Source organism: Anguilla anguilla, chromosome 5, assembly GCF_013347855.1.
Source record: "Anguilla anguilla isolate fAngAng1 chromosome 5, fAngAng1.pri, whole genome shotgun sequence".
NCBI classification, from domain to species: domain Eukaryota; kingdom Metazoa; phylum Chordata; class Actinopteri; order Anguilliformes; family Anguillidae; genus Anguilla; species Anguilla anguilla.
The window spans coordinates 1562729-1632416 of NC_049205.1; the positions used below are offsets into that span (position 1 = coordinate 1562729).

At 48.2% G+C, this 69688-nt stretch overlaps 5 protein-coding genes across 11 annotated transcripts in view; 2 read left to right on the top strand and 3 right to left on the bottom strand.

Annotated features, from left to right (window-relative positions):
- Nucleotides 1–5730: 5730 nt before the first annotated feature.
- LOC118228032 (nocturnin-like) lies at nt 5731–17665 on the top strand. 3 transcript variants are annotated; one of them, XM_035419226.1, is made up of 3 exons: nt 5731–5851; nt 15163–15423; nt 15758–17665. In XM_035419226.1, exons 2-3 carry the CDS (start codon nt 15213–15215, stop codon nt 16600–16602), a joined length of 1056 nt encoding a protein of 351 aa, XP_035275117.1. In that variant the 5' UTR covers nt 5731–5851; nt 15163–15212; the 3' UTR covers nt 16603–17665. The 3 variants fall into 3 exon arrangements, with proteins under 3 accessions (XP_035275117.1, XP_035275115.1, XP_035275116.1); XM_035419224.1 differs by lacking the exon at nt 5731–5851 and adding an exon at nt 5858–6242; XM_035419225.1 differs by lacking the exon at nt 5731–5851 and adding an exon at nt 11580–12297.
- Nucleotides 17666–20435: 2770 nt separating this feature from the next.
- Nucleotides 20436–47526, bottom strand: elf2b (E74-like factor 2b (ets domain transcription factor)). 3 transcript variants are annotated; one of them, XM_035419738.1, is made up of 9 exons: nt 47149–47526; nt 35385–35559; nt 32935–33121; nt 24201–24314; nt 22921–23091; nt 22344–22430; nt 21830–22022; nt 21371–21733; nt 20436–21129 (listed from the first exon to the last, which is right to left on the bottom strand). In XM_035419738.1, exons 2-9 carry the CDS (start codon nt 35445–35447, stop codon nt 20604–20606), a joined length of 1704 nt encoding a protein of 567 aa, XP_035275629.1. In that variant the 5' UTR covers nt 35448–35559; nt 47149–47526; the 3' UTR covers nt 20436–20603. The 3 variants fall into 3 exon arrangements, with proteins under 3 accessions (XP_035275629.1, XP_035275630.1, XP_035275631.1); XM_035419739.1 differs by lacking the exon at nt 47149–47526 and adding an exon at nt 38686–38989; XM_035419740.1 differs by lacking the exons at nt 32935–33121; nt 35385–35559; nt 47149–47526 and adding an exon at nt 27464–27618.
- Nucleotides 47527–53227: 5701 nt separating this feature from the next.
- Nucleotides 53228–62285, bottom strand: mgarp (mitochondria-localized glutamic acid-rich protein). Of its 2 annotated transcripts, XM_035416684.1 has the most exons (6): nt 62070–62284; nt 58979–59082; nt 58493–58553; nt 56940–56951; nt 55148–55203; nt 53228–55087 (listed from the first exon to the last, which is right to left on the bottom strand). In XM_035416684.1, the coding sequence occupies exons 1-6, from the start codon at nt 62143–62145 to the stop codon at nt 54695–54697; spliced, it is 702 nt and encodes a 233-aa protein (XP_035272575.1). In that variant the 5' UTR covers nt 62146–62284; the 3' UTR covers nt 53228–54694. The 2 variants fall into 2 exon arrangements, with proteins under 2 accessions (XP_035272575.1, XP_035272574.1); XM_035416683.1 differs by having other exon boundaries at nt 53228–55203; nt 62070–62285.
- A 1956-nt stretch (nt 62286–64241) lies between these two features.
- ndufc1 (NADH:ubiquinone oxidoreductase subunit C1) lies at nt 64242–66047 on the bottom strand. Of its 2 annotated transcripts, none has more exons than XM_035419220.1 (4): nt 65891–66047; nt 65063–65166; nt 64555–64623; nt 64242–64393 (listed from the first exon to the last, which is right to left on the bottom strand). In XM_035419220.1, exons 1-3 carry the CDS (start codon nt 65934–65936, stop codon nt 64564–64566), a joined length of 210 nt encoding a protein of 69 aa, XP_035275111.1. In that variant the 5' UTR covers nt 65937–66047; the 3' UTR covers nt 64242–64393; nt 64555–64563. The 2 variants fall into 2 exon arrangements, with proteins under 2 accessions (XP_035275111.1, XP_035275112.1); XM_035419221.1 differs by having other exon boundaries at nt 64257–64393; nt 64540–64623.
- Nucleotides 66048–68324: 2277 nt separating this feature from the next.
- The window catches only part of naa15b (N-alpha-acetyltransferase 15, NatA auxiliary subunit b), a 25024-nt gene continuing 23660 nt past the window's right edge, over nt 68325–69688 (top strand). The window contains exon 1 of the mRNA XM_035418975.1: nt 68325–68581. Within this exon, the coding sequence (XP_035274866.1) occupies nt 68528–68581 (54 nt within the window). The 5' untranslated portion in view covers nt 68325–68527. The remainder of the gene's footprint in view (nt 68582–69688) is intronic.

The following is a 69688-nucleotide window of genomic DNA, read 5'->3' on the forward strand; positions in this document are numbered from 1 at the left end:
CTGGAGCCCATTCTGTTTAGCATCTTGTCTGCGAGAGGCCCATTCTTCTGTTCCTGAGTCACCTCCTCCCGAGAAGCCGACGGACCTGTCGGCGGTTCCTCCCGAGTACCTGGACCTTGAAGAGGTCTTCAGCAAGTCCCGAGCCACCTCTCTGCCTCCTCACCGCCCTTACGACTGCACCATTGACCTGAAGCCCGGCACCACTCCCACCAGAGGTCGATTGTTCTCTCTGTCTCGGCCGGAGACGGAAGCTATGAATAAATACCTCCAGGAGTCCTTGACTGCCGGCATCATCCGTCCTTCATCCTCACCAGCAGGGGCCGGATTCTTCTTTGTGGGGAAGAAGGATGGCTCACTCCGGCCTTGCGTCGACTACCGAGCCCTCAATGACATTACGATCAAGAACCGTTACCCACTCCCCCTCATGGCTTCCGCCTTTGAACTCCTGCAAGGAGCCACCATATTCACCAAGCTGGACCTGCGCAACGCCTATCACCTGGTGCGCATTCGAGAGGGCGATGAATGGAAGACAGCCTTCAACACTCCTACCGGACACTGGGAGTATTTGGTGATGCCCTTCGGGCTCACAAACGCACCAGCTATTTTCCAGACACTGGTGAATGATGTTCTGAGGGACTGGATAAATAAGTTTGTTTTTGTATACCTGGATGACATCCTGATCTTTTCCAAAACTAAGGAGGAACATATCATCCAGGTCCGCAAGGTGCTCCAGAGACTGTTGGAGAACCGCTTATTTGTCAAGGCGGAGAAATGTGAGTTTAGTTGCAACACCACTTCTTTCCTGGGATACATCATCTCCGCCGGCAGCATTCAGATGGACCCCCAGAAGATCCGGGCGGTTGTGGAATGGCCTCAGCCAGACTGTCGTCGGGAACTGCAACGTTTCCTGGGCTTCGCCAACTTTTACCGCCGTTTCATCCGTAATTACAGTTCTCTGGCAGCCCCACTCACCGCCCTCACATCCATTAAGACCCGATTCCAGTGGAACGCCCAGGCTGAAACAGCCTTCCGAGCCCTCAAAAACCACTTCACCTCTGCACCCATCCTTGTTCATCCTGACTCTGCGGCTCAGTTCATCGTAGAGGTTGATGCCTCCAACATTGGGGTGGGAGCCGTTCTCTCTCAGCGTTCCTCCAGGGACAATAAGATCCATCCCTGTGCCTACTTCTCTCACCGCCTGACACCCACAGAACAGAACTATGACATTGGGAACCGTGAGCTGTTGGCGGTGAGGATGGCTTTGGGAGAATGGCGCCATTGGCTTGAGGGCTCTCAAACACCTTTCCTGGTGTGGACTGATCATAAGAACCTGGAGTACCTTCACACAGCCAAACGCCTCAACTCTCGCCAGGCTCGATGGGCACTATTCTTCTCCAGATTTGACTTTACCCTTGCTTACCGCCCCGGGTCAAAGAATACCAAGCCTGACGCCCTCTCCCGCCGGTTTGAACCACCCACCAAAGATCCTTCACCTGACACCATCCTCCCGCGGAGCTGTTTCATCAATGCCATTCACTTGGACATCGAGGAGATGGTTCGTAAGGCCCAGGAGGATGAGGCTGGTCCAAGTAATTGCCCAGCGGATCGTCTCTACGTTCCTGCCCAAGTCCGCTCTCAAGTTCTCCTTTGGGGCCACGCTTCGCAACTCTCATGCCACCCGGGGGCCACCAGAACCAGGACATTTATTCAGAGACGTTTTTGGTGGCCCTCCATGAAACAAGAGATCTTGGACTTTGTGGCTGCCTGCTTGGTCTGTGCCCAGAACAAACCCTCTCACCACCCACCCTCAGGTCTGTTACAGCCCCTCCCCATCCCACACCGCCCCTGGTCTCACATAGCATTAGATTTCATCACAGGCTTACCCCCATCCAACACTTTCACCACTATCCTCACCATAGTTGATAGGTTCTCTAAAGCTGTTCACTTCGTTCCCCTCACCAAGCTTCCCTCTGCCAAAGAAACTGCCAACTTACTCATTCATCACGTTATTAGATTACACGGCATCCCCACTAATATAGTTTCCGATAGAGGCCCCCAGTTCACTGCACGTTTCTGGAAAGCTTTCTGCTCACTGTTGGGTTCCTCCATTAGCCTATCCTCAGGATTTCACCCCCAGACCAATGGCCAGACCGAGCGGGCCAATCAAGTGATCGAAACTGTCCTTAGATGCCTCTGCTCCAAGAACCCCACCTCATGGTCTTATCAACTACCCTGGGCAGAGTATGCCATTAACTCACACACCTCCGCTTCCAAACTTTCTCCGTTCGAGTGCTGCCTAGGGTACCAGCCGCCTCTATTCCCTAGTCAGGAGGAGGAGGTGGGGGTCCCCTCAGCTGAAGCCTTCATCCGGCGCTGCAGGAGAACATGGAAGACCGCTCGCCTCAACTTGCTTCGCGCCAGCGCCAGGATGAAGGTGACGGCCGATCGCCGCCGCTCTAAAGCCCCCTCCTACAGAGTTGGACAGCGTGTTTGGCTCACCACCAGAGACATTCCCCTACGTGTTGAGTCCCAGAAGTTAGCTCCTCGTTTTATTGGCCCCTTCCCTATTGTTAAAATCCTCAGCCCCACTGCTGTTATATTAAAGTTACCCTCCACCATGCGCAGAATTCACCCCACTTTTCATGTTTCCCGCTTAAAACCCGTTGTTACCCATCCCCTCTGCCCTGCCCCTGAGCCCCCCCCTCCCCCCCGACTCATTGATGGTGGTGATGCCTACACCGTGAACAAACTGTTGGATGTTCGTCGTCGGGGTCGCGGCCTTCAGTACCTGGTGGACTGGGAAGGCTACGGCCCCGAGGAAAGAAGCTGGATCCCCTCTCGCTTCATTTTGGATAAGCAGATGGTTAAGGACTTTCATGTCAAACACCCTGTACCACCGGTGAAAACGCCAAGAGGCGTTTCCTAGGGGGGGGGGTACTGTTGTAGTCTGTATTTCCCGGTCACTTGTCTCCCCAGTACTGTCTCTGTGTCTGTGTTCCCTGAGCTGCTTCACTCCCCTGTACTTGTGTGATTTCACTATTCGGGTGGTTCCGGGTTTTCGTGGTTTCCCCCCTTCTTTCCAGTCTCGCTTTACTTTCTTCCTGCTGATTTCTAGTTTTACTAATTTCTACTAATCCCTACTAACTTATAGATTGTAAAGTACTAACCTCGCTAATATACTAACATGTGAATATTACTAATGGACTAACACACACTAGTTTTGGGTTTTTGATAGTTTAGATCACTATACTAATACATTAACCAGTCTCCCCTTTTCCATGCTGCGCTGTAGCTCCGCCCCTTTTCTTTCTAGCCTGCTCTAACGCTGAGTTCTGCAATTGCCTGCACCTGTCTCTTGCTCTAACTGCACCTCTCTCTCTCTGCACGTGTTTTACCTGCTAAACCCAGGCCGTCTGTTATCATTGTTGTCTATGTGATTCCAGTCCGCGTTTTGTCAGTCCCCTGTCATTTAATTAGTTATCCTAATGTTCTTCACCTGGATGTTGTTTGTTACTCCGCCCTCACTCACGTAACCCCTCCTTGATTGTTACCTTCCCCAGTGTATAAATGTCAGTCTTTTCCACCATGTCCCTGTCAGAACGTTGATCATATTCATTGTGCCGATTATTTGTAAGCCTTTGTTTATTGAGATTCTTGCGACACCCCTTTGCCCGACTTCGAGTTTGCCTGCCCCTTTTGGTTTTGTTTGATCTGGTTCGACCTTCGCTTTTCTTTGACTTCTCTTTTGCCTGCCCCTTTGTACCTTCGCTATTTCTGATCTCCTGGTTTTTGACTTTTTGCCTGTCTTTTTACTTTTCTTTTGGAAACTCGATTCTGTACCGCACTCTCTCTGATCACCTGGCTTCGAACTTCGCACTGATTAAAGACAACGTTTTTTGGATTTCCCTGGTCTGCGTGTGGGTCCTTACACAGAACATCACATAAAGACAGTCTACACTTTAGTAATAAGATGCATTTGGACAAAAGCACGCTCCCACAGAAGCGCACAATTATTTTTTTCTTTCATTATTGGCTCAGATTCTAATGTTTTTGACATTTAAACACAGTTTCCCGGCAATGGCTTTTGTTTTCTTTGCGCACTGTTAAATACACATTGGATTGATCCTGTACAGAGATACAGTGTCTATGGCCCAATTCACCCAGTGCAAACATTCAAAACAGCAAGCAATTCACAAAACCGATGACCCAGCCGACTGGCCAACTGGGCTAACAGCTGCAAATAAGACCTCGCACTGGGCTCCCAAAAAATCAGCAGTCAGCCCCTGCACCAGCACTGTTTTCCATAGGATTAAAACCTGGAATTTAAACTAAAAATATACATAATAATTATTTGAAGGTGCAGAAGAATGTGAAATGTTTTAGGTAAGTTTAGTGTGGAAGTAGTGTTAGGGCACCTTTGCTGTCAGTTCACCTGAAATGGTTAAGACCCAAGAAACCAGGAGCAGAATAACATTGGAAGTGAACGAGTGTACGAGCTGAATAAGAGCAGAAGTGGAAGAGTGCACACGCAGGATAAGAGCACAAGTGGAAGAGTGTACAAGTGGAATTCGAGATCTTCTGAGACCTTTGGTATTATCATTTTACTGTGGGATATCTGGATAAGCTGTACACAGTATCCCTGAAAAATCTCCCTCGTGTTACAGCCTATGGCTCTGCACATGAGCGGTGCCTCATCAGAAGATGATGTGGAAAAGTGTACGTTCATAGGTGACAGGAATCAAAACAGTGATGGTTAAATGCGTATGCACTTGCATCCGGACCGGCAGATTTAGAGAATTTCTCCCCAGTGTAGGGTTTGAGAAAAAATTGAGGGGAAAGCCTCTGGGTGCTTATGGGACCTGATGGCAGCTGGCAGCTTTGAAAGGGGGTACAGGAGATCTGTAAAGGAGTCAGCTGCAAATGGAGGTATTTGAAGAATATTTCATGGAGGATAAAAATCACGAGCATCTAGCAACGCTAACTGGAGGCTTGGAAGTTGAAAGAAGACGCTCTTGCCCAGAAGAGTAAAAGTAAATTTGTTCAGAATTGTACTTATAAACTCTGATGCGTATGAACAGTACATTGTGAGATACATTTTCCATTTTCTAATTCCTTCTGTAATTTAGGCAATTCTCTCCATATAAAACAGGCCAAACTAAAGGAAAACATTAAACAGTACAGTTTTGTATATGTCAGTAAATACTTGTCTTTAGGTGTTTAAAAACCCCAAAGATCAGAGGTGGTATGCCATCTGCCATACACCATATGGCTGCTCTGCAAAATCAAAAATTTAGCAGATTGTAGTCTAGAAACGTTTCTCAAATAAAATATAGTACAAATTAACATGCATACGCTATTATTTAAATTCAGTGATTCACATCAATCTCACTGAACTATTTTCAACAGTTAAATATTTCCGTGTATGTCTATGTATGTAGTTCATAAACAGCATTTGTTCGAACGATTATATAATAATCCAAGGAATGTTCAAAACGTCATGTGGAAGGGGCGGGACTTTGAACTTCACCCCCCGAAATCAATGGACTTTTCGCCTCGTTTCAGCCCAGACCACTTCCCGTAGAAATACGGGGGACTGGCTGTGTCCACGCGTGCATACATTCTAGTCTACAGTATTATCGTTCAAACATTTTCGATCAAGAACAGTTCGCAGTTCACAGTCAACGTTTATACAAGAAGTGCAATTCCCCAAATAAACCACAAAATAGACGGTTATGTTTGTTGCATTGACACAACCACCCCTACTGTAATAGTTGTTGCGATCCTTTGTGTCACGTTGTAACTTAGTCAGATGTTTGCTAACGGGTTAACTAGGCTACGTAACAAAAATAAGGTAAGTTAACTGTCAAAGAACAAAATGCGTTCATGTTTTTCCGAAGAACTGGTCAATTATTGACCAAGCTGTTGTCAGTTTTGTATATAATAAAAACCAGAATGGGATAGCTACATTCTCACTCAACCCACTGTCCTTCAAATTGTAACGGAAACGGATGACGGGATGTATCAAAGTCCGGGCAGATTGTGCTCGGCCCTGCTACAAAGAGACATATCGGTGTTGCGTGTCTCTGTACCGCGCTCACCGGTTAAACGATCCGGGGGCGCAAAGAATCTCTCCCTTTCCGTGAAATCTCTGTTATGTCACCCGGCTTGTGTCGAGAGCCAGAATATCACACCAGTGGCATCGAAAGCAACAACGGCATCTGGTTCTGTAGGCTCCGGAAACGGTGAGTAGGAGGAATAGCCGTTTCTACGGTGCGTTCGAGGGACAGTAGGCCCTTTCTTTTGCCCTGCATGTGATACCAATGCATTGCGTGTAGGCTAGCTGTTTTGGTTTTTGTGTTGAATGCACTTGCTTTCAACTTTAAATGACAAAATGCCCAATAACGATTCTCGCGTCTAAATTTGAGGCAGACTTCCACGTTTCATGTGGTGTACAGGAAACGGAGCACGAAAAGTGAGCACGATGTCACCGTCCACGTTTCAAAAAGAGATTCTGTTTGTTTATTGAATTGTTTACTTCTGTCACCCTTATGTGTAGAAGGTGAGCAACATGCACGTGTTTATTTAACTTTAGTCTGTTTGCAAATACAGTCGGGCGAAGGCCTAGTCGGTTTGCCAACCTGTTGAGTCATTTTTACTGTTTGAACAAATGTTGCAATGGAAGTGGATTGCCGGGATTTTATAATATTTATTTACATAGCCCGGCACTGCTGCTTGATCATTCAGGCCTGCGTTTTAAATTCGTTTTATAGTTTCATTTGGACCACTTTCCAAAATGGGAGTTGTGGTGTTCGGTTGCATTAATCATAAATGGTAAAGCGTGTAGGAGTAGGCCTACTGCCGTGCAAAGGCAAAAAGCCGTAACTTAAATTTTGGTCGAAAATGTGTTATTGTCATTCTTGGAACATGAACAGTGTTGATCAATATAAAACAGATTTATTTACTTTTTTATTTTTAATACATCACAATCATTATAGGATCAAAATGCAATTGCGCTTGCATTCACGATCAAAATAGGAATGAAAGTGAAAGTAAATCGATTTTTAGGTAACAGCCATAGGTGTCATTTACACTGGGGACATGTCCCCACCACTTTCTGAAATGGCCGATTTTGTCCCCAAAAATGGCATATGTTGAAGACTGTTTAAAACATGTTTTTTTTTTTTTTTTCATCTCAGCTCTTATGTCCCTGGTAACAGCCTACCTGCCAGTCTCGTCCGAGTCTCCACTAGCATTACTTGTCACTCCGTCACTGTTAATGCTGGCATCAGCACCCTCTCTGCTCTGTTCCTCGCTGGGGATATTGATAAATTAAGCGAATTAACACCTCTTTAAAAACACGCAATGCAACCTATGTGTCATCATGTGATACACTAACGTTAGTTAGTAATCGCTGGTTTGTTATCAGCAGAGCATTATTTACATTTAGCTATCGATAGCTAACGTTAGCTAGCCATGTGATAAACAGGCTGAAGTCAACTGAATGCAGGACTGGAGGAAAGAGCGGGTTAAATTAGCTAGCTAACGGTAGCTTACTTCTTTCCACCAGTCCTGCATTCAGTTAGCCTGTTTATCGCCGACAGATGTTAACGTTACTTGAACGACATCCACAGCAACCTATTATTTCTTAGTATGAAAACTTTCTTTCAAACTATCTTTCAGTTGCTAGCTAACCGTAGCTAACTTTAGCCAGCTTGCTTACATAACGTTAGTATTCCCGCCTCCATTTGCTGAGCTCTGACTGGACTCTGAACTGCTCTGATCACCCTGCTCCTGCTGTGATGTTGGTTTGGTTATCCAGTTTGACAGTGATGTTCTCATCTTTCTTTCTGTATCCTGTCTTTTCATTTTTCTTTTTCGGTTTTGGGCGCCCGAAGGCTTCTTTCTCCCATCCATGATGGTAACGTTCGTTAACTATCGTTATTCTCCTAATATTTCTCCTCCTAGCCCTGTGGGTTGAAATGCAGTTTGGAAGTGTGTAGCCTAACGCTTATATTGATTGTATAATTCCTACATTCTTTACATAACCCAGGCCGTAAAAAGGCTTTGCCACGGTCAGATGATGTCACGAGATGGAAAGGCAGTTGAAATGTGATGTGTCACTAGGGGAGCAGTCGGGGATCTGTGACGGCCGGGGTTGTTTGTTTTCTTTTTTTTTATTCACGTGGATTTAGTGAAATTACAGCTAAAACAGCACTGGGGAAGGTAACTTTAATAGGCCTAATACAGTCCTATCCAAGCATTCTTTGTAAACAGCTAGAAGCCTTTATTCCCGCAGAACCACACTGAGAGCGTGGTGTTGATTCATGTTAGACTGTGTAAGACGATGAGAATTCTCTCTGGAATCCTTAATTCCGGTTTATGGAGAGCAGGTGGACCGCTCTTCATTGCACAAATGTGTTGACGGATTAAACGCTATCAGAAAGTAAACCTTAATTCATCTTTATCTGATTAATGAATCTGTTCCCCTCTTAAATTTTGGTCGGCAATTATTGCAAAGGGCCATAATCAGCTCACAAACTGTCTCAGTAAACACACAAGCACAAATTGATTTGAGGGACGCTGCTGGGGCGCGATTAGAAGCAGTGAGTAATCGCTGGGCGTCATGGAGCCCGGCTGTTGTGCGGTCTTTCTGGTGCCCAGCGGCTCCTTCCTCTCCGGACTACAGTGGACTGGTAAAGAGCTGGGGGCCAGAGGCTGGGGGGGACTGGTGGAGCGCTGGGGGCCAGAGTCTGGGGGGGACAGGGAAGCGCTGGGGGCCAGAGGCTGGGGGGGGACAGGGAAGCTAGCGCCGCGCAGAACAGCGCCGTATACACTATCGAATGCGCCGTCGTCACGCGGCATCTCGGTCAGACTGAGTCTGTCGTGCCGTACCTGTGCGTTTGGAGGACCGGTCCGGCAGCCCGCGTGACCCACGTGGACCGCCACTTCCCCCTGTTCCCATGGCGACGGCCAGCTTCTCGGGTTTCCGAGCGTCACTCCCAGCTGGCCCCACGCTCCGTTCTCACTTCTCTGGTTCCGAGACGCCGGGACGGACACGAGCGCCCGTCCGCGGATCAGATCTCCTCCCACCCAGTGACCTCTGACCCCACGGGTGGTCATCAGTGCTCACCTTTCAAAGGAAAGGGAAAGCCTGTGGAAAACATGTAGCTGTTTAGCACAACATGAATATTGCACAAGTACAACAGTCATCGAATGGCTAAATGCAGGTGCACCAAAATACAGGCGTCCGTCATCTGGACGATCTGGTGTTGAATCGCCAGAAAACGGTCTGTTGTGAAAGTGCACATGAAGACCCACGCGTAAACGCCATGGAAACCACAGACAGAAGGCTGGCATGACTCTTGCAGGACTTCAGCCCACAGAGCTTTATTTAAAGAGTGAGAGTACCTAAAACCAGACCCCGTGTGACCCCGCCCAGCTGCGGTCCAATCAACACTCTCCGTTCCTGATAGCGGAGGCCCGTGGGTGCAGCTGATGCATTGTGGGAGTGGAGGTCACCGCGTGTGGCTGCGTGAGCCTGTTTTAGGGTGGAGGGGACGGAGAGTTTTGCCGGTCAAGTCAAGTGGATTCAGCCTAGATTTCTAATCTGCATTTAACTGGTGAATCAAATTGGATTTGAATTTAAATTGAATTTAATTGTTTACCCAGGATGGAAATTCAAAATGACTAAGGAGGGCACAGTACTATCAGTGTAAAGTATGGCTAGTCTTACTTAATACTGATAAAGTGTCTTTTGTCCCCATTTTTGCAGTGGTTTGTAAAACCCATGGCCATGTGCCCTTTAAATGCCTAACTCAGGTATAATGATATAATAATCACACCGCATTTTGTGTAACTTGCTTCTAAGTGCTCGTGAAAAAGATTAAATATACTGTCCTCTATAACAACTCCACTAACTTAATAATTAGGTTTCATGGGTGCCCAGAGAAAGCCTAATTAAATGTGTACCAATTAGATGCTCCTCTAGATAGTGCAGCAGTATGACAGCATGTGGTGTAAGTCTTCTTTATGGCCCGGTCTGGCAGAGCTTCAGCACTTCTGTGTAAACGTAGCAGTATGTTAGGGTTTTATTCGGATGTGAACGGGCTGCACCATAACTCAGGGAAGACTGATGGCAGTCCAGCGCACTGCTCACACTGGCCACCAGGTGGTGCACTAGTTATAGAGCCACGGTGTCTCGTGGCATTAGAGCAGAACAGCTGTGTCTCTCTCTGAGCAGATGCCCTGGAGTTGGGTGTGTCAGGGTTGAGCAAACTTTGCATTTATGATCGTTCTGACGTGGACGGTGCAGAGGAAAGTTTCGACCACGTCTCATTCTGGTAAGGGGCACTGAAGTGTACATTCTTATGAAGGCCAAGCCTGCAGATTAACCTGTGCTGCCGCTCCTGCTGAATCAATATCGTGTGTTTGCAGTGTTGAAAGAACACCACGGTAGAACTGTAGAAGGAATTTGTGGTTTATGTTGAATGAAATCCTGTCTTTAATGCGTTTTTGTCCACACCCTGTGTGGTAAGTACACTTCAAATATTCCTTTAAAATTATCTATTTCCATGTTTTAGCTGAAACAGAACCACAGCAGTAGTGAAGACTGCAGACAGTGTGTTATATGACTGGGATTGTAAGGCACGCTGGACCAGGTTTTAGCAGTATGTCAGCTCCTGCAGTTACTGCTTTGCACTGTTTGTATTTTTCATTGGATCACCATAACATGCATGAACTCACAACACACTTCATATTTACACATACACATATTTACATTCATAACTCACGCTGGTTGCCCCGTTACATAACTCTGAGCTCAGCGGCAAGATATCGCTCCCCCCCTCACTGACCCCCCCCCTCCCCATCCCCCACCCCCATGTCGCTGTTCCAGCAACCTGCAAGCGTGTCCTTTGGAAAAACTGGCCTGTTCTGCTAACACGCTGCAGCGGTTTGTGAGCAAGCAGAAAACCTGTCTGAAGGTTAATCGGCATGGTAACCACCAATGACATCCAGATGGTGTAATCCTCTGCTTATTCTCTCCCAAACCCCACACACACACACACACCAGCACACCGCTGCCATTTCAACTTCTGCCAGTGTAGGATTTCTCCTGTCCTTTTGAGCTGACAGACTACTGAGGGACATGGTCCATGCAGCTAACTGCTAGCAGTGTGAAATGTAGGGAGTGGACCATCTTCTGTATTCCTCTGATCCAGGACCTTGGCTGTATTGTGGTTCCCGGGCGAGCGCGGGCCAGGTGGGTTGGGGTGGGGGGTGGGGGGTGGGGGGGGAGAACACCCCAAAAATCCCATCACATTACATTACAGGCATTTAGCAGACGCTCTTATCCAGAGCGACTTACACAACTTTTACATAGCATTTTTACATTGTATCCATTTATACAGCTGGATATATACTGAAGCAATTTCGGTTAAGTACCTTGCTCAAGGGTACAACGGCAGTGTCCTACCCGGGAATCGAACCTGCGACCTTTCGGTTACAAGCCCAGTTCCTTACCCACTGTGCTACACTCCGTCCTCTGTGTGGGACGTTGCCTGCTTTCACACATCCCACGTGTGAAAGCAGCGCTGCTCAGAGCAGAGGGAGCCAGCGAGCTCCTCCCATTTTCAGTGAGTCCGTCAGTCCGGTGACCCTCACTGGTCTGTGTGTTAAGAGCTGGTGCAAGAGGCCTTGTGTCCCAACGCTCTGACCCTGTTCAGGGGTGTTCAGCAGAAGTGGTTGGGGGTATTGTTCCTGTCCCAAGAGCGACACTTCCTGTACCCCCCTCCCTCTTGCGCAAGGTGCAGCTCGTGGAGACGTGCGTGTGATGCTGAACGAGCTCTCTTTGAAACAGGAAGAAGCAGCGGCTGCTTCCCTTCTAAAGAGCGATGATGAAACGCCTGACGGCACTGCAGAGCGGCGCAGAACACGCAGCGTAGCTTCGCTTTCACACACGCTCTGACAGACAAGCATCCTGGGAAACTGGAACGGTCCGCCCCAGGGTGTGGAAACGCACCCCGCGTGCGAGCTACGCACCACATCCTGCCCCGGTCACATGACTTCTGGCCCACAGGCGCACATCTGACGTCTTTTCTGTGTAATCCCATCTCTTGGCGTGACGTTCTAGGCGGGCTTGGGGGCGGTGGTCATGTGACAGAGGGACGGTAGCAGAGCTGGTCTCTAGAGGAACGCACTCGGTCTGTCCCAGACGGACTTGGGTACTCCTCTCTGCATATCCTGCACACGCACGCACGCACGCGCACACACACCACAGCTGGAAGATGGAAGTCATTGGTGAGCTGATTGTCATTTTTCCTTTTTTTGATTACAGCTTTGTGTGTGGGGAGTCTTATCGTAATTTCCTTTATTTTTTGTTGTAATACAACATTGTAAACAGTTTACAGCTACTAGCATCAAGCTAGCTGTGAACAGACAGTACAGCATAGAAGATGTATTGAAAGGTGGTCGAAATATTATATAAGGGATGAACAGAACCATTTGTTCTGATAAAATGAATACTTTTAGCAAATGAAATGGTTCAGCGCTTCGGTAAATTTGCGTCATCGTCCAGGGACTGCAGAAAGAACGCCGTGCTGTTCGCTATTCTACGGCGCGCCGTTCGCTAATGACGCTCTGCGGCGGCTAAGCGCCTGGATCTGACGGGCGGCCTCGGCCCGCGGACCAATCAGCACTCGTTCGATTCAGATCAGCGGGAAGTGACACGCGGGAGTCTCGCGGCTCGGGCGTCGTCGCGGCGACGCGCTGTCGCCACGGCGCCCAGGAGACTCCTGGCTGCTGGGGGGACGGGGCTCTGCTCACAGAGCCAGCAAATGGGCCTAATTGGTCCGTTCTGAAGACGTCATGGAAACGGTGCCCTTGAGACTGTAGTGACTGTGTAGGGGGTGAATTTAAGTTTGGTGACCAGAGACCGTTCAGCTAGATTCACCTGCCTGCGTGCATCACAGTTCAGTCTGTCTGCAGGAGGACATTCCATGACTGACAGGGGCCCTCAAAAAGCATTAGAACAGAATTATCTGGGGTGGCGGGGCCCAATGTGAGATCTTTTCATGGGGCCCAAAATCCCCTTGTGGCACCCCTAGTAATGCTTTTAATAAGTAAAATATATAATAACGGTAATTTAGAAATTATATCTGAACAATTCCTACAAAGTAGTCTTTAAAAAAAATTATAGGAAGAAAAATCCTACTGGCTTCAAGTCAAGCAAAAATGAACTGCCTCTTAATGTTAGTTTTTTGAAGAACTTGTACTAGATGCCTGGATGATTCATAATAGCTGACTGTTCTTTCCAAGGGAACCTCTCCAAATAGAAACCACGTTATGTTGTATATCACTTCTGCTTAAAAAATGGTTTAAAGCCAAAAATATATTGTATCATTTACGTTACGCTCTTCAATAGCGTGTTTTCCGATCTTTACAGCAGGGATAAAGCACAACTTAGACAAATGGTTTTTTCTTTTGTTGTTTTTTTTTAACCATTTTATTTTTTAATTGTATTGATTTTTGAAAAGTGACACCACCGCAAACCCAGGTCACTGGCGTTCTCCGGAAGCTGCAGTAGGGCTAACAAACGGTGGCGTGTTTCGCAAACGAACGAGTTTCCGTTAGCTCTGGGTCTCGCCTCCTGGGGTTTTGCCAGAGGACCTTTCCAGATTTGTTCTCGGTCACGTCGTCCCGGAGACGTGGCAACAGCACGGCCCAAATCGGTTCTGAAGGCTTCTGACAGAACCAGGCGGACGCTTCCGTCTGGAGGTGACACGTTAGCGTAGCCGCTACTCGCTCAGCGCGGGCTCAGCCGTACGCGGGTGATTTGGGGGGGGTGGGGGGGGGCGACGCCGCGCTGTCAGGGGAACTCAGCCCCTCTGGGACGCGCCGCGGAGCGGCAGGAAGCTCGGCGGACTCTGGCTCCGCACGCCGCGGCTGTCTGGGAGAACGATGGGGCCAGAAACGGGGGCCGGCGCCGAGCCTCCTGCTCTGGGACTAACGGGGGCCGGCGCCGAGCCTCCTGCTCAGAGGCAGAGGGATCTGGGACTAACGGGGGCCGGCTATCAGGTTAGCCACGCGAAGGCCCGCGACCTTCCCCGTCTCCGTCAGGGTCGTCTCCTCAGCGGGCACTAGAGAGGAAACTGCACTTCTCAGAACAGCGATTTTCCCGTGACCCATAGTTTTTCTGTTCTCCGATTGGCCAAGGCGATGGGTCACATTGAGCGGGGTCGTTCTGTCCCTTTTGTCCGGTGTAACGGCTGCCTCTGTAAGTCTTCGCTAGTTACTCGAAGTTGGCTGACGTGACTGCGGTCCTGCGTGCTGTACTCTTTGTGGCGTGTCACTAATGACAAAATTCTACAACTTTTTGTCGAAGTCTGTCCACTTCCGTCCCCGTCCAGCAGATGGCGCAGTGCTGTAGTAGCAGTGAGAGCAGCAGGCTGCAGTAAATCTATCGCATCGGTACACGTACCAGCCGACCTGCAGAGGCTTCGGCTTTACCTCCTCGTCTGCTGTGGTCAGAACGTCTAGCTCTGCCCCCGGAGAGATTATGGGGGTTTACCGTACCGTGCTGGGCCCGTGGGCTCAGCGGGGCCCGTCCTGGGGGGGTCACGAGGGGATCGGTCCCTCGCTGGGTAATCGGGCTCTGCCACACGGGGGATTTGGCGGGATTTGGCGGGATTCAGTGCGCTGCAGAAACCGTTCAAACAGCAACATAAGAGCCACGGACTCAGGAAAGGAAACGTATTCCCATTTCACATGAACACTGCTTACCCTGACTGATGTTGTGGACAGTTCATGCAGCTGAGCCCTTCATTTTGAGACTCAAGATACTTCTTTTCCAGATTTACTCACCCATTTCACAATGCTGCTGAGGTCCAGCCACACTTCCAGAGGATGGCTCTGAAAGTGTTTGTGTTCACCGATGTGTCGGTTCGGTTTACTTCTAATGAAAGCAATCCGGTTAATCCTACAGGAAGCTCAGAGCTAAAAAAGAGGAAGAGATTTAATTAGACTAACTCTCTCTCTCTCTCTTTCTCTGTGTCCGTGTGCGCGTCTGTTTGTGTGTGTGTGTGCGTCCGTCCCTGTGTGCGCGCGCATGTCTGTGTGTGTGTCTGTTTCTGTCTGTGTGTCTGTCCCCGTGTGTGCGTGTGCCAGTTTGTCCCAGGGGCAGCAACTCCAGCAGGTTGTATAGCGCCCTGGCCCAGATGCTGAGCAGCGGTCCCATGGCGCAGGCGGAGCCCGGCCAGGAGGGGGCGCTGGACCTGGAGCCCTGCGCCCCGGAGGAGCTGCAGAGGGAGTGCGAGGAGGTGCTGCGGAACCGGCCGCCGCGAATCCAGCGCAGCTTCGTCTCCCCCGGAGGCCCCGCCCACCAGCCCCACCCCGTCCGGCTCATGCAATGGAACATCCTCGCCCAAGGTAGGCCCGTCGAGCTGCCCTGGGGCGGATGCCCGGGGGGGTACACTGGGCTCCCCAGATCTGGTCCCGGACAGCCACAGGGTCCGCTGGGGTCCCGAAAACTGGCACAAGCAGCACGGCTGTCCTGGACCAGGGGTGGCATGGCGACCAATGAATCATGTTTCTGACGCAGGTCCACTGCAGGTGGTCAACAGGACCGCCCTGCGATGCCTTATCTAAAGCTAGAAGAGCTACTGAAACGCAGAGTCGTTCTGTTAATGTGAAAGTGCGGTTCTGATGTGGTTCTGGTTCTGGACCGCTCGGTTCACGGCTGCTCCTCCTGCTGTGTCCCCAGCTCTGGGCGAGGGGAGGGACAGTTTCGTGCGCTGTCCTCTGGAGGCTCTGAAGTGGGCCGAGCGGAAGTACCTGATCCTGGAGGAGATCCTGCGCTACCGCCCGGACGTGCTGTGCCTGCAGGAGGTGGACCACTACCACGACACCTTCCAGCCCATGCTGGGCAGCCTGGGCTACCACGGCACCTTCTGCCCCAAGCCCAGCTCCCCCTGCCTGGGCGTGGAGCACAACAACGGGCCGGACGGCTGCGCCCTGTTCTTCCGCCGCGAGCGCTTCCTGCTGGAGGACAGCGCCAGCATGCGGCTGGCCGCCACCATGTTCAAGTCCAACCAGGTGGCGGTGGTCCAGACGCTGCGTTGCCGGGCGACGGGGCGCTCGCTGTGCGTGGCGGTCACGCACCTGAAGGCGCTGAGCGGCTGGGAGCACCTCCGCGCGGCCCAGGGCTCCGACCTGCTGCAGTACCTGCAGGCGGCCAGCGAGGGGCGCCCCGGCCTGCCGCTGCTGGTGGGCGGCGACCTAAACGCCGAGCCGGACGAGGAGGTGTACCAGCGCTTCGCCGCCTCGGGCCTGGGGCTGGACAGCGCCTACAAGCAGCTGTCGCCCGACGGGCTGGCGGAGCCGCCCTACACCACCTGGAAGATCCGCCCGTCGGGCGAGAGCTGCCACACGCTGGACTATGTGTGGTACTCGCGGCGCGGCCTGCGCGTCCACGCCCTGCTGGAGCTGCCCACCGCCGAGCAGATCGGCCCCGACCGCCTGCCCTCCTACAGCTACCCCTCCGACCACCTGTCCCTCGTCTGCGACTTCAGCTTCCTGGACCCGCCCCAGGGGCCCGACCAGGGCTAGCATCGCACAGGGGCCACGCTGGGGACCGTGGGGCCACACTGAGGGCTGTGCAGGGGCCCAATGGGGGACTGTGCTACAGGGGCCCCACTGCAAACTCCGAGGCCACAGTCAGACCGTTAAGCCGCTCGCTTTTTCACGGCAAATATAATTCAGACAGAAAGAGCGGCTTTCTCTGGGTGGGGTGTGGATGTCGCTGAGCTTGAGAAACTCTCCGGTCTGCATGGACTGGTGCGTTCCAGCTTTAGGTGTCCCATCTCATCTCACTGTGCACACAGTGCACATTAACAGCTCCCGAGAGCAGCTTCATCGTGGCTTCATTGGGCCCAGTCCTGCCATTAAACTGGTACATCCCAGTGGCTCAGGGCAACGGGTCTGTGCTCTCCCGTTATCTGTGCTCTCTATCTGCTTCCCCTTAAAGTAAAAAATCCACTCCATCGCAGGAAGCAGGAAGCCCGTGTGGAGCGCACAGCTGTCCGTTATACACGTCTAGTCCGTTTAACTCAAAATGTGAAGTGCAAACTGACCAACACTGTGAATCAGTTTTATTATGCAGACCTTGGAACCATACTGGGGTTATTATCTGGCAAAGGTGCAAGGTACATTAGCCTTCAAGCGATGGGGGTGGGGAGGAGTGTTGTTTCCAGGAGGTGAGCTCAATATGTGAAGTATTTGCTGGGGCTGATGGGAATTGAAGTCCAGGGGGTGTAACAAGGATAAGAGACATTAACCACAAAATATCAAATATGTTTGGATAATATATAGCGTACATGGCCTCACACAGCTATGGAATTTCATCACCAGTGTACATGGGTGTGGGTTTTGAGCCTACAAACCGCACTGCCAGTGCTCTTTCAGTTCACACTAGGATATGAGTTATACCTACCTCAGTGCTGTACAAGTTATTTCCTTTTAGTGTTATTGAAAGAGGACTGTAAATCAAACACCTTTTTATGCAACCTAATGTATCTACCTTTTTATGTGTGTAATTAAACATTTCATTTCTCCCGCCTGGTTTTTTTAACCTCACCCAGATTTTAACGAAATAAACACCAGTATTTTCTGACTTGTTTTCGCCCTTTGTTTAACACCGTTGGGCAAGGAGTGCCGTGTCCATTTGAGGTTCGCCTGCAAAGATTTGGCCTTAATTACTTAATTAGCCCTAACATTTAGGCCATAAATGTTAAGGCTAATTATGGATAGCTACATTTCAACTAGCTCAATAAGCGCATGAATGACAACTGAAGATTGTTCCCATGTCCCTTTGTGAAAAGTTCTACTGTGCTCCAGTCTTCCCCTGAACCAGTGTTTGTGTATATAGCCAATTAGCTCATTTAGCCAGGGTAACTGGTGGAAATGAAGACCTGCACACACACGCACGCGCGCACACACACACACGCCCTAGCACCATTCCTAACACAGCCCTTCGTCCCACAGGAGTACCGGTGCGATATTACAGAGCGCAGAATCACTGGACGCTTACAGAAGGGTTGCAGGTTCTCAGCGCTGAGGGGCACAGCCGTTTCCGTACGGTGAGCTGGCGCAGCGGTTCGTACCCTCCTCACCGGAGCTCGTCGGTGCGGTCCTCCGGACCTCGTGTGGGAGTCGCCGGTGTTGACAGCGCCCGGTTCACCCAGAGGCAACGGGGTAAACCTGAGAGGGGAATTCACAACACGGGCGGCGAGAGCGCCAACTTCCTGATTAAATCTGTCCCAAAATAGGAACGCATTCCCTGTGGCTTGGCTCACATAGTCCCAGACTGAAGGCCCCATAAATGACCCCCCCTCCCTTCCCCCCGCCATAATTGTGCCCCCCCAGCCCCACCACCACCACCACCTCCTCAGCAATGATTCCCACTCACCGTATCTCTCCAGCAGCCAGTGCACGCTGCAGTGCAGAGGCTGTTCACTCATAAATGAAGACACGTTTGAAATCAACACCTTACATAATGGATCACAGCCAAACCAGAAAGAACTACTAGAGCTGTTTCTGGATTCCATGCCAACTTCTATTCTTAATTATTTAATATGTCCAATCTTTTATTTACCACACTGTAGCAAATAACCTGATGAGCTTGTTAGAAGACTACAGGAGATGTTTATTTACTGCTGCCAAGACTACACCCGCATTGGTGTACACAGAATAAACGGCTCTATTTAGTCATTTAAATTGCTGTCATATTAACGATTCATAAACCAACACAAGGTTTATCCGAAAGAATAAAACGTGTAATTCATGAAGTGTGGAGATAAACCATGTAACTTAACATTTTTTCTTCATTTTTCTGATGACTCCGCAGGACACTCCAACTGAATTTATTTCTGCTTCATTTCACGCTGTCCAGATCACTTAAGAGTCTGTCTTTGTTTAAAATGCCATCCCATAATCCCGACTCCATACAGCACAGGTAACACCAGTCTGCTACAGACTCACTTTGGTCACACGCTCTATTGTTTGTGCAACACTGCCCCCTGGTGGAGACACATCTGAATTCTTACTTTTCAGCCCCAGTTAAAACGTGTGGATTTGATGGGCAGCGGTTCACATAGAAAGCTGAATTTAACGTAGGGGAAATAATCCCGTCTCCACTGCGCACGGCATTCTGGGCCTGGAAAGAAGACTCGTGCGGTAAAGACAGCCACCGACAGTTCAACAACAACAATCACGAGACAGAGCTGTTTTAGGTCTTTTTATATTTCAGTAAAATCTACTCGAATACACTTTGAACCAAGAGTACAACAAAATAGAATATACTTCAAATGTTGAATATACAAACTAGTTCAGTCCGAACACAAAAGTCATTGTCTCTCCCTCTCTCTCCCTCAACTAAAAAAATAAAATAAGGAAAATATGAAAGTGAAGAGCTACAACAGCTGCTAGAATTCATGCCGAGTGAGGCTTGAGAAAGCCTGACTGCTGGGTCAAACTGCTGGGTCAAACAGAAATGTCCCGACTGCTGGGTAAAACTGCTGGGTCAAACAGAAATGTCCCGACTGCTGGGTAAAACTGCTGGGCCAAACAGTAATGTCCCGACTGCTGGGTCAAACTGCTGCGTCAAACAGAAATGTCCTGACCGCTGGGTCAAACAGAAATGTCTACAGACGAAGTGGGGCGAGTCACAGCTAAAGCTTTGCTGAGACTCCTGACGAGAACTCCAAACTATAATACAAAAAACAAGTCGCCTTAGTCTTTATAACACTGTGCTTGGTACAAGGTATCAAAAAGAGCTTTACACAAAAAGCTAATAAGCATATTCTTAAAAAAAAAAAAAAAAAGATTAATCTAAGGCTGATTTCATTGTTTTTGAAATTTCATAAACTGTATAATCTTTATACATACAAAGTCCCTTTGCCTACCCTTGCGGGAGCGGTCCGGAGACCGCTCCGTCCTTCCGGAAGGTTCCACGCAGCTCCCCACACTAGCACCGAGAACCGGGATACTATGTGCGCACAGTGATAGTCTATCAATTTGCTGGTTTGCTCTGAAAATGTGAAAATCTTTTTATACAAAGTGTTACAAACCTTAATTCACGCACCCCCCTCCCGCCCGCCCGCCCCCCCCCCCCCGCCCGCCCGCCCGCCCACCCGCCCGAGATCAGTTTGGTTTCAGTGAGTTTAGTGTTTGCTGTGTTTTCAGCACGTGTGTGAAACTGTAGTGATTTGTCTTGGTCCCCAAGCTGCTCTGTTTCCTCTGTGGGTTGGACTCCTGTGCCCCGTCCCCCGACCCCCCCTCCCTACCCCGCGGGGCAGCGTGGGACGGGCGGTGAGAGGCGGGGGGGCCCCCCCCTGTCAGCCTCGGGGCATCTGTGCCGTGGCTCGGACCGTACCGGGCGCGAGGGGGGGGCTCGGTTTGTGATAGCGTACTTTTTTTTTTGAGAGAGAGAGCGCCCCCTCAGGGCGGGGAGGTCACTGCGGTCTCCCAAGCGGGAAGACGTAAGAAAAGCGTCCCTTCCGCCATCCAGCCGCTGACCCCACCCCCCCTCCCCCCCCCAGGCGGCCCCGCCCTCAGCAGTCCCGGGACTCCACTTTCACCGTGACGACGGCGGGGGGGTCTGCTCTGGGGGTCTGGGGGCTCTTTGAGTCCTGCTCCACCGTGGGCACCGTGGCAACGGGAGCGACCAACCGGACCAGGGCCCGCCCCCCCGGCTGCGACTGCTGCGCTGGCAACGCCAGTCTCACCACCTGCGTCCCCGGCGCCATGGAAACGGACAGCGGCGTCCCCACCAGGCTGAGGCCGGGCGTGGCGGTGCCCGCGGTGCCCGCCTTGGCCTGCAGCTGGCACTGCGCCAGTTGGGCGGCAGGGATGGTGATGATCTTGGCCAGCTGCACGGTGATCTTTTCGCCGTTCTCTGCGGTGGCGGGCATCATCGTGGGGATGGTCTGGATCAGCACCTTGGGGGCCCCGCCCCCGCCCATGTGGCCGCTGCTGGTCAGGAGGGCGGGGCTTCCCGAGTGCACCGCCATCGTGGAGATCTTCTGGCCCAGCGACGTCGTCATGACGACGGGCACCTGCATGGCCACCCGCACCGTCCTGCTCACAGACAGAGACACACACACGCGCGCGCACAGACACACACACACACACACACACATAATTATTAGTCCATGCATTATGTGCAGGGATTAGCAGCATCATGATGTCTATGAGGACCCAGGAGGCAGGCCACAGAGGTCTGTAACACTCCTGGAAACACACTCGAGTGCGGCATGACCGCAACCTCAAAACGAACCCCCCTCACGAACCCCCCTCCCTGCACCATGCCTGCCCTCACCTGGGCCCGGTTGCCGTGGGGATGATGGCGGTGTGGCTCTGCTGCTGCCCGGCGACGCCGTCCGTCACCGCGGAGAGCGTCACCACGCGGGCGACGGCGGGGGGCTGCTGCGAGGCCTTGCCCTTGGCGGGGGAGTGGGCGGAGCCGCGGCCGCCCCCCCGCAGGATGCCCGGCCCCTTGGCCAGCAGGCTGTCGGAGGACGGCGGCACGCGCTCGTACGACTTCGCCGCGCTCAGGAGCTCCTCCGCCCCCGGCTCCGCCTTCTCCTCGTCGATCACCACGATGTTCTTGGGCATCTCCTTGAACTGGTACACCAGGCGCTGGCCCTCCACCTTGGCCAGGATGCCCCTCTGGTAATAGTACCTGTGATGGGTGGAGACGCAGGGTTAGGGTTGGGGTTCGACCCCGCCCTGGAGAGCACAGATAGCGGGAGTCTCTCGCTCTGGCGGGACAGCGTACCTCAGCGCCCGCCCCATGGTCTCGTAGTTCATGTCTGGCTTGTTTTTGTGCTTCCCCCACAGCTTGGAAACAGCCTTGGAGTCCACCAGCTTGAAGATGCCCTTCTCCCTCTGCGTCCACTTTATGTACCTGGGGCAGGTGTTCTTGTCCTGGAGGAGGTCCAGCAGGAACTCCCACAGGTACGTGGTGTTACCTGTGAACGGCAGCCATGGACCACAGGCTCAGACAGTTACACTTTAGAAAAGTACTCACCCCTTTGAATAGCACGGTTTTTTGAAAGTTCTTTTCAAAATTCTCAGTCAGTGTTCTAGAACTCCACTGCTTTCAGTCACCAGTAGTGATTGTGACATCAGCATTAGAATGTTCAGTTAAGAACATTCTAATCACATGTGTGTGACCTCACACCTTATAAGGTTAAGCTGAGTGTCTTCAGTAAATGCCCAGCTGTGTGTGTAAGAGAATGTGAGCTGTGCGAGTCCCTCTGAGAGTCGCTCTGTCGGCTGAACTCACTCACCCTTCCCTTCTCTGGGTTTCTTCTTCATGCCCAGATCAGGAGAGCCGTTGGACACCGCTGACTGATGCGTCTTTGGCTTCCTCCCCACTTTAAACACAAATGGACAGAAGCTGTACAACAATACTGAGCACTGTGGAGCCTCTCTGATGCTACAGCCTAGCAAATACATCATAATTACAGATTATTAAACATCATTATTCATTTAAAATGTCACGCAACAGTGTGGTGATACCCAGCTGTACTGCTGGACCCGTTTTCTCTCAGGGGTGCAAAGTGAAGTATGTAGGAAACAAACCCTGGACAGACAGGAACCAGGCACTACTGAAACGTCCTGTGAAAGCAATGATTTCACACCCCTTTTGAACGGTAAGTTTTTTGTTCTTTTTTCCAAAATTCCAAGTCAGTGTTCTAGAACTCCGTTGCTCTCAGTCACCAGCAGTGATTGTGACATCAGCATTAGAACGTTCAGCTAAGAACATTCCAATCACACATGTCTGATCTTACGCCTCTAAGGGAACACCAGGCAGGTGTGATTCAGCCGTAGGCCCCGCCCACGCCCCGCCCGCGCCCCGCCCACCTTTCTTCTTGCGGACCGGCTCGCTCTCCGGGGCCTCCAGGACGGCGCACACCTCCATGGGCTCGCTCTCCTCGGTGGACACCTCCACCACCGTCTCCGTCATCACGTCCGGCCGCATGGCCGCGTGGATGAACTCGGGCGTGGTGACGCAGGGCGGCACGAACACCTCCACTGCGCGGAGACAAGACAGCGCTTTTACTGGGGAAGGGGAAGGGGGAGGCACGGAGACGTAACGTTATCAGCAAGGAGGGGGCACGGAGACGTGCGTCGTGGGGGGGGGGGGGGTAGCATAGAACTACTGCAGCACCAAAATTTTAAAATTGTGTCAGGTGTTATATTGTTCCACGATGCACGTAGCTTGCTAAACCCCAAGACACCTATCTATTTACCTGACCACATTTCAGCGCATCAATCACACTGATCAATCACTCAGTATGTCAGTGTCGTCATTCCAGGCAGCTGAGAATTTAGAAGAGCTCCCAGGTCACATTACCTACGTCCACTTCCAAATATTCCCGAACACAGACGCGCTCAGAAATAACCCTGCTGAGCACAGATGCACTCTGAACACTGAACTCGTGACGCTGTGTGCGTGTCTGGGGGACAGTCTGAGGGCTATGCTACAGTAAGTGCAGAATGCTGCTGAACGTTCTCGGGTCCACCCAGCTGATTGGCTCCTGTCCTGCTGGTGTTTCACAAGGAAAGAGACGCCCCTGACAGGCGACACGATTTGTGTGCTCTACCCATTAGCCATTAACCAGCTGTGGGAAAAAATGAACAAGGAAACAGATTCGCGACTGGCAGTTCAGTCTGGATTACCATGACCAATGGTGTAGCATAATATACAGTCAGGATTGCAGTGGCCAATGGAGTAGCATGATACACACAGTCAGTCAGTCACTCAGTCAGTCACTCTGAAATGGCAAAACATAGAGAAACTAATTACAGATTCATGTTCTTTTTTCCCTGTCAGTAATCTTTATTGAGACCAACATGTTTGAGCGGGAAAGTTCCAAGTCCCACCTTGCAATGTGTTAGGCCCCAGCAGGCGCCTGGTGTAACATAAACACGTGTAACCTCGCCCTGAAACACGCCCTGAACGCGGGCCCCTGGACGCGGGGGCCCCTGGACGCGGGGGCCCCTGAACGCAGGCCCCTGGACGCGGGGGCCCCTGGACGCGGGGGCCCCTGGACGGTAGTGCTAACGCCACATTGCGCAGCGGCAGGTGATAACAGTCACAGTGTCGCTGCTGAGGTGCGGGTTCGGGGCGGGACCCTCACCTGGGCTGCGGTCGCCCCTGAGGCTGCTGGGAGAGTCCATGTGCAGAAGGGCCTCCGCCGCCTCGATGGTCTTATCTGAGCAGTGGACATTACTGCCATGGACCGACGCCTCCACTGAGAGAGAGAGAGAGAGAGAGAACAGGAGGGATGAGCAGAGGAATGAGCAGAGCCATGAACAGACGGATGAACAGAGGGATGAATAGGGGGAGAAACAGAGGGAGAAACAGAGGGATGAACAAAGGGATGAGCAGAGGGATGAGAAGGATGAACAGAGGGATGAGCAGAGGGATGAGAGAAGGGGTGAACAGAGGTATGAATGGAGGGATGAGCAGAGGGATGAGAGCAGGGGTGAACAGAGGGATGTCACACGCGCACTGCATCACTCACTGAGACCACTCTGTGGCTAGCAAAACATTTGCATTACAGGCATTTAGCAGACGCTCTTATCCAGAGCGACTTACACAACATTTACATAGCATTTTACATTGCATCCATTTATACAGCTGGATATATACTGAAGGAATGCAGGTTAAGCACCTAGCTCAAGGGTACAACGGCAGTGTCCTACCCGGGAATCGAACCTGTGGCCTTTAGGTTACAAAACCAGCACCTTACCCATAATACTACACTGCCACCCTGTAGGAAATTAAAACAGGTCTAACACACGCTGACCACTGCTACATTGCATAAACACAATGGGTTCAATGAATTAAAGCTTCATTTCCAGCATCTGTCCAGAATGAATAACAGTATGACTAATGTTGCATATATGAATACATTTAAAAGGCTGTTAGGCAGGAGAGCTTTTCAGAAGCACTGTCACTGCACCAAATGAAATATCACAGTACTGCTGTCAAAAATGTCTGACTGCTGGTGTCAGCCAGGCAAAAAAAAGGCACACCGTACTTTGAAATATTGAAATATCATTATAAATAATTTATATGAATATGAGAAATATTAGAGATTTTATGTCTAAGAACAAGTTTAAAGTATGGAACAGTGAAATGGAAAAAAGGATCAAAAATAAACTTGTGGTACCAGCCATTTTTTTTTTCATTTGCAGTTACAAGCTTGTTCATAATATCTTCTACAGTTCTATGGACTATAGATAGGACACTCAAGTCATGTCATGCATGTTTAGATTGGCTTCTACCACTTTAAAGTTACAGCTTTAGACAGTTTCTTTGTCCATTCACCATAACCCCCCCCCCCCCCCCCCCCCCCCCCCCCCCCCCCCAAATCGCAGGGCAGTCGGGAGTTCTCGTGCATGCCTTCCTCTCTCTCGTGCTGGGTAGCGTGGCCACCTGTTCTCCTCAATCAGCACATCAACACCTCCGTTTAGCGGCCGCTCTGGCCTTGTTTGGTTATCTATAGCAGAGGGGCTATCTTTAGGCGAACGGCAGCCAACCACCCGCCTTCACCTACCCAGAAAACACGCTTCGTGCTGCAGATAGCGCTCTTCGTAGAACGGGACACGGGCCCATTCTGGACGCGGCGCAACACCCAGCTTTACGAACCAGTGAATATAACTAACAAGTCACTATGAATATAACGAGCTAATTTAGGAAGACAACGGACCTGGCGGCTCGTGTTTTATCAACTCTTGACAGGCACCGCATGCATCGAGCTATGACAGCGGTGTGACAATTAAGCACGCTGAATTACTTAATTCTGATTTACACTAACCGTATGAGAGAAAAACAATAGATAATTAGCACTTACGGCGTTGTTAATATGCCACTTAATGTTGTGTATTTTAAAACATGCGGCAGGGTGCATTCAGATGAAAAAGATGTACTTAAATTTTATACCAGAAGACAGCCACGAAGATTACCTTGACAGCTGATAGTTAACAGTAAATTACAGAAACAGAAGACTGTAGGCTTAACATCGACTCTTACAACTTGATCATTCACTTTTAAGTTCTTAATTTATTTCTATAAAACGCATCAAAAGGGTCAAACAGCATCTATAATGCAAAATGATTTGTATATTATCAGAAAAGCATGCTTGGCACTATTTAACTGTACCGGGTATAGCGGTCCCTACAAAAAAGTAGTGCTGTCCCTTATGACTTCCGTGTTTACACTCTACTCTTTCCCTCCAGTTCCCTCCGAAGACACCTCCGAGCTCCCTGTCACTCAATCCCCGCCCCCAGAGCCATTGGCTAGTTTTCTTCTTTCCACCATTCGCCTGATGCTTACCCATTGGCTGTGTTACGGAATTCGAACATACGCGCGAAGCTATTGGACACACGGAGCTGTCAATCACGAGGACAACCTCCCGGGCGGATCACAGTGCTTCCGCCATCAAAAATAGCTTGCTGCAAATAGTCTAAAAATCATTTCGTTTCATTGCCAAGTGAAGTGTACAAAACCATACATTTAACCCACAAAAAAAGCAATTAAAATTTGAGCTAAGTATGTTGAATTCGAATTAATGGTTGGCCAGAAAAAATATTACCTAAAAGTCCCAGGTTTCTCAGCCAGCTAATGCAGTAACGAATGCAAGCTAACGGATAAAAAAAGGATCCGCTAGCCAGCACTAAGGAAATCGAAAAATTTAAACTGAGAGTATATTCACAGTCTGGACCCGAACAGGAATGTCACATTTATTACTTCCAATATATCCACAGTGAACGGTAAAATCACATTTATTTAACCTGGGAAATCTATCTAGCTGGTGGGCTTGCTAACGCTAGATAGTTAGCGGGCTGGTAAAAAATAAAATAAAATGAACCGCAGCATTTAAATACAACAGATAGCTTTGTCAATGCTAAGACAGATCGTGCGTAATTAACAACACACAACAGCATTTGTTACTACAGTTCAATAAAACGGGACAATCAAAGCTGCACGTCCTTCTGAATCAGACAGCGTGGCAAAGACGTAGGAAAGACAACATCTCATACACTTCCTGGTTTCCCAGGAGCGCACAATCTCATTACCCGTTAGCTAATAAAATCAACAGAAGTAGAAGATACACTCTTCGGTTTAGACTGTTGACAATGCGACTGGACATGTGGGTATGTTTGTACAACACACTGCATTCTAATAACGCGCTGAAATATTTTTTATCCATCTCAGATACAGGAAAAGCAAGGAACGCCATGCAGGTTGCTAACCAAGGTGATCACTTCCTGATTTGCCCTCCATTACTTCAGACAACAACTGCACGAAAGGGGACGCGGTAGTCCGCCAAAGGCGCGCAGCAATCGAAAGCAAGCGCGTTCAGAGTAGGAAAGCGAGTACGCCAGAAATTACCTGCTCTAATGAGCAGATCGAGCTGGTTAGCGGGTCCCTCATGCAGTGAAGTCGCCATGTTCTTCCAGAGCTTCAGATTCACATTGAGTTACATTGAAATGCATAGAGGGGCACAATTGAGATCACTCCGCTGCCACAGGAAATCACCTTAAATTCGGCCAAACACAGAACCTACTACCCACACTACCGCGATCCTTCCGCGCTAAACACAGGAAATCCTCGGCTCGGAAGCACTTGCCTGCCATTCGACGGCTAACGGTGCTAGCTGAAGTAGTTAGAGAAAACGGTATTCTGTCGCCGCTAGAAAATGTGACAGTTCGACATCAAAATGTAGGCTAGCACGCATTTGCACTACCACTTTTATAAGCAACATGTGATTCTCTTTTAGACTAATATAGAGACAGAATATTTCACATCATTCAAACGAATACAATGTAGCTCGCTACCTGGAAAACTATTCATATATCGATACGTGTAGATCAACTTTAAAATGTAGGTACAGCGTAAGTGAATTTTAATTAAATAATGGACGACTCCTTTTGTAGTACCTAGCTCCTGTCTCACCGAATAAAATTTCCAACCGCAAACTAGATGTTTACATATTTTAAAATTAGGCGAATTTTTGGTCGTTTTTTTAATGCATTAATTTCCGTCTGTACACCAAGCTTAAGTTGAAAAGATACAATTTCTTATAGTAACCAAAGTACGATCAACCAGACGAAAAGAAGTCCATAAAAATCCTTACGTTACTGAAACAACCGCAATGAATCTGGACCGCAACTGGACCAGATGTGATAGCTATGAATATTTCACACTTCCTGGTTTAGCCCCGTATCAAGGTCTGAATGTGCACATAAGACCAGCTGTCTTTTCACAATCACATTCAAGAACTCTGACCACATCCGAATCGGAATCTGGGTGTTGTGAACCGTGAAATAACCCCCTTGGGTTACATTCTTTTTATCTTGATAGGATCCCTTATCACTTCGTGCTGTAAAAAAAGATGCCCACGGGTAACCTGAAGTGACAGCAGTCAACTGACACTTCCTGTAACTAATTTTCACACCTTTTAGCGGGTAAACTGATGGATTTTGCGATAAAATGGCACAACGCACGTGTCGACTTCCACCGGTACTAGTGCCAACTTTAATTTTTAAAAATCCTAATAATTGAAGGAAATTATTTCTCCAACTAGTTATTTGGCAATTGTAAACGAATTACTGGGATTGGGAAAACTATTAAATTGCAGGTGACAGATATACTTTCCAACTTTTTATGTTCCGTCCCAAAGTGCTTTAGAGCTGCCGCTCTGCCCGTCAAGCGGAGTACCTTCTAAAGCACGCGGACATAAAGAAGCATTGTTGCTTAGCGATGAACGGGCTCTTTCTGGGAACACAACTGGTCGGGGTTTCTCGTCGCACCTACAGTACCTACTTGCAGCCCTAACTGACAGGCCATGGGTATATGTGCGCAGAGTAAAGATGGCGTTCGGGGGGGGGGGGGGGGATGTGTGTGCATATTTATGGCCCCAGCTGTTGCCTGGCTGGACACCTGTCAGGTGGCTTAGTCAGGGATATGGGCTTCCCTTAATTCTTTATTCCACCGTTCAGCTTGCAAGGCTAATGCTAAAGTGGCTTAAAACAGACAGAACTACCGCAGCTGTTGCACAGGAAGTGTTTGTATGTATTATAGACCCCTCCGCTCAGCACCTCAATTAATTAGGATGCACATTTTTTGTATTAAGAACTGGGCGAGTAACACAAGGCTGCAAGTTTTATTCTGAGCTGGGGCACTACCGTTGTACCCAGGGATCGAACCTGTGACCTTTCACCACCCATGCTCTGTGCTTCATGGACTAGCTGAAATGCAGTGTGTTGAGTAAGCAACTAGATGTCCTCCTTGAGCCACAACACACAGACGTCAAGTTTCACTTGATTTCACCCATAATGCCACCCTGAGAGACAAGTACAAGATTTACCAGGTGGCAGCCCTACTGAACAGCCAAAAGGTTTCCCCACAAACCGAGCCTAGGGAGTCAGGATTAGTCCATTATAAGGCCATGATAGTTCCACTAGTAGCTTTTTATTTAAGTGCTCAATCCATCAGATGACTGCAGTCTAACTGGCACTAGACAAATCACTGCTGAAGACTTTACTATCTAGATGCCATCAATTACGGTTCTAAATGACTTTGCTTAAGAGACAGCACCATAAAACAGTACGAGGCGCCTTAAATATTTCATCAACAGAATTTACAACGGAAACACACAAATCCACGATACCCTTCACTAATAAAACGTTAAGAATGTTGAGGATTATGCCGCGCAATAATTTATCTGACAGCTAAACCAGATGGACAATAAAAAATTTTTTTAAAAGGCAGCTGATTTACATGCTGCTCTCCCATTGGTTGGAGGAGCAGTGTAGAAACTTGGCTGTGGGGACAGCCCAACCCAAGAATTGTATAAGAATAAAGTTTGCCTTGCCAATACACTGAATTGTTGCAATAGTGATTCACTTCTAAATATTTGTAAGTAAAATTCATTCTCTAAGGGGGGCTGCTGCACTCTCTGATAGGACGATGCATCGGGTAATATGAGGAGCTGGGATTTGGACGTTGTTTACAAAGACGCCTTTGTGCCTAACAGTTCTAACCGGTCATGACCGGTCGTGATCACCAGAGCTTCCCACCAGCCTAAACCAGCCTGGCTGTGCGGCTCGCTGTGCGGCTCGCTTCCCCCGCCCACCCCCCCCACCCCCCCGGCCCCACCCCAGCTGTGCTGTTACCCATCATCTGTTATTATTATTATCCATCATCGTCCTGCTCCCCCCCGCAGTCTCGAGCTCAGAATTACCACCTCTGTGGGAGGAAAGGAACGGGTCGTAAAACAGGGTTCTCCGTGTACCCCTACAAATGGCCTCCATTATTACATTATCTGTGGTCTGGACTCACAGTGCCGTAGGTTACCAGGGCGATAAGAGAGTTACATCCTCTCTGGCCAAGTGTCCCGTATGGCTATATGCTGATGAATATTTTTATGCAGCATGTATGTGTGTCAGCATCAGCTGAAAGGACAATACCACCAAACGGCAAGGCCCCAACACAACCACACAGCCAGCTGTGCATTATTCTCATAAATGATAGATTTATGAGAATAATGCAGGCTTGGTTATTTAAAAAAATAGATACATTTAGCCTGAACTATGGAGCAAGAGCCTTTCAGTAGTGAATCTTAAAATAAAAACCCAGCTGACAAATTAAGTAAACGGATATTACAGATGACACAAATCCTTTCAGCAGAGGATGACATAATGAAATCCTTAAAGAATTTCAAGTAACCACACTTTGATATCATATTTGATATCAGACTTTAACACACACTTAAAGCTCTTCTGTACAATTCTTGGTATCAGTGAACGGGAAAAACCTTTCCTTGGAAAATAAGCATTTTTTCCTACAACGGTTTGTATTTCTCTGTACAGTCAATTGAAAAATAGGTTCGTAGTTCTGGCTTGTAAGAGTGACAAGCACATACTGCTAAATCATGCAGATAAAATACATGGCAGAAAATATGGCGAAGTGTTATTTGTGATATTTAAAGTTCTCCTTTGACACCCTATTTAAAGCTGACTGGTTTGAGAACTTGGAAATGAACTTGTGCTTCTTATGGCCACAAGAGGGAGCCCACACTCAGATGAGCTGCACAGCAGTGACTGGCTCTCCTGGGCCTGTTGAGCAGAGCCTTTGCTTACACCCATCAAGCACTCAACCCCACTCTGGATTTGACTGAACTTACTATAGTGTGGGTAGTCCGTTGCAATACGATTGCTGGAAATGTGCTTCTAACTCTAATATTAAAGCAGCAGTTAATTCAGTTGTATTAATCCACGGTTTTCATGGGTTGTATGGGGGGCTTGTTAGGGATGTTATATGTATGCATTCTGGATTTGTATTCTGGGTCTTGGTTAGCCTGCATTATTGCTTTAGTGATGCAGCATACGCCCTCGCTGGTCTGTGGGTGTTGAGCCAGGCCTAGCACTGCTGCGTGTGTCAGTCGGGGTGGATGTGCGTGTGTCAGTCGGGGTGGATGTGCGTGTGTCAGTCGGGGTGGATGTGCGTGTGTCAGGCGGGGTGGATGTGCGTGTGTCAGTCGGGGTGGATGTGCGTGTGTCAGGCGGGGTGGATGTGCGTGTGTCAGTCGGGGTGGATGTGCGTGTGTCAGTCGGGGTGGATGTGCGCGTGTCAGTCGGGGTGGATGTGCGCGTGTCAGTCGGGGTGGATGTGCGTGTGTCAGTCGGGGTGGATGTGCGCGTGTTCGATAAGAGCGTTTACAGAAGTAATGCAGCGTAGCTCCCTCCAGGCTCTTGTACGAGCCAGTAATTGAAATGGTATTCAGCGTTGTTTATTAAACATAACTCGCAGTTCAGCAGCCTGGAACGAGTGACAAAGCCAGCCCGACGATCCCGACCGCGGCACGTTATTTCCAGGGGCGGTCGTTGACGGAAACGCGCTGAACAAACGGCTCCGTTCCTGTTCTACTCAAACGCAGCGCCCACCGGGCGTTCATTTCACACCGAGCCTAAAGCGCAGCGAACGTGCGGATTTCAGCCTTAATCTACCGGCCCGATGAAGCCTAACGAGCCGAGGGGCTCGGCTGGCGAGGCCTGGAAACCTGGCGGGATTTCAGCGGCAGGTACGAGAAGCGCACCGAGCAGAGCCCTCTCAGCTTCCTCAGAGAAATCTCAGTTTGGCAGTCAAGTAAACAACTTTAGACAATATGGAATCTTTCTCAGCACAGAAGCATAAAAGCTCACAGTGTGTACAGAGTGAAAAGAAACTGGCAGTTGTACAGAACAATAGTCAGGGAGCTGGGACTGTAACTCCAAGGTTGCAGGTTTGATTCCCAGGTGGAGCACTGCCAGTGTGGATTACATTGGGCAATCACAAGCACCTCTGCCCTAAAGCATGCACAGTAGAGGCTGTTTCCCGTTACTTCCTAGGCTTTGCTGCCTGGCCCGTCCCACCCTCTCCAGTTCCTGCGTATGCTCTGTGGCCTGTGTGTGTGTGTGTGTGTGTGTGTGTGTAAAAGGAGGTGTGGCTCCTCCTACCTGTCTCCACCACCTCCACCTGCGTACGCTCTATGGCTTGTGTGTGTGTGTGTGTGTGTGTGAAAGGAGGTGTGGCTCCTCCTACCTGTCTCCAGCACCTCCACCTGCGTACGCTCTATGGCTTGTGTGTGTGTGTGTGTGTGTGTGTGTGTGTGTGAAAGGAGGTGCGGCTCCTCCTACCTGTCTCCACCACCTCCACCTGCGTACGCTCTATGACTGTGTGTGTGTGTGTGTGTGTGTAAAAGGAGGTGTGGCCCCTCCTACCTGTCTCCAGCACCTCCACCTGCGTACGCTCTATGGCTTGTGTGTGTGTGTGTGTGTGTGTGTGTGTGTGTGTGTGAAAGGAGGTGCGGCTCCTCCTACCTGTCTCCAGCACCTCCGTCTCCACCTCCTGCTCCTCGGCCACGTCGTGCATCAGGTACGTCTCGTCATCGTACACCAGCACCTGCGCGGCGAAACACTGCTCCCCCCGCGGGCTGGGCACGGGCTCCACGATCACCGCCGGGTACTCCACCCCCGGGTCGTACTCCTCCTCACACTGCCCCTCCTCCTGCAGACAGAGAGAGGCCACGCCCATCACAGCTCTGACTCCGCCCACTCACCACGGCATTGGTCAGGCCAATATGATAACTTTCATTTTTAAGTTCAATATATGTTAAATGCAAGAAATGTGCTCATGCAAGGAGTCTTTACAGGGTATTTCGGTGTATGTTCGAGTTGACTAAAGTAGTTTGGAATTCCTTCACAGAATATTTATTGAAACTTGAAAGAGAAAGGCTAAGTCCCATAATTATAGCTGCAGTGAAGGAGAAGACAGGAGAAAGGGCTTCATTAAGCTGCTTCTCCTAATAAAACCTGCAGAGTTACTGGGCTGTGGCTGGGGGGGGGGGGAGACAGCCTCTTCTGCCCTGAACTTCACTGACCTACAGCCCACACCTTCACACGGGTGACTCCAAATAGATGCACATTCATTAGGAAATTACACTTAACAAATTACAATTTAATCATTTGATATGAGCTTTTAGCCATTGCGATTTACAAAAGTTTGTTTCAAAAGGTCATGAAACACCTCTAGAAATATAAATGAACAGGAAGAGGATTAGCAGAAAATCTGTAAAGTAATCATTCACACTCCCCCCACCCCCCAAAAATGAATTCTTGGCTGCATCACAGCTTGGCACATCCACAGACTGAAAAATGTGTTTCCCAAATGCTCTGCTTGCTTAGCACACACCCCATCAACCACAGACTGTTACCAAGTTTGAGTGTGATGTACTTTTTCAGGATAAGGTGGTGAAATGTCCTCATTTCCAATTTAATTCCATGAAAGCAGCGTCCTCACGACACTCACTCCAGCAGACTCTTCAGATACAGACTGAGTTTCCACTACTAGTCCTCCCACTGCTATCCACTGCTCCACACTACCTTAAACCTTTAAAGAGCAGGTTTTCTGGAATGTTTGTTTTTTCAAAATTCAGTGTTCTAGAACTCCACTGCTTTCAGTCACCAGCAGTGATTGTGACATCAGCAGTAGAATGTTCAGATAAGAACATTCTAATCGCATATTTGTGATCTTAAACCTTACAGGGTTAAGACTGCTCAGGAACCTGCTCAGGAGAAGCCAGAAGCAAACTCCCTTTCTGATAAGCTCAGTGCTTTCTGCAACAGTCCAAACACGCACACTCACACTCGCACACACGCACACACGCACACACACATACACACATACACGCATGCACACTCACACTCACACGTGCACCCGCACGCACGCGCGCACACACACACACACACACACACATCCCTATTGATATGTGTGGGCTGTGGAATGCGTTGCATTGTGCAAATTCAAAGTCACATATGCACACACAAAACACACACACACCCGCATGTACACCCAAGCACACACACAAACACATGTACGTGCGTGCACACACATACACAAACACGCACGTACACCCAAGCACGCACACAAAAATCCATTTACACAAGTATGCATAAAACACACACCTGCACGCATGTATGCCAATACAGACATTGAACAAACGCACGTGCATACACGCTCACACACAGATGCTCACACACAGACGCTCACACACACGCTCACACACAGACACACTGTGGAGACGCAAGCCCGGCTTCAGGGAAACACAAAACAGGCGATCATTTCTGGGGTGTCGCTCACTGGGTCATGTGACACGAGTGAATGAGGCTCTGTGCACATGTGAGACACGGAGGGAAACAAAATGGCCCCGCTGGACCCCATCAATAGCGCCATTCACACACAGGCAACCCAATCTCTCCCAGGAACTCCACCCAGCTCACTGTGTTCTGGCGCCTATCGATTGCTTCTGCCTGGCGACGGTACCTCCCGCACAGATCTCCTTCAGATTGAGAGGGCCCTTTCACTCTTATGTCTTTCTGCATGCTAATCATCCACACTGATTACTGAAACATTACTGAAACGCATAAAGGCTCACAAGCATTAACACCAGAAATTTACTGTACTAATAATCTCCGGCTCACAAATCTGCAACTTCCACTTTTAATTTGCAAAGTATGCTGGGAGGTGCTCACTTTCATTTGGGTACATTATGCCTATTGAATCGCGCACATTAATGAAAAGGCGAAGGCTAATTTCAAGAAGAGGATGTAACGCTGTTATTAGGGGCTGATATAATACAGACCGATTGCCACTGTCTGAACTGACACTGGAAGAAGAAAAGCAGAAATGGACCCAGTTTCCAAACCGATGGCAGCCCGTCTAGGTCACGCGTAGCTCACTGCAGCTGCCGCCGGTGTTCTCGAACCCTTACCTGCTCCGTGGTCACATACTCCACCACCGATCCTCCGCTATCGACAAGCACCACAGAGGTCATGACGCATTCCCTTGGGAGCGGGTCGTGCTTTCAGCGAAGATTCAGCCAGCCAGCCTCCGCACCACAGCGCCTCCGCGTGTCAGCCTCCGGTACTGCAGTCCCACACCTCGCCCTGCAGGAGAAGAGCAGGAAGAAGGGGGAGGGGTTAGCATGCGCCTGTGTCTGCTGCCGGTGTCGAGTCGGCGTGGGCCTGACGATCGCGGGACTGTCTCAACGGGGACGTTGGGTGCTCCTCCTCCCCGGGAGGGGAAGGGAAACACTGCCCCCCTTCATCCCTCCCCCCCTCGGGCCAGAGGGGAACCGAGAAACCAAACAGGAAGAGTTTCGGTCACATCACCGGCCAACTGTGACGGCTAACGCCATAGCAACCGACAACAAGCCACCCCCTTTCCTCCGACAGTGCCCTCTCTCAAAACAAACCCTGAGGAGACCAAACAGCCCATCCGTCCCCTCCCTCAACTGTCTGCTGGGAGGGGGGGGAAGGGGGGGGCGGTGGAATTTGGAAGCTCTGTGCAATCCAGGTCCTGTCAGGCTTCCTGGCGGTCTGAAAGATTAGAGTGCAGCTGGACTGCAGAAAGAGCGGTCCTCTGTTTGAGACTGCGTGCCGGGCCTACGCAGGCTGGACCTACGCAGGCTGGACCTACGCCACGCGCGGGTTAGCGGGCTAGCGAGTTAGCGGTGCCATAGCAGCTCAGCTGCAGGGAAACGCACAACGCTGGAGAGTCCTGCAGTGATGTCATCAGCGTCTGTACCGCGCGCGGTCCAGCACTACGGCCTGGTCAGGACAGAGGCACTGCACTCCCACCAAAAGGGTAAACATGGCCCCCGAGCAGGAGAGAAGCCTGAGTCATGAGTCACATCTCTATAGAACACACACCATTTTGCTATCTCTCCCTTAAATAAAACCTCGGAGACAGATGGGGTCGTGGCCAGAGAGGAGTGACCCAATCCGCTGGCAGACCTCCTACTGGGCGACGCCCTTGGCAACCCCCTTCATTTGAGCACAAAACAGAAATGTGGTGTAATGTAATGGAACGGAGAATAAAGAAAACCGGGTGTGTCTCCTGTGGAAAAAGGCCGCAGAGCTGCCGATGACTAACAGGGTCCTTCCTCCCACCATCATCATCGTGGGAAAAAGAAACCCAGAAAGGGGGTGCAGCCGGGGTCACGGGAGCCCAGAGGGAGCATCCGGTCCAATCACAGTTAGGTACTGCCAAGCGGACACACCCACACTGCCACCCTCACTGCTGGAGAGAGGCTGTAGCTAATGAGCCTGGGGTCCCTGGAAGCTCTCTGACGCTCACACACTGGGGACAGCAAGGGTAGAAGGGAAAGGAGGGGCAGAAACACACAGGAGGACAGGAACGGTGGGAGAGACCAGGAACGGTGGGAGAGACCAGGAACGACAAGAAACACATCCTGACCGTGCGGACGTGTTTGTGTGAATTCACGCAGGCGTTGTGTGTTTGACTGAGAGTTAGTGTGTGTGCATATGCGTGAATGAGTTTGCAAGAGTGAGCGTGCATGCATGTGCATATGCGCGTGTGTGCGTGCGCGTCTGCATATGTGCATCTGTGTGTGTTTGTGTGCATATATATGCGTTTGTGCTTGTGTGCGTGCATATATGTGTGTGTGTGTCTGCATGTGTGCGTCTGTCTGTGTGTGTCTGTGTGTGTGTTGATAGGAGGAACTGAGTGCTTCAAAAGCAGTGGGGTTGAAGCTGACAAAAGACAATAAGAGGTCCAGGAGCAGCCATTGTGTTGATCTGAAAGGCTGCCCAGCGCTGCACAATGGATTCAGGACATTATTTATGCACCGAGCACACACCCTTAGCCAGAAATGAACACAGCTGTACTTTACCCACTCACACCGCTCCTTATTTACTCAAGTAACTGGCTTAACAACGCACCAGCAGCGCTGCCTCCAGGATCGAACCCCGCAACCTCCACACTACAGGCCAGGTGTGACCCCACTGCCAACCGAAACAGAATGACGCTTTTAAAAGGGCAGATTTTGTAGTCATTCTACAGCACAGAGAGTGGGTGACAATTGCGAACACAATCACATGATGCTCTGCAGGGGAAAATGCGCAAGTCTTCCACGCTATGCATGATCTTATCTTGCAAGCTACACCTGTGTATGGAACATGCTTTGTGCGCTAGTGGTGATTTGTAGGCTATCAAATTCTAACATCAATGTGACATGCACAGGCATGCACACACACACTGAGACACACACACACACACACACACACACACACTGAGCTGCCACACTCCCGTTTATTCTCACATGTTGAGCAGCAGCTTGGAGCACACCTTACACACTCACGCAACACCGAGCCTGAGATGGAAGTCTGCCATCGACAGTAACCACACACAGCAACACGAGCCTGGATTCAATCCCAGCACAATGTGTTCCGTCCTCAACTCCACCAGTGAGAAACCACGTGGAGAACGAATCAGAGCCTGGATTCAATCTGAGCTCAATGTGTTCCCTCCTAAACTTCAATCTGCGGGCTTAAAGTACCTCAACCTGCTTTATGGTTCTGTCCTGCTCTTCTGATCTTCTGAGTTCACTTAAAGGCCGCGGACATTAAAGAAAAACAGAATCTGGAAGGAACTAGGCCACGGTGGTGTACGGTCAGGCTGAAACTGGGGCAAGAACACGCTCGTCTCCAGCACCAAAGCACCAAACAACATTCACTCGCCCTTTTAAGCACAAAAAATGAAAAAATAAAAATGCACTTTTTAAAGCACTCTGCAGCGCTGCGGACAGGATGAGAAAAACAAACAGAAGAAGACGAGAGAGATCAAACCCGTTCTACCCACTCCTCTCTCACTCCTCTCTCCGCAGGAATTCCTCTCTCCGGCGATATCGGCGCGCGCTACACGGCTCCACGCGTCTCTGCGGTCGGGCGACATCGCGTTCTTCGCCCGCTACATTTCTATAATGTCCCAGACTGCACCTGTGTCTGGCAGCCCGGCGGCACCGCGCGGTAGAGAGAGCAGACTGAACGCACGCGAGCTGAGATCCGCGCGGTAGAGAGAGCAGAGTGAGCACACGCCAGCCGAGCCGCCTCACCCTCGCAGCCGCTGAGATCCGCGCGGTAAGCGCTACGTAGCGCTGGGCAGTGTGTCGCGCGGCTCGGCTCTGACCTCACACCGCCATCCTGCCTCACGGCGCTCCACCACCGCACACTCCCTCACCCGCCGTCCCGCACCCCGTCCCGTCCACCTACCGGCCAGGAGCACAGGCTCGCTCCCCCACCGCTGCGGGACCGTCCCCTGGGGTCCCATCCTGTCCTGTCCGGACCGGGCCCAGGAGAGAGGGAGAGGAGAGGGAGAGGAGAGGAGAGGAGTCCAGGTGCTCTGCACTCAATCAGAGGCTGTGCTCAGATAAGGCTCTCTCTCTCTTGCTCTCTCTCTCTTGCTCTCCTCTCTCTCTCTCCCCCTCTCACTCTGCCTTTCGCTCTCCCTAGCTTAGTTCCTCTCCCTCCATTTCTCTCTTTACTTCCATCTCTTTTTCTCCCTGTCTCTCACTCTGTTTCTGTCCCTCCCTGTCCTTCTCTCTCTTCCATCTCTCCGTCTACCCCCCCCCTCTCTCTCTCTCTCTCCTCCCAGTGCAGACAGACTCCAGGCCCTCCCCTTGTCCAGGCGAAGCCACGTTCCTGTAGGCAACTCAGCAGTTTCTGCAGGGGGCCGGGTCACATGGTCACATGGTCACACAGGCAGGGAGGGACGGCCCAGACAGTGTCACATGCTCCACAACAGCAGCTCTTTGTTCAACGGCAAGCGTGAGACACACCTCCTAATACACACACATACTCTAACAAACACACACACACCCTAACAAACACACACACCCTGACACACACATACTGTACCACACACATACTCTAACGCCACACACACACACATACACACCCTAACACACACACACACACACTAACAAATACACACATACTGTACCACACACACACTCTAACAAACACACACATACACACACTCTAACACCACACACACACATACCCTAACAGACACACACACCCTGACACACACATACTGTACCACACACATACTCTAACGCCACACACACACACACACATACACACCCTAACACACACACACACACACTAACAAATACACACATACTGTACCACACACACACTCTAACAAACACACACATACACACACTCTAACACCACACACACACATACCCTAACAGACACTCACACCCCCTAATGCACACACACACACACTATTAAATATATAACAGACACGGTCACTGTGAAGCTTCTATAAGATCCTCTCACTTGCCAGACTTTTTTTGGACAAAACTGAGAAACTAAAGACAGAAGCTCCACCCTATTGTCCTCCCATTGGATAAGACAGTCCTGCTGGTAAACCTCTGAGCACATAAATCAATCAAACCACACTCATATCTGTTTCTCTAAAAGTATGCTTTTGGGCAACTGATATCCTTTCAACTGCTAACAAAAAAGAGCTCAGTAGTTATTTTAAAGATCGATCCTCTCCTGGAACACAGGAGCTTCTGCACACTGGAATATTCCGCTGGTCGATAGAAGCACTTTTGCGCTGCAAGGATCTGCCCAAAGTCTAAAGACGTTCTGAGCCGGGACAGTTCAGTCTGTCTCTAGATGCAGTCCAGAGAGACAGCACCTCCTCCTGAATCTGCCGCATTCTGGGCGAGGCTGAAGCACCCTGAAGCTTCAGCTGAACTCATCTCATGCTCATTCTCAACCAGCGTTTTCTACCAGCAAACCAGAGCTTCTGAAGCTGAGGTTTGCTTTATCAGAACCAGCCACATTCAATGAAAGTGCAAGCAGAGGAAACATGACTGAGCAGCTAGGAGAGGAGGAACAGGCCCCCAAATGCTATTAAATCCGCCCCATTAAAAATCTCTGACAAGAGCTGGAAATTTTACACATACTTTAACATTAAGCCTTTAAATAACAGCAGCATTACCCAATTATCCTTTACAGATCAGATATTATTCCACTGCAAAGGGACAGGAAACTGTTGTACCAAACAGAGAGCAGTGACATTATTGTTCCCTTCAGCGCTAAGGCCAACGCTCTATGGTGCTCAGTCCAGTAGGTCACTGGGGTCATATCACCACGGCGACCCTCGGAGGGCTGTATCACCACGGCGACCCTCGGAGGGCTGTATCACCACGGCGACCCTCGGAGGGCTGTATCACCACGGCGACCCGCTGAGGGCTGCATCACCATGGCGACCCTCGGAGGGCTGTATCACCACGGCGACCCACTGAGGGCTGTATCACCACGGCGACCCGCTGACGGCTGCATCACCACGGCGACCCTCGGAGGGCTGTATCACCACGGCGACCCGCTGAGGGCTGCATCACCACGGCGACCCGCGGAGCACCGCGTTGCCGGAACACTCTTTGTGAGGCGTGTGCAGGGCCTGCCTCCCGCAGTAAGCGGCCATGGCGGCTCGCGCCCGAGGCCAAGCAGAGCTGAGAGGAGACTAAACGCCTGAGAGAGAGAGAGCAGAACACACAGCGCGAGCGGCGGGGTGGAGGGGTGCAGGGGGGCGGGCTCAGCGCTTGTGTTTCTGGCCAAGCTGATACTATTTGGATGTCTGCAGGAAGTTTACATTTTATCCTCTTCTTACTTGTAGAATTGTATAATAGAATTTCCACCGCTCGTCCTGTGATGCTGACTGTGATGATGCATCGGTCTGCTGCATCACTCGGGAAGCTGCAATGCTTCATGGGATACGAAGGCAGCAGCACAGCTGAGCAGGAAAGAGCGGGAATTTTTTGGGGTGCTTTTTAAAAGTCTTTCATCATGTCATTATCTGATTATTCCAGTTTGTAAGACAGAGTTCTTCATTCAGGTCAAAATTAAACTAATACTCACATCCTGAGCGACATAGCTCAGGAGGTAAGACCGATTGTCTGGCAGTCGGAGGGTTGCCGGTTCAAACCCCGCCCTGGGCGTGTCGAAGTGTCCTTGAGCAAGACACCTAACCCCTAATCCCTAACTGCTCTGGCGAATGAGAGGCATCAATTGTAAAGCGCTTTGGATAAAAGCGCTATATAAATGCAGTCCATCCATTTACTCACATCCTGAAAATCAGCACAGAGGACATTGGGAAAGGCACACACCTCACACAAGCAGCACTGAGACTCAGATAATTCAGCTTTCACTTCCCTTAGAAAACAGAGCGAGCGTCTGTGTCTCTGTTCTAAACCAGCTCGACGGCTCTAAAGGCCCAGGCTGTACATTCAGTTCTGCAGGAGCACGTAGCTCAGGGCTTGCGCTGGAGCAGAGACTGGGAGATAGTTCTGCAGAAGCACGTAGCTCAGGGCTTGCGCTGGAGCAGAGACTGGGAGATGCACATGGGATAAGGATTGCCCGGGCACATCCTTTACCTTCCTGCTGAAATACTTTCACTTTTCACCCACGGGTACGAAGCATTAGCCACCCTCACTATCGCACGGTTACAGCACAGCTGACCGAGTCACAGGTCTGAACAGGAAATCCCCCCCTCCCCCCCCCCCCCCCCCCCCCCCCCCCCCGTCAGAGCAGTGACATTTTCCCCATGACCCAACGGCCACTGTCCACGGGTGCTGTGGCTTTTCTTTAATTTAGACTGTTATGGTGAAACACAGGCGCTGTATTTCGGAGTCGGGCGTGCAGGGGACCGTGGATGTCACATGTACACAGCCCTTGCACTCTGAAAGCTGAGAACAGCAGAGGGGGTTAAAGGTCAAAGGCAAACACGAGTGCCACCCCCCTAGGGCGCATTTGGGGTCAGAGCAACAGTATTCCCAGATGGACCAGGGAAAATCTGGGACAAATCTGGGAACGTCACATCCCCGGCTGACATCACTGCAGATTCGCCACCATTCCCCTGATTGGTCAGGGTCACTGAATGCAGTGGGTTTCAGTCTGAGGCCTGAAATGCATTCTCAGCGGCCTGATTTAAATTTAGCCACAGAAGCCCAAGCGGCTCTAAAGCTCTTAGCTGCGAGGGGCGAAGCACCAGAGGACTGTGGAAAAAACAACAGATGAGCATCTTGTGAATAAACAGAGAAACAAACACATCCCACATGCGGAGGTATCCTCGGGCGAGGGAGAGGGCGAGCCGGGTCCTATTTCAGCACCATGAGCTCAGACTCCACCCGCAGCCTGCCGCTGTTCCGCCACGCAGAAGGGAAAACCAGCCGGAAGGTTCCACAAAGGGACCCTAAAAAAGCTTCAAGCCACTTCCTGTCAGTCATACGCATCTCACCGTATGAAACCTGCAGTCTGGCACACGCAGCTCTGTGTTGGCTGTCGCTATGGCGCAGAGGGATACGGTAATGATTTACCCGACAGAAGCAGAGAAAGTTCAGCCATGAAATACTTACACATTCACTGCCGATCTGGGCTGAAATCCTCTCACATACAGGAGCGCGAAGTCAGTAGAACTCTGTCTTCAAAATAAGTATCTACACTCTGACTGCATTAACGGCTGAGTTTACTGCTTCAAAATCACAACAGCCACTAGCATGTTTATTCCACTAATACACTGCTTCTGGCAGTTACCTGAAATATGCTTTCTCACTTCAGACTTCAAACCGTGAATGCTCCGATAACAGCCAATGAAGAGCTGGAAGGTTTCCAGAAACCCCTTCAGATATATAAAATATCCTTAATCTCAAACAAAAGTCCTCTGAGCCGATCGAACAGGCTGCGCAGAAACTGAGATCAGTCCACAGCTCAGACGGAGGCAGGCTGCGCAGAAACTGAGATCAGCCCACAGATCAGACGGAGGCAGGCTGCGCAGAAACTGAGATCAGCCCACAGATCAGACGGAGGCAGGCTGCGCAGAAACTGAGATCAGCCCACAGATCAGACGGAGGCAGGCTGCGCAGAAACTGAGATCAGCCCACAGATCAGACGGAGGCAGGCTGCGCAGTAACTGAGATCAGCCCACAGATCAGACGGAGGCAGTCTGCGCAGGCCGTGGCTGGAGGGCTCGTTCAGAGCCGCGGAGGGTTTGGGGGACGGTGACGCACGCGGAGAACAGCTGGCGATGCCGGAGAGCACAGCCGCCGCCCGGGGCACGCGCTGATCCCCCGCTACGCGCCGCTCGGCTCGCGGGAGCTCGTCCGCGGCGTTGCGCACGGCGACGGCCGCACCTGGGCCGCGATAACAAACGGGCCTCTGTTCCAGAGCCCGCCGTGCGCTCCCCACGCTCCCTCTGATCTCTGCCGCCTCCTGGTCACCACGGCAACGCCCCACCCCCACCCACCCCGAGCGGGAGGGAGGGAGGCAGAGCAGCTACGCGGGCGGGGACACCGTACGGCCGGGGGGGTAATGCCGCTGTAGGACTGCCCCCCCACAGTCAGGGCTGGACCGGGTCTCTCCAAGAGGATCCAGACCCTCGTTTGAGCCAGAGAGAGCAGAGCAGAGCATTCCAGGAAACAGCCAATCAGCATTCAGACGCAGCTTTCCCTCTGGAGGGAGCACAACTGTGAAAACTGTACCTATTGTGAAGCATCATTTTCCAGCGCAACATAAACCTGAATCTGTACTGGAACCTCCTTCTGAAGGAACACTGTCAATACAATCACTAATCACTCTTTTCAGGGTTAGACTAGGGTGTTCATTTTGAGTGCAAATGACAGACCTGCCCAGGAATGCCTGGGAATAAATAAGACACAGGAACACAGAACCTGAGGAAAAATACAGTCAGCTGATCCCCACAGCACGGGGCCTGCGAGGGCCAGATGCATTGTGGGTAGAGGCCGAGCTGGGCTGGCGGTTCGCTTGCTCGCCCTGCCCCCGCTCAGAGTTCAGCAGAACTGCCCCGCGCCCTTCCTGCGACGGGCACCGCTCTGCCAAAAACCACTCCGCAGTCGCCATCGCCGTCGCCAGGGCGCACGTACACACAAACACCCCCCGCAAACGGGACGCTGCCAAGGCCGGGGGGGGGGGGGGGGGGGGCGTACGCATCGCACACAGCACTGCAGGGCTCCCCTTCTCCCTGACCACCACTCTGCTCCGCACAGCTTTCATAACACAGCAGAAATCAGCAGTGAGCGCAAAACCAGCGCCTTCTCTGCTGAAAACGACGGGGTCCGGGTTAGAGAGACGAGAGACGCACGCTTCAACCTCAACGCTGCTGCTGCGCACTCCGCTCTCATTATAATTACCCTCTCAAACCGCTAGCGCTTCAGAAGGAAGCAGCTCAGTGGGTCCAGGGGTTCGCAGGTCATTTTAAACTCTCTAAAGGAGCTCTTCGGCCTCGATAGAGGCTCAAGGTGCCTGACCTGGAGAGCTTCTCCTCCGCACTTTCCAAAATATGATTGTGGCACCAAAAAAAAGACACACTGGAACAAAAACGAATAGCCACGGAGGGTATCCTGCAATCGGTCCGGGGAAGCTGGCCAGGCAGGACTTTAGCACTGTCAGAGGCGTTCAGCATATCAACTGCAACAGCGGACAGAAGCCTCAGTGCGTTAGCATCAGCCAAACTGCACCCACGTGTAAATCCACCTCAACTGCTAATCTGCTTCAAACAGTGAAACCATCCCAACTGCCTCAGAGACAGAAAAAACATCCCTGCTGCCAATAAACAGGGCCTTCTACTGTGCTACGGTAATCAATATTTAGGTCCCATTTGAGTGCTTTTCAATACACACTGCCTACTGTTCAAAATTTTAACAACAACAACAAAAAAAAAAAGCTATTTCCTGTTTATGCAAGCAGCCCATAACATGATTCAGTTTTTTTTTTTTTTGGTTGTTGTTCTTAAAGGAACTTGCTCCACTCCCATGGATTTATAGTACTGCTGTAATTTCCACAGCCTAATCCGACGCAAGGCGCCAAGGCCCGCCCACGGCACCAGACCCCGCCTATCACCATTTGAGTGACAGCGCGATTGTGCGCGCCTTCCCCGGGAGATCCCCGATTATAAAGTGCGCAGGTGTCACTGTCTCAGTGCAACAGACTTTCCACATCTGGAAACCGTAAAATGTGAAATGATCCTTCTTACAGCTGAACTAACATTTATGATAGGTGGCATGTGTGGACAATATTTAATAAAGTGACATTGTGGGAAGCAGAATTGGAGCCCTCCACTACATTAGAGCAAGTAAATCATCAAGCACTTTTAAGTTACAATAAATATTCAAAAGCGGATTGTAGATATGGCTCGGTCATTGTGGACTGCACGCTTTTCAACAATTAATTTCAGCCTCAGAATGTTACGCCACGGATCACATGACTGCCCGCCAACGAAACCATATTTTGCCAAGCGTGTTAAAAGAATTTCATGAGACAAAGATTGTTCATGTTTTCCCTTCAAATGCCACGACAAGGCATCTAAGAACACATTATATTCGCGAATAGTCTTAGAAATACACAGATTGCACGAGACTCGCGAAGCCTGAGGATAACGTTATTGGGTACACGGCTGGTCCTTTGATGATCATCAGCAATGCAAATGAAGCGCATCTTTACAGTGCTATAAATGCTGACGGCTATACAATGCTCCCTGTCAAATTATTTCCATCAATTGCAGGTGCATTTAATTCAGTATCTTACCAGACGTCTGTTAAATATTGACTCGTGCAAAAAGAAAACATGAGCGCACTAAACCAGGTCCTGGATATATTGCTGCTTACGAACAATATCATGACTAGAGTTGGCTAACGTTACTTGATTAGCTAAGTTAGCCCTAACACTGGTTCCCTGTTGACATAGACTAATCCTGACTGTTGTCAAAACGGCAGTTGCTATACTATCAGAAAACACGGCTGACGTTCACCTAACGGCGCTATTGTTTCACCACGTATTGCAGCTGAATGAGTCGCCAGCAATAGGGACTAGCGAGCTTGCTACACACACTTTAAATTGTCAGGCCTCGCTGTCATGTTTACGACCTCCCACTGCCAAGATCAAACAATGGGAAAATTATCAAAGTAGCTAACAGTTAGCAAACAGGCCGGCTCCTTAGCCATCTAACTTACATTGCTATGTAAATGAGCTGAACTCGGAACGCTCTCGTGATGTTTTAGATGCTTAATGCTTTGCTAACGCTGGATAACTTGAATAACGTTTGCTATCAAATAACAAGCTATGAAACAATGTTGCGCGGATGACCCGACCTCCGCAGACATTGCTCGGGTAGTGTTAGCAAGATAACTTTAGCCATCAAGCAAACAAGCGGGATTACAACTAGCCTAGTACTAGTTACACTGTCCTGCCAGTCACAATATAGAAATGATCCAATGTTAGCCTAACAATGATTCACCCAACCAAAGCAATATTCAAACCAACCAGTTACTCCAGCTAACGCGCAACGTTACAGCTAGTCAGTGGTCAATTAGTAATAGATGGTTTGCTTGATTGCCAGCGTTTTGGGAGGAAATGTGCTCCTACTTCAATAAATTAAGATACGAAAACCAACAGATATACGTAGCATAACTAACAGCTAATGAATGCAATAAGTTAACGGTGACCAATTGTGTGTTATGCTAAAAATCGCACACGACGTAGCAGGTAGGCTAAGCCAGATAGCTAACGTTAGCTGGCTAGCTAGCAAGCCATCCTGTGAACACACCGAGATGACGATCGCCATAGCTATCGTTAGCTAGGGCTGGTTCGGTGAAAAACGCCACCAACACAAATTATTAAATCAGAAAGAAATAGGAATCTTACCTTCCTGAGTTTAATATGCTCAGTGGTAGGACGGAGCCAGGCCCAGTCAATATAACACCGCACAATGGTTACTGCTCTGCAGCTATTTGCTCAATGCAAGCTGTGCTGACAGTAGCTCCGCTGGCTAGCTAACCTCTCTCCCTGAAGTACTCAGCCAGCTAAGCGTTTAAATTAGACACAGCTCGGCTTCTCCCCACTCCTCCAGCGTCCTTCTTGGAACAAGCGGTTCGTAGGTTAGAGAGATAAAACGTTAGGAATAACGTTACGATAAAGCTGGCCGCCTCCTCGGCTATAATTTGATTGTGTTTTGATATGAGCAGTCCCGTGTTTCTCAGCTTGAGATCCAGGTCAGTCTTTCGTAGCCTGCCAGAGAGTGACACCGAATCCGTGACGTCACATCGCCCAGCGGACTCCCCCTTTTCCCAGAAATTACGGAGGGTTCAGTCTTCCCTCCCGTGGGTCACAAAACAGTAAACTGTGTTTATTTGGGAATAATTTACTTACAAAAACAGATTTAGAGACCGCAAATAAGAAAATACAGATAATAAACGGCTTTAGTTTTAGATATAGGCTAAAGATGAATAAATGTACCATGGATTTCCATTTTTGTAAAGTAAACATTCTCGAAGATGCACTTGTATGAGGCGTGGCATTAAGACAACAAAATGAAATATAACCAATTTTTTTGTTTGTTTTCTTTAAGTTAATGTGTCTGAACTTGAAAGTTTGAATTGCATATGCGGTCGTACTAAATTGACTTAGCACCATCTACTGGCAAACTATAGAAGAAAAGCCCGCTGTAAAGCCTTTTTGTTAAACAAGGTTCACATTCTAATAGAACAATACATTTTGTCAATTTCAGTGGCAAGAGTAAAAGTCAAAGTAAAGAGAGTACGTAACATTAATTTTTTTTTTCTCCCCCAAGTACCACACCTCAACTACATATCCCTGACGAAATAAGTGGACCAGATAGTACAGTATTTAAATTCAACGATGTTCCTGAAGTGCCTGGATACTTAATGTAAAGGAAGTTACATTTGCCGTTGCCACATCACAGTATTTCACGAATGATCACTATTGGAGGCCTATTCCACAGGCTGTCCTTACAGGTGTCGTTTTCTCCACACACCCAATTACTTAATTCTCACAGGATTAGAACTACACAAATAACAGCCACCATTTTAAGAGTCTTTATTTGTCAAAGACAAGCGTCCACATTCACATAACATTCTTGTATCTACTTTTCACAGACCAATTTACAGAATAGCTAAGAAATTTTACAGATCTGTACTCTCTTTATGTAACTTCTGTGTTTTTAGATGAACAATCGATCCACCTACTCTGCTTCATGTTTTCAATGTCTTCCAATAATTATTAAACAGAAGGCCCATTCTCTAAACATGCGTAACACAGAGCATGGTGTTGTGGGAATGATCTTTGCTTGGGTTCAGGCTTGTAACACATTTAATTAAACTATGACGACAAATATTTTCCGTAATTCACATGTATTTCCTACTTTTGAATTATTGATGTAATGCTATTCTTTAGTACAGGACTGGTAACATTTTTTTATTACTGAACACATTTACATCACACTGAGAGGACTTCACATGGAAACCTCTTGGTGTTCCACTTAATGCACACCTTCAGTGTTTCAAGAGAAGACTGTGGGCAACTACAAAATCACCCTAATTTTAATCATGAAACTCCACTATAGCACAGATTTGACAGAACTTTCTAAAAAAAATTTTTTTTTAATCCATCCATTTACTATACCACTACCTCTCACCATATTCCTTTCAGATTATTAACCTGGTTCACTGTATCTATTTTAAACCAACCAAAAAACAAGGAAATGACCCTTTAGGGACTGTTATTCAGCCAGTTCTGCCGAGCTAGACATGCCCAGGCTATCTCTGCGGTAAGAGCCAGGGAGGAAGCAGACTATACTGTGGTACATCTCCCTTACAGTGCACTGCAGACAGCACAGAGCTCAAATTCACAAAACTTCCTGAGAAAGATCACAAGCTGAGGTAGGGGACCATTTACGATAATATGGTCATATATTACGAATGTTTTTTTTTTTCTCAGTGAAAACACTGGAGCTCTTGAGAATTTTAAACAGCAGATGTCAGGGAAGAAATGCAGACATTCTAGGTGAATTTTACAGCTGTTAAGGTCTGGAATTCTGGGTATTTCCATCCACATACACAAGTTTATAACGGTGCATATGCTGTAGTAATGGGCAACTGCAGTAAGGTAAAATCTGACATTCCAAAGATCATCATTCTGAAACCATCGCTAACATCATTGTGCATCGCTCCTAAGAACAGCTTTCATTACTCAAATGTATGTAAAGTTCAAAAAGACATTAATTAAAAAATATGCATCTCTTAATGCTTTAAATAAATTACTGCTGACTGGTGGAGCTGAGTGCTCGTAAAATCCCTGAGCAGTTACTGCAGCCAGAGGCCTGTTATTCTCCGCTTAGCAAACCATCATCTCTGAGCGTTTTGGACAGGAAGTAGTGCAGAGGAAGTGAGTCTCTAAATGGGCACTACTGCCGTGTCCCAGGAGATACGCCGGGAAAGGCACATTATCCGTCTCCATGGAGCGCAATTTACCATCCGGGAGCAGCGTCAGTACAGCTCCTCCACTTTACTGCAGGGGGAGAAAACATGAAAACAGAATTCATTTTTTACTGTCTGAGAGACGCTCTTTAAACTACGGTCACAGGTCTCAATCACATTCATGACACGGAAGGAGGTCGTATGGTATGAAGTACGCTGGAACTAAGGGAAGATTTAGTTGTTGATTTATAACTAGAATTTCAAGACAGTGGAATGCCTATCAAGAAGTTACGGTGACAAAACATGACATTTGTTAATGAGAAAATAGGTTACAGGAATATTTTTTCACCTGTGTGTAAAATGATTTCACCTGTTTTTACATTAGTTGGCATCCAGTCTTCACAGCTTTGTCAGGCTCCTCCTGCTCTGGGTACATAAACAATAGAGATGGAGATAAATGCTTTGACTTGAATTAACTGAAATACTTTTTTTACTTGAGCATGAGACCTTTTGTTACTTTTAATGGCCCACTGAGCGGTGCATGTTGCTTGCTGTGGTATGATTATCAGATCCCCTTACCCTTGGTTTCCTGAGACATCTCCTCCGGAGCCTCTGAAGGTTCTGTTGCTGTGGATACAAGGGCCTCAGCTTCTTCAAGCACCGAGGCTGGCTCCGCGTCCTCAGACAGAGACTCAGCCTGCTGGGGGTCCTCCAACAGAGCCGTCTCCTGCTGCTCCGCCACCGGGCTGGGCTTCACGGTGCTCTCTTCCCCCGCCACCGTGTCTTCTGCAACCTGATCCTCCAGCCCAGCAGGGGGCGTTGCTTCTGCGTCAGACGCAGCCCATGCCACAGGGCCCGCCGTAGGCTCCAGGTGCAGCTCGTGCAGGGCTGGGGAGGGCAGTGTGATGGCAAGAGTCGGCATGGCGATGGGAATGTCGCCTCTCTCCACGCCAAGGTCAGACGGTTCCTCCGCCCCGGCTACCTCCACTGCCATGGCAACGGCCGGCTCTTCGGCCTGGGAGTTCTCCTCTCCAGACGGGGCAGAATCCTCTGCCTGTTCAGCTTCCTGTGCAGCCGCTGACTCATGCTCTGTCGCCACGGCGGCTAGCGTCTCCTCGGCAACCGCCTCCAAAGAGCGATGTGCCAGGACGTCGCTCGTCCCCTCCAGCGGCGGGATTGTGTCCGTCTCCTCCGAGCCGACAGCAGGCTCTGGGGCCACCTCCAACACTCCCGCCTGGATCTCCTCTCCAGGTCCTTCATCAGAACCGGCCGCTGCTCCTGCCTCCATCTCTGCCTCCACCTCCACGGGTGGAGCCTCCGCCTTGGCGGGGGGCCCTGCTACTACTGTGACCTCTTCAAGGGCGGCGGCCTCACCCGCCACCTCCGCCGGAACATCTTCAGGCTGCCCCACGGGGGTAGCCAGGGCCTCTGCAGGCACGACCCCCTTCTCCCCCACCTGTAGCTCCTCCTCCAGGGCCTTAGGCTCCTCCCCCACCTGCAGCTCCTCCTGCAGCACCTTGACCGAAGCAGCGATTGCACTGTCCCCCACGGAGGCAGCGGCGACCTCCACGGACGCTACCGCCATCATTTTCACAGCCCCCATCATGTCTCCCACTGAAACAGGAACAACCACCCGCAGGTCAGCCACCGTACCCTCTCCTAACTGCTCTGCCATCGCCACGACAACTTCCTCACCGTTACAATATGTCAGCCCCTGTGACTCTGATCAGTATGCTGTAAAACTGGGATGACATGTTGTTCCTCAGGGATTGTGTAATTGTTGTCTTGCCAAAGCGACATCATAGTGGTCACTGCTTATGGTACAGTCAGAATAATATACATTACGGTATTGAAAATACACATTTCCGAGTGACCGTTTGTAAATATAATTTTTAAATAAGCCAACTCTCATCTGCAGGTGTGACACTAAATAATTTGGCCAGTGTTATTTTCATTGTAATTTTGCCCTGTATTTGTCAAACTTTGTTTGTACGTACCTGAGAGAAGCCATTTCTGCAGCATTACCATAGACGTGATCAATGCTAGAGACATTTGAAGGCTAAAATGCCCTGGGGGGATAAGAAAGTGTCACACTTGCACTTACAAGTCGATATTAAGGAGAAATGACCGAATTCAGACGTCTGTGGTCTGATAAAAGTCTGCCAATAAAAACTACCTAGTAAATGTAGTGTAATCACTAAATTGCACGAGAGACACTACATTCTAAATGTACCTGAATGTTGACATGTTGGCAGTAATGACAAGAATTCCCCTTTAAATAACACATCTTGGCTCAGCTCGCATTTCTGTGATAACGGGAGCGCTTCCTCACTTGTGCTAAATGTATTTTGTAAAGGCACACAGAATACAGAAGGATAAGCCGCTGGCACATCTATTGGCTACAAGGCTGTCACTCAGGAAGAAGGGGGAGGAGATAAAGGTCCACAGTGATTCTCAAGGCCTTTCAAAGGAGAGGTGGGGAAGATGTGGCAGCACTGTCAATCAAAAGATCTCAGACAATTAGGTGAACAATGCCCAGCGTTACAATGCCCCTTACTTTCAATTTGACTGCAAATTTATATCCATTTAACAGGGGTGTCCAATCTTATCCAAAAAGGGCTGGTGTAGAAGCAGGTTTTTTCCTTTTAGGCCAGCATCAAGGCACAAGATTCTACTCAAGGTCTTGACTGTAGACCAGGATTAGTTAATTAGTTGCACTGGGTGTTGTCGCGCTGGGCTGACCAGCACCCCCACCGGCCCTTTCTGGATAAGTTCAGACACACCGACACAGAGCACGGCCTGCCAGTGCCCCCTGCTGGGGGTCTGTGGGATCGGCCAGGTGGTTCCAGTCAACTAGACAGAAACCCAAACAAAACTGCACCCAGCTGAGTTTGAGATTTGTAAACTTTAGATCCTCTGGTTTTAACTGGAATCCCTCCCGCTCATTTAAAAGCTTGTGCTTTTAAATGTACAACTGAACCAGTTAAATTCATTAAAAAGGCATACGATTTTACTTTTTAACCCCATATTCAAACTGGATAACACTCTGTGGCCCATTTTAAAAGAACTTTACGTCCCATAACACATTTTTACCCTCCTTTGTAAAAAATTAAAACTGCAGTTTTCAGAAAACATCTACAGTGTTTTGGCTCATTTAAGAGCAAGTGGAAACAGAAACTTCACCCACGTGGAATGAAAGGCAAAGTGTGGGATACAGGGAAAAACTGGGAACGCTGGGAATAATGTGGGAGGCTACTGCAAACTCCTGGGAACTCCTATGAGCAGCAAGCAGGATGAGGCGGAGGTGGGGGAATAACTGGGAAAAGCAGGACTCTAAATTCGGTTGGATTCTAAAAATGACCATTTATCAGGATGTTATTTTTTCCTACATGGAACCAACTGTGATAAGTTTTGAGTCATACAGCGATAACCACATGATTCCAACATCAGTGAGGTACTTTGTTCAGGTAATACTGTGGAAGGACTCGTTTAAATAAAAATGAACAAACTGCTGAGAAGGTGCTTTTTAATTTCCATTTCTTGAACCAAAGCTCATCACACATTTTGAACATTGATTCATTGATCAGGTTCTCATACAATCAGATTTCAATAATTCCAAACAGGAAACACTTCTGTCACCTAATCATTAAAATGCAAACAGGCAAAGAGGGAATGCATCCATATACCCAAAAGAGACCCACAATTATGAAAGATTAAAGACAGCAAACAGTGTCATCATAGCCGTTAAGTGGCTTGAACTCCCTTATTCCACAATTAAACGTTATAGCTGGCCAAGGTAGCAACGTCAACTATGATACAAAATACATTAAAGTGATACTGCGTGGGTTTTTAAATGCAATGTCCCCTTTGCATGAGTTTCACAGTTACAAGTAAAAACTACACCGTAACAGTTCTTAGCGCATGGAAGAAAAAAAACTCAGCCTCAGCGGGTTATCTAAAGATTTAACGAAAATGACAAATCACACGGCTCTACCAACATGGATGGATGCAGTGGGCATGGAGTACGGCAGAGAAGCACAATTTTAAGGCCTAACCGGAGCGGGCGGTGGAGGAGAGTGGAGAAGCGGCTGGTAGAGTATCAGTGGCTGGTTGTAGACAGAAATACTGAACAGTCAGAAGAACCTCATGACTGCAGGTGCAGCGTTTGGCTTCTGAGGTGGTAAGGCTGGTAAGGTTTGAGTGTTCTCTATTGGGTTCTCATGAAGGTAGATTGGCTCAGGTCTGTAAACAGCTGCTGAGGGTTGAGCAACAGTTTGTAGGAGGAGGAGGAGGAGGAATCTGGAGTAACTGACAGGTTTTGGTCACATTTCACAATAAGATTCTGCAGAGTATTAAGGAACAGTCTCCAATGTTCTGTAAGTGTAGTGTTCATTACCATAACCTGCAAGAAAGCCTGAGGACAATTTTTATCTTTGTGGATTTATTTATTTGTTTTTGCATTTATCAGAAAAGAGGTTGAAGCACGCTCAACATGCCCGGATGGTGTGCAAACCCGTTCTCTCCTCAGAAGAGTGAGGTCAAGGTTGTAATTTCAGCAATCATGGAAATCTTACCCCCAAATTTTAACGTGTCCCTCTATACAAGGCCGCCTATCAAAATTTTCAAAAATTTTGAAACAATTTAAAATTCCCAGGCCACGGAGTAATACTTCAAACTGTACTTGAAACAACCAGTTTGGGAGGAAAAATAACACAACTGCCTACACCGCATTGCACTAAACCCACTTTCAACAGTTTTGGATCTCCTACTTAAACAACCGTATAAATGTAGAGTAAAGGGGCTTTCAGGAGGTCTGTTCAGAACAGGAATGAGTGGAGCCCTAAACTAAGGGTGCATAGTACTGGTTAACCTCTGCAACTTATTGTAAAATGTTACATGGGCTGGGGGAGGGGGTGGCGGGGTGGGGTGTGTGCCTCTTCTGTATCGCTGTGAACTCTGAACTCTGACCCTGGGCCCTAGGCGGCGGGGGCCTCTGTCGCGGCCTCTGGCGCCGGCTCAGGGGCTGTACCGGTGGTCTCTGCCGGGGCGGGGGCCGCCTCTTCAGCGGGGGCCGGCGCCGCGTCCGCCGCGGGAGCCTCTGCTACCGCCACAGCCTCGACCGCGGGGGTCGCCTCGGCAACCGCCGCCTCTGCTGGAGCCACCTCCTCCGCCACAGCGGGGGTCGCCTCGGCAACAGCTGGCGCCGCCTCCTCTGCAGCAGGAGGTGCTGCCTCAGCGACGGCAGGAGCCGCCTCCTCCACGGCCGCTGGAGCGGCCTCCGCAGGCGCCGCCTCGACGGGGGCGGCGGCCTCAGCGGGAGCCGCCTCGGCGACGACCGTTTCCGCGGGAGCGGCCTCGGCAACCGCGGCCTCCGCTGGAGCGGCCTCTGCAGGCGCTGCTTCCGCGGCAACGGTCTCCACGGGAGCAGCCTCGGCCGGAGCTGCCGCCGCTTCTTCAACAACCACCGCCTCAACGACCGTCGACCCTGGAAGGGCAGCAAAACAAAAACACTAACCCTAGTGAGATACGGTCTGTGCTGTGGCTGACCATGCTGCAGTGCTCTGAGAATGTCCTGCCTGGCTAAGGCTAAGGTAGAGGGGGACCAGCAGCAGGTTTAAATTCCCTACAAAGTCCATTAGAAAAGCTCACAGTTAGCATGGGCAAACACTGGTCTAAAAAGACACTTAAATATAGTTTACACTTATTTTGAATCCATTTATGCTCCCAAGAATTACCTAAGTTTTATATTTCCTTTGTCATGGCATTTATAAATAGGTTTCACCCTAGCCTCCCAGCACACTACACAGCCATGTAGCCACAATAAATAAGGCGACTGTTTCTCCAGCACTTTGAATGCACAGCAGCGACACCCACTAGCAAGTCATGAACACACTGGAATAAAACTTCAGCAGGCAAAAACAGTATGTGAAAATTCAACTCATTACTACAAAGCGCACATGCACGTTCAAAGAAAGAAAAAAGGACAGTGTTTGGAGAAATTAAACCAGAGCAGTAGACATGCAAGAGTACAGACTGTAAGGCTGACCATCACCACTGAGCTACCAGTACCTGCAGTTCTAATAAGATGTGTCCAGCAATTGAGTGAGGAGGCCTAATTCCAAATTGGGAGCTTTGAACAAACGGTCACACGAAAAAATACAGAAAGAAATGTGAACATAAGAATTTTAACAGATAACTTGACAGGAAGGATTTCCAATACAAGAGGGTTTGCAACTAATGCTCAGGTAAGAACTTCAATAAAGATATCAGAATTTTTATTTTTTTATTTTATTCAATTAATTTTAAGGGGTCGCAGATAAAGAAGATTTCCGCCATTTCTCTAGCAGAGTGCAACCGTAGGGTAAACGGGGACATCCGTGTACAAAGCTGAACGGTTCAGGTACAGGCGCAGGCCCGCTCGCCCAGCGAGATTAGTGTATACGCGAGTGTCTGAGGGAGCAGGGACAGACCGCACGGGGGGGGGGGGAGCAGGGACAGACCGCACGGGGGGGGCGGGGGGGAGAGGGAGCAGGGACAGACCGCACGGGGGGGGAGAGGGAGCAGCGACAGACCGCACGGGGGGGGGGGGCGAGGGAGCAGGGACAGACCGCACGGGGGGGGGGGGGAGCAGGGACAGACCGCACGGGGGGGGGCGGGGGGGAGAGGGACACATCGGTGCTCTTAGACTCAGGTGAAAAGACCAAATGACCGTTTCAAACAGCGACGGCCAATTAAAGGTGTGCGCACAAACAGTCAGTTTTTCAGGAGGGAAAAGTGCAGGGGAATTCTAGCCTGCTGAAAACCCCGTTACATATTACAGCCAGTTGTGCACGGATTCAACAAAACATTAGAATGACCTGAGACACGACCCCCATCACATTTTAAATTTTGATGGCCTTGTCGTTACAAAAGAAATACCAGCACCCAAAGGGTTACTTTGGTCCATCTTCAACATTTCACCCAAAACGAATCGAAAAAGCAATTTGTACCATGTCGGGACTCAAACATTACTCAGAACAGGGCTCCACCCCAACTAAGAATGCAGGTGAGAATGATTAATGCAAAGCCTACATAAAGCTGAATAAGTGGAGTAAGTGAAAGTTCAAAAAGGAAAAGCAGTTGTGTTCATGCCAATGATTTACTGCCCATATTCACTCAACATCAAGCAGAGGACTTCAGAGACACATGCAACAGCCCTCAGGAGAGAGAAGCCCTACTCACCCTCTGCTGCACCTGGAAGAAATCAGGAGAAATTTGGTTGAAAACAAAAACTTGTTTAACATTGAGACACACGGTTGATTATTTCATAAGCCTTTTCCACCCATCCCTGTGTGCCACTGGAAATGCCCTGCCCAAAGCCACATGCCCTCTGCACTGGTCATCAAGAAAATACAAAAAGGCAACAGGACTGCACCTCAGGTCTTTTACTGAAAACAAAACCAGCTTCATGTTCAATTTGCCTGCAGCTCTGAGTAATAATCAAGATAATCGTTAGTGATGCAGACTCGGCCTGCCACAATCACTTCTGCTTCAGACCAAAACAAGGACCAGAACAGAAATAAGTCCCAACATCTGACTTCTGATCCACAAGGACGTGGACAAATATGCACTTCGAACTGGCTCAGGGAAAGGACAGGAAGCTGAAGATTAGCAGCTAAAGATAAATGTCTAAAATGGTGAAGAGGCAGGGGTGCATCTGGCTGAAAGATATGGAAAAAAAAATGGAGGAACCGTGAACCAGCACAGAGTCCTGATCAGCACCGCGCCTCTCATCCAATCACCGGGCTCAAGAGGACGCCAAGGTGTCCACAGACCCCGCCCAATCACACCCAGCCCCCGGCCGGCATTCCAAACTGCAGGGACTCCATTTATAGAAGTCCGCGTGATTAAGGGTGGGGTGGGGTGGGGGGGGGGGGGGCCGTGGGGGGAGAAGTGCGTAACTGCTATTAGCCGCTAAATAAGCACAGGAGTCCAGCACGCATGGCCAAGCAAAACGCCCAGCTTACTGACCCGCTGCACATGCCCCACCCATCCCACCCCCACCCCTACCCACCACCCCACCGCCCCAATCCCACCCCACCCCACCCGTACCCACCACCCCACCGCCCCCATCCCACCCCCCCCCCTACCCACCACCCCAATCCCACCCCAACACCACCACCCCCCCCCCCCCCCCCCCCCCCCCCCCAGTCTCTTCACGTCCCCCCCTCTCCATCAGGCACGCACGTTTATCTCACACAGGCCAAACCCCCGGGGCTAATCTTTTTAAAATAAGGAAGCTTACGACCAAAGCCCCTCAGCGGCTTGGCAAAGGTGTTTCAGGCAGCGCGCCTTACGAGGGGGGGGGCATTCAAATAAACACCACTGCTGCACAGTGTCAATGTGAACTTCATTTGTGCACGAGTAACTGGTCCTCGACACCTATGACGCCTTGCGCAAGCCTTGTTTTTCCATTTCTTTTTAGTTCAATTAATACCCGATAATAATCAAGCCTGACAGTCCGATTACTGAGTCTCTAATCTCATTCAGCCAGTTCATTCCATCCTGCTGACTTTCAGTGGCTCAGTTCCCAACCCCTCCTTGCCAGCAACAGTAACCGGCATGTTTGTGCTCGGGGGAGCAAAAGGACGATTAGGGTGGTAGTGTTACGAGTTTCGAGGCAGGCAGACTGTACCCCCATCACCATCCCCTGTACCCCTTTTTTCACCCCCGTACCCGTTATCACCCCCTGTGCCCCAGCCCAACCCTGCCCAGCGCTGGCATGCCGGACTCACTGGGTTCTGCTGGACTGCTGACTTCTGCCACCTTCTCCTTGCCGCTTATGGTCCTGTAGGCCTGTGGGGAAGAAAGGAAGAATTCACCGGAACGTTCCAGACCCCTTCATGCACTGCACTGCTTACCACCTGCATATCAAACACTGTGGTATGGCCAACACTTTCCATATGCAGTACACCAGCTCCCTCCCACACCACCGCTGCATGGAGGAGGGTAACGTACTGAAACTCGAGGGACCAATAGCATTGTGCTTAGCTGGAGTTTAAACCTCAGGTTTAGACCCCCCAGACCACAGAACTGCATCACAACTGGAGCGGCTATTCCTCATTACACAGCCATAGAAAGCCGTTCCAGGTGTGGTAATGCAGGTGTGTTCTAGGGCATTAAACTCCGGCTAGGCGTGCTGCCGTTGACCCGAGAAGTTTGGAAGCGGGCGTTCAGTTCGGAACGCTTCCTCAGAGGTGCCAGAAGGGGGCGCCACTCACATATACTGCGGCGGCGGTGAGGGAGCCTCCGCCGATGATGTAGTACACGATGTTCTGCCCGGAGCCCCCGGGTATGCCGAAGGACATGGACCGCACTGGAACCACTGCGGGACAGAGAGGGAGGGGCAGCTTAACAGCCAGGAAGTGACATCAGGGCAGGAAGTGACACCACAGCCAGGCCAGTGCCACATTCCCAGCACAAAGCCCAATTCATATGGTTTAGTGCAGTGACCTTAAACTGCTGTGCCAGGGGGCCACAATGCCCAGAAATGCCAACAAGTTGTTAAACTATAACCACAAAACTAAATACATGAATAATACATTTATGTACACAAGGGATTTAAAATTACTAAACGTTTGCATTTTTTGACCTCAGTTTCCAGCTTAAGACTTTCAAATTTGGTTTTGAAAATTCAAATGGCACACCCTACCCAACCCCATGACAGAAGTACCAGAACAAGTTTGTTACTCACAAGGGAGCAGAGAAATACGGTACAATTGATCTGCTTTAACCTGTCAAGGATTCTCTGGGGTTATTGGATTGTGAAGAATGCATTTAGGCATCCATAAATACAACTGTCCAAGCTCATTGGCTTCTGCACAAACACCTTCTAATCACCGTGAAAACTCACTACAGCAATGAAAACCGTTGCAAAGTTCAAATATAAATATTACGCAAATCAATTTCATTAAAGGGACTTGACAAACAGGGCAAAGCATCAAGTTTGCATAAAACAAAAAACAAATCGGTAGAACTGAGCTGTTGATTCAAAAACATAGTTTTATTCCATTTTGTTAAAATACAAGAGATGAGGATTTTGGTTTAGAAGGCTCTAAAGTCCGATAAATGTAAAAATGGACTTACAAAAACAACAAAGCACTTCAATCAAATTTGAAAATCCATTTTGTAATTAAAATTGAAAAAAATCTAAATATAAAATCAGGCACGTTAAATTTGTTTATTTATCGACTAGGGTGGAATTGGCAGACCGCAATAATACTGGATTTTCATATTAGCATAAGCTAGGCTACGGTTGAAATGGAAATCAGTCGTCGGACACCAGATTTTTCTTCACTGTGATACAGTATATTCTTAAAATGCAAGCAATTCTTTAAAATTTTCAAACCGCTTTGTAGGCTAATTGCAGGTACGGACCAGAGACTAAAAAATAGATACGGACATATACACATCATACAATTTATAACTGATTAAAGTAAACATGAAAATATTTAACCGAACTCATCCAAATGTTTTCCAGGCCGTTTAAAAACAACAGTAATAAATACGTTTAGATAAATAACAGTAATTTAGTTCTACTGGCAAGTGAGCGTGTCTGTGTCTTGCGCAGGAGACACGCCCACCCAGCTGAATGCGCTTTTTCTACTGAGGGAGACCGGAGACAGACAAACAAAGAGTATAGCGGAGACTCATTTTCTCACGCAAATAAACCCTATCGCTCGTCTAATCGCATTCCAATAATTAGGCTGTTGACACCGTTGTTATTTATATTTGTAATCAGTTAAGCAGCCTCGGATGTCAGAGGTAGAAGACTGGGTATGTGCCGCGGCAGTGGATTACAACATGACACCTCTCTCAGCAGCCCGGGGATCAAATATGGCCGAACAGAAGTGTGCATTCAATATAGGGCTGTTTGCACAAGAAAATGCACGTGGAGACCCGGCCCCATTTTCCAGTTACGTAATCTCCTCAAAGATGGTTTCCAGCTCGTCAGCAGGCCACTGCCATATTCACCTTGTTGGGTCTCGGCCCAAACATTTGCTGTGCGGTCAAGACAGATTTTCAGAAATCCCACCCAAATTTATAGGCCAAACCGAATAAAATTCATTAAAAAATAATCGAAACATGTATGACGCATGCAAGCAAACCATGTCTGCTATTCCGCACATATCCTATATAGCCCTAGCCTGTATGGTCCGTCGCGCCAGGCGCAGGATATTTCCAAAGTTTAATATCTTGAAAGTACATGGCCTATGAAACAAAATTTCATATCTGAATAATTTAGTCTCGTGGACACCAAAGACTAGCTTCTGAAAACAAAGGAAAATGTATTTGTTCCAATTAAAACCCTCACGGTGCCAAGTTCTTTTCAGCTTTAGCACTGATTGACAAACAAAATAGAATTTCGAAAAACAAAAATGTGTGCGGGGATTGTTTGTACATTTACTTCACTTGGAGATGAAAGCATAAATGAACGCAATAATGTTAATGGGACATTAGAGTCTTTGTACTGATTAAAGTCTTTAATGCCAGGTTCGTTGTATGCGCAATCATGGTTGGATTTTGGAAACTGTTTTTCGTGTTTCCCCTACAGCAGACGAGAGAGAACAAAGTTTAAGTTTAACTAATCGAAAATTCCTTTGTCCCGTATGCAGACCTATACATTCTTTATGCTCTCTATACATAGAGCTCGGCCAACTCGTTTTCTCACACGTGAGCAACAAGAGACACTCCACCATCTTACCCACCACTTTTAACAAAGGTCATAGATTCCATTTTCTCGTGGCTATAACACAAATTTAACACATAAAACTTTACGTCTTCTAGTTAAAACTAGTAGATGCATCGTAGTACAACGTGGCAAAAAGAAATTCTGTGGAGAAAATAGCGCCTCTTTTGACCAATTAGCCAGATAGCCAACCAATTATTAATCTTTCCGCGTGTGCTAGTTACTTTTTTGCGAGAAGCGTTGAGAACAATTTATAAATGTTAAGGTTCGACTACGTTTCCTCGGTTATATTGAGTTTCCACGGAACAGTTGTTTCTTTGTTGCAACTAGCAGCGCATCACCAGTCAAGACTGTCGTATAAAAAAAATAATAATGGTACTTCCCCTTTAAACGTGTTGTGTAACATTCAATTAAATTGTTGCAAAGCCATTCTCTTCGAAGCAAGTGCAGCATCGGTGCACAGTTATGATGTTTTATAGTAAAATAAACCTATGACCTTCAAATATTTCCTTTCTTGGTCTAAAAATCTATAAAATAAATATTATACTATGAACCATCACATGCAATTAGGCTGCTCTTGTTTTAAGACAACTAATTATTCGAAAAAAGTATTACATTTTTACCATTTTTGGATAATGGTGTGACTGTCTTCCTTGCCAAAGGCCCAAGTCTTTGCCAGGCCGTTCTGCAGAGAAACATCGCTGATCAGTCCAGTGGACAAAACTACACCGTGCGCTTCGGTAGAGGCTCAATGAATGGTTGTCGTTTGCAACGAAATCCAGCTTTGGCTGGCTGACTAGCTGCAAGCTCGCCAACTCCCCCTCTTAAAACGTCACACAGCACAGGGAAAAGGTCATATAAACACGTGATTGTACGGCAAACATTGCGAGACTTTTCAACTTTTGACTACATTCATTTTTTTAAAGCAATTAACATCATTTAATTGTATATTTTAATTGGACACTGGGGTAATGACTGTAAAAGATGGCTCGCCGTAAACATCCCAACAGATAATGTATCAAGAATTGCACAGAGCAGGGGGCGTGGCATTGGGATTATTTCCAATAATAATTCCGGGATATTGTCTTTCCCATAGTATTTTCACAACTTCTTGTCTTTTGAATTACTATAACCCTACTTTAACCGTACATCTTATGTTTCGAAGGAAAATAAGGTACTGCTTCAGATATCCTGCGTCAGAAGTAATCAGTGTCAGGCTGTTTCGTTGACACAGCAAATGACGTCAAAATGGGAAAACACTGGTTTTAGAGCTATCATTCAGAGTGATCTAATGAATTTGCAGGTGTTATTCGTGTCAAATAGGACAACGCTACTTCCATTGTCTCCATTACCAGTGACAAAGAAGAGACACGCCCCCCTGATATATTTAAGGGATTAGGGCTTTCTAGGCTACTTTAAACTAAGCAACTACTTTAAACTAAGCAAGAGCGTGTAAAATGTATTATAATTACATAAGTCGTTTTAATGACTGATGACGTTTACTGGCTTAAGGGGGATCGGAATTCAGAAGCCAATTTGGCGCTATTGTAAAGAAGAGCGAGCTCGGTTTAACAGTCCTTAACTTGCAGAAGACATGCATGCAACACCTGCACCCATTCGGTCAAGCCCTATTATCTGGCCACTGTGCTACCGCCATTTTTATTGTTAACAAGTCCTTAGTTACCATAACTCTCTCTGGCCCTATACTCTGTCATGTTTACCTGTATTAAAATAGGACATCAGTTCTTCACACCAATGTTATGAATGAATCAAATCACAAGAACAGGACAGTGAAAAAATCAGCTTTGTGAAACACAAGAGTATTTGGTGGGCCTACTGCCTTTCCTCCCTGTTTGCCAACATGTCCACATTTATAATTTCATACCATCACACAGTGGATCACCTGGAGCTCCTGTGTGTGTCAGTGTGAAATTAATATTATTGCATCCATTTTCATAAAATACAGTTGTTTGTATGCATACATGTCAACTATTTTGTTTTTGTATAAACCTGTTGGATGGAAACTATCTTTAAAAGACTGCCTATATGCCATGTGTCCCTCGTCATCAATCATTTCCAAAACGCGATACTCACCTCCTGTGTCTGAATAAGTTGCTCTTAAATGAGCATGTTCCCAAGTATGGTGATCTTCAGAAATATAAGAAAATTCTATTTTCCCAGTCAGATGTACATGAACAGGGTTCTCTAAAACTGACACCAGACACCTAATATATTACAGCAGTAAAAGTCACTGTCAATTATACGGCACGTAAAAACATAATTTTTCAGTTTCCTTCTGACATCTACCAAAAACAGTGGGCTTCTGATTGGTTGGCACATCCAAATGAGGCACATGTGCCCAATGCAATGACCCAGCTAGCTCCAGGATACCGTACGGAGTGATGTGCCTTAAAGTCAGGCTCAGATCCTGACCACACAGTAGCCCAGGAGATCTATGTGGCAAAGCACAGTCCATGCTATCGCCCAGAGGAAGGAGATCCAGCCAGCCAGCTATTCCTCCAATCACATCACTCACGGGAAAACTTCTGTTTGATGGAGCTTCTGCAGCCTTTCAGTATGACCTGTGCTAGTTCTGCAGTAGCCTTGCTCAGTCACCGTGCAGCTTGGCTGGTGGACTGCAGCGTGTGTAGCAGCAAACGGGGAGGGGGGGGGATGTGCTTTTCAGAGTGTTAGGAAATGATACAATGAGGGGACGGGCCTAAAATTACCACGGAGCAAATGTAAAAAGGGAAGACGAGCAAAAAACCTTGTCAAATAAGGAGAATGAACAGTCTGAATGTCTGTAGAGAATTTATTTAATACATAACATGGAACAGATGCCCTGACCACAAATAGCCAGCAAATATACAACAGAAAACAAATCAGGCATTCACAGGAAAACAGGCCCCTGCCACACTTTCACCTCGACACCAGGGACTTCTTTGTCCTGTAAAAAGAGGGAAAGTACAATTACCATATTCAATCTGCACTAATAACAACATCAAAAAATTAATCATTGTTTTACTGTTCATATGACAAAAAACATCATTAAGAAATCATGCTGAATTCATAATTTATGTGGTTCAAACTCACTGGAGTAACACTCACTTGCCAGAATCACTCAAGTCCATTCCTCTTTTTATATTCCTGTACGTCTTCGCTGTGCTGCTTGAAAAGCTATGGAAAATGATACTTCATGGTTATTTAAGGAACTTCCCATTTTTATTACAGTTAACAATACAAAAGGTAAACTGAATTGATGAATATTTTTGGGGAACAATGAGAACCTTACGTCAATGTAATTGAAATAATATGCTGATATGGGTTGCTGTCATGTATCTCCTATATAAGCACAACACTCGACCTAAATCAATCCTAAATTAAGCCTACTTGGAAACCCAATAGGAAAACCAGAGCTTTCACTTGCAAGACGTGAAATGGCTGTCAATGAGACAAGAGAAATCGTAAGAAAGATCACACGTGGCTAGCCTATGCTTTTACAGCCGAACTCCTCTAAAAACGTGCACTGATAAAAATAACTAAGTAATAAAGGTCATGGTGATGCATATTGCAAAATACATAAATTATATGTACAATTTCTGAAAAGTGACATTACCAGTCCCCACAGAGCAACGGAACTCCCGAATGCCAGACCCACGCGCAACCAGTTGGGGTTGGTGTAGTCAGGCTTTGCAGCAGTGTAAGCTGAACGGGCAGCCGCTGAAAATGAGAGAAAACAATTGCACAATTTAATTATCTCTCATTTAAACGAGTACGCTCCATGTTCACACATGTGAAATGGTTAAACAGACAATACGCTAATATTTACTATTGTAAACACATCAGTTGCCCTTAGTTAGTTAGTCTACATTGATAGGCTACGTAGCTAGCGGTTGTTGTCCAGTCAGCTAATTCGGCCCATAATTAAATAGCAGGTTTTTTGAGAGTAGGAATATCTCACGTTAGAATATATTTTCTGGTTGAGTATTCGAACAAGAAATGTTAAATCTTTTGTTTCATCTGCATGGCTTAGTTTTCAGAAGACTTTAGCTCACAAGTTCGCTAGCTAATACTAGCTTGCTAATGTTATCTAACTTTAGGCTTAGACGCCCGTTACCTTGCTATGTTATTTATTTAATTTATCTACTAGTTTACTGGTAGCAAGTATGTGCCTCAAAATCTGTAGATCTATATGTGACATGTGCATGGTTGAGAAAATATCTCAATGTAAACCGCTCGTTGATTAAAACTTAGCTAGACTGACATCGTTCCGGTGTTACATTCAGCTAGCCTGCTAGCTAGGTAGTCCCTCGTACTTTGATATTCAGGGAAGGTCAGGACTGACCGGGCCTAGTTAGCTAGCTAAGTTAGTTTGATTTTCAGTTACCTAGCAAGCTAAATTAACTGTGATGCATGCCATTCATAACGATGATGTTATACTCACTCTTGTTGGCTGCTGTCGCCTTCAACAATGCACGGGCTAGAGGCATAATTTCAAGTCTTCAGAGTGGATATTTGCTCTATCCCCTGGTCCCACTCTGCAACAATCAGCACTCGATTAGTCGGGCTGCTGCGCACAAGGATTGGTTAAGATCGCAGAATACTTCGATACATCCTGAATACAACAAAGGGCCCGACGTAACGTTACATAATCCAAAAATACCCATTCTCTCCGTGTGCTGAGTTTTTACACCAATTAATTAATATTACCAACGATGTATCATCATAAATGCGATCATATTTCAGTTCATTTTTATTATAACACCATTCGCACGGATTACATTCCAACAGTAGGCGTATTTGTAAATAACATTCCACCCTTTGATTTTATGTTTAAAAATTATTTGCCGGACGGTGGGATGCTTGACAGAAATGTAAATTAATTATGTGTTATTTTGAGCTTGGGATTTTTTCATGATTTATTAATATTGAACAATATTTGTGTAGCTGAAATTGACCGAAATAAAGGAAAATTGTGATTTAAAAATATATATATAAAAAAATGATACTGCCAGCGTTTATACAACATGTCACAAAATCAGTTATGGCACAGGTTTGCGGTCTGCATAGGTAATTAAGCTTTAAATTGTATTGATATGGCAATGAATGCTCTGAACAGCAGTCGGATGCTTATCTCATTGTCTTTTAAAAAGAAAAAAAAGAAAAGCAGACTTAAAATTTTAAACACCTAGCGAAGAACAAACACCACGGTGCAAGTTCTGTGATGATAGGCCATAATGTAGGAAATTGAATTCAACTGAAAACAAAATGGTTGGATGGAGAACAAAGACAGTGTAATGAATTGAATAATCTACTTTAGCTGCTCCAGTTACAAAATGGAGACAATGCAGAAGGTGAGGCATCGCATGGTCCTAGCAAAATCCTGGACTGCACATTTCTAAAGATCCAGCCCCTGTAAAGGTAATTTTACTGCACACAGATGAACAGAAGTGAACGGCTTCCATTATAGATGTGCCACAACTCCAGCCAAACACACTGAAAGCTTTTAAAGTTGTGCCCTAGCCTCTGGACTTTCCAGCTTTTCGGATTCAGACAATCTGAAACATTTCAGAAGTAAACAGCTCAGCTGGAGTCTGGAATGGCAATTTTGTGGAAGATCATGAACAGGAAAACCCAAATCCTCAGTCCACGAAACAGGAAAGCTGAATCAACAATTCACAGCATTGTGCCCATTGTGACTAGAATTTAAATGACTATGTATCTGAGCTGAGTGCTGTTCATCCCCTCTGCAACATTCATGATTAGCTGTCAATCATGTTTCTTAATTGCTGTCAGTCATCGCATGAAACCCTGCAACTCAAACATTATTATGACACAAAGAACCGCTCGGTGATGTGAAAATACAAATCGTAACATTGTGTTTTTTAAATAAAAAAAAGCCTTGCATAAACACAGACAAGTTTAGTGGCAGGTATAACAATACGATTTTAACAGAATAAATAACTTATAAACTAAAGTGTGCACTAGTCTATGGCCACAGCAGGAAATGAATTCAGAGCCTACTGGCAAAGATGTGTTTCCAAATTGAATCCAGCTGGTTTGCACAGCACTGCAAATGTTTCTATGGAAATGCATTTTATACCAATTTGTAATTATCCAAATATTATTAAAACAGCCATCCGTTTTATTGTAATAATTTGAGAACATTGCATTTATGTGTGCCTTTTTATGTGTTTTGTTGCATTAAGGCAATATAAAATGTGTTTTTGGACAGGACATCCTAACCAAATTACTAGTAAAATTATCGACCTTTCATCAACAAGTCTTCCAGTACTGGAAACTACACAATTTTACCCCTCTTCATGTCACAATATGAAACAATAGATGTCTTGTGTATAAAAGAAAATCTATATATTTTAAAGAATGGATGGAAAATGCTATAATATATGTACCACCATAAAGTTTGGATTTGTGAAGGACAGAAAATTGGGTTTTAGAAGCAATAATATATTAGTCACGGCTAACACACAAATGTCTGTTTTTTAAAAACTCCACCTTTGTTTATTACTTGTATGAATGAGTATGTTTATAAAAAGTCTTAAAGTGATTTTAAAAAGGCCCAATAATTGTATAATGCTCAGTCAAGAACTGACTTTACTTAGAATCTCTTGCATAAGAATGTTGTTGAAGATCACTCGCTGTTCAGAGATATTATTTTTATATGAATGTAACTTTAATTGTGCCTGTATGACAATGTAAATATTTTTTAATAAAAATTTTAAGACACTTGCAGGGGCATAGGGAAACAGATTCTGGCTACAACAAAAGGGACGGTACGCTTACATGCGCCCTCTAGTGTTAGCTCAAGTGTTGGTGAATGCATGCTTCAACGCAGGGGTGCCCGACGCAGACGCAGAGATCAGCTTGACCCGGAGGAGAAGTGAATCGGCCATTTTGGGCAGAAGGGGGCTTTCAGTCACCACGTGAGATAGGAGAGCCCGAAAGGGAGCGATCGAGCCAGAGCGAAGACTCGGAGAACAAGGGGAGAGAGAGGGAGAGAGAGACTTACATAGTGGTAATTCACATGTGCTGAGCTAAAGGAAATATTGTGACCCGAACAATGCCGACAGTCACTTTGCCGCCTAAGGAGAACGCTCTCTTTAAGAGGATTTTGGTGAGTATATAACCTGGCTGTAGCTTCCTAGCCAACTAGCTTGGCCACCTTTTTGGGAGACCGCTCCACCGCCGGTACCCGTTGCACGATCCCTTGCTTTTCCTCTCGGCAAAAAAACAGTCTGTGTGCAGCCGCCGGCCTAGCTTGGTATTGGTTAGCTGACTGGCTAGGTAGCTAGCTAGCACCGACAGAAGGATGATCGTGGAAATCCTGGTGAATTGTTGCGTTGATATTGGCAAAGTCTTGCTGAAACCATGAGGAGAGTAAGATGGTTCGATGGCTAGCATAAGTAGCTTGCTCAACGAAATTGTGCATTATGCTGTCGCACTGTGTGGCTAATGCCGTGGCTGGCTAACGATTTCGGGGTCTATCGTGAGATTAAAACGAGTAGTGTTTGGTTGATATTAGCCTTTCATTTGTGGGCCTGGTGGTCAGCTAACCAACTGTCTATTAACTTACTGTCCAACGATTCTCCCTTGAATTTAAATTGCGTACATAGCACATTTGCTTTGTTGCTGTGTCAGGTGCTCCACACCGGTGCGTTGGGGATGCTAGCGCTGCCGCTAGGCTAACGCTAGGTGTGCGAGGGCTCCACACAGCCTGTGCTAGCCGGCCGGCTAGGTTAGCTTGTTAGCGAGGTAGCTGTCAGAGTGAAATACTCATTTCGGCACACTTTCAGTTTTGAATTTGCTGAATAACTATTCTGCTTGTTGTCAACGCAAAAATCGCCTAGCTTGCCGACCAGTTAATCATAGTATTTTTTGGGAATACTCAGGATTGGAGTTGGCTTGCTATCTGCATGCCTTAATTGAATGGCAATTAAACTTTTGCACCAACGTATGTTGTTGCAAAAGCGTTATTTCCCTTTATTTAATCTTTAAAGTTGAAATTTAATTTTGTGGATGGAGACAGATTTCTAGGCCTGCTAGCTAGCAAACGTTAGCCACACATGCTAAATCACGGCGCGTTTAGCGACCAATCCTATTCGCCTTATGAGTAGGCTGTTAGCAAACTGCTAATCGGAATCTAACATTTTGGAAATGACAAACATGGTTTGCCAACATTAACGCAAACTTCCATAGCAAGGAGCAGTCGAGGTAACGTTAG

Bases quoted from the DNA above. Each gene is read 5' to 3' on its own strand.
- mgarp (XM_035416683.1), bottom strand. From the start codon at position 62,145: ATGTTTCTCTGCAGAACGGCCTGGCAAAGACTTGGGCCTTTGGCAAGG. The intron at 59,083-62,069 runs GTAAAAATGTAA...TCTGTCCCGCAG, and splicing joins CACACCATTATCCAAAAATG to TGGTTCCAGTGCGGTCCATG. The intron at 58,554-58,978 runs GTGAGTGGCGCC...TCTTCCCCACAG, and splicing joins TCACCGCCGCCGCAGTATAT to GCCTACAGGACCATAAGCGG.
- elf2b (XM_035419738.1), bottom strand. From the start codon at position 35,447: ATGACCTCTGTGGTGCTTGTCGATAGCGGAGGATCGGTGGTGGAGTAT. The intron at 22,431-22,920 runs GTGGGCGGGGCG...TTGTGTTTAAAG, and splicing joins GCCGGTCCGCAAGAAGAAAG to TGGGGAGGAAGCCAAAGACG. The intron at 22,023-22,343 runs GTGAGTGAGTTC...TGCCGTTCACAG, and splicing joins GAAACCCAGAGAAGGGAAGG to GTAACACCACGTACCTGTGG.
- ndufc1 (XM_035419220.1), bottom strand. From the start codon at position 65,936: ATGCCTCTAGCCCGTGCATTGTTGAAGGCGACAGCAGCCAACAAGA. The intron at 65,167-65,890 runs GTGAGTATAACA...TCTCATTTTCAG, and splicing joins GGCGACAGCAGCCAACAAGA to CGGCTGCCCGTTCAGCTTAC. The intron at 64,624-65,062 runs GTAATGTCACTT...CATTTTCCATAG, and splicing joins CCGTTGCTCTGTGGGGACTG to CTTTTCAAGCAGCACAGCGA.
- LOC118228032 (XM_035419224.1), top strand. From the start codon at position 6,017: ATGTATCAAAGTCCGGGCAGATTGTGCTCGGCCCTGCTACAAAGAGAC. The intron at 6,243-15,162 runs GTGAGTAGGAGG...TGCGTGTGCCAG, and splicing joins TTCTGTAGGCTCCGGAAACG to TTTGTCCCAGGGGCAGCAAC. The intron at 15,424-15,757 runs GTAGGCCCGTCG...CTGTGTCCCCAG, and splicing joins ATGGAACATCCTCGCCCAAG to CTCTGGGCGAGGGGAGGGAC.